Below are 72,089 nucleotides of genomic sequence, written 5' to 3' on the forward strand. Positions count from 1 at the left end.
TCCTCCCGGAGCCTGAAACGCGCCGGGGGTTTCCATCTATTTGCTATCGAAATAATGCGTTGCTGCAATTGTGGGAGTCGTTCCATGTGTGATTGCATAGCTTCTGCGGGAAGGCAGCGAAATAACCGCGCCGGCATTGCCACTAACACTACGTTGACATGAAATGAATAATCTGTTTTTTACGCTTTAGTTCTGTCGGCGTTGTCAGAAATTTATATTTCTTTATGTTCGCACGCGATGCGAGTGTGATACGCAGAGTAATGTGCACGACGATTTATTCTGCCTGCGACGGTCTTTGTGCGTCATCACGGATTTATCATCTAACCTGGCTTGAAAATACTTGCTGCGGAAGTGCACGCCGAGCGCTATTGACGACTAGGCGAATAATATTTCTGTCAAAAGTGCTTGTGAAACCCTTTCTTTGTCGCAGCTGTTTTTATTTCTCAATGCTTCCCTTTGTTAAATGATCGTTCATATAATTCAGAATGAGGCGCTCCTAGAAGCACCAAACCTGCTTAAGTAACAAAATCAACATCATAAGAACCACGTCAAGTTTCAACTGTAAATGCACCATATATATATCCCCTGGAAAGTGTTTAGATTTTACGTCTTTTATGTTTTGCAGGACAGAGAAACCATGATCTTCCCCATTCTGCCGTTTCTAATAGACTGCGCTGCTGCCGGTGCTGCTGGAGTCATTGATGTTCCACGGGAATATTATGAGATTACTTGGCAAGATCTGTTGGATGTAAGTATATCATTTTAAATAAGAAATATGGCGATTTTATATCGTTTAGGGAATTTAGCTGCATGTTAGAGAATAATTACTAAATCTTAAGACCTTGCTCTTTTCAGTAACGTTCCGTAAACCGTTTTGATTAGTATTTCTAACATAAACCGCAGTTACATTCATCATCTACATGGATGTCCAACACTAGTTCGCCATGACCGGTGAAGAAATTTTAAAAGTACGTAACTGGGGAGTATAAAGCGCTTTACACACATCTTAGAGCACGAAATTTCTTGCCTATGCTCACTTTTACGGTATATACAGTAGGCAAGACTTCCAGGTGACCTTGATGTCTCCATGCACCGGCCGTGGCAGCTTAGCCGGTATTGTGTCGTGCTATGGTACGGTATACAGTTTCCTCATTTAGACAGAGGCCAAGGCCAACAACAGCCGTGTACCTAGATTTAGGTGGACGTTAAGGAACTCGAGGTTTTCAGCATTTAGACGTAGTCCGTTGTGCCTCATAACCATATCATGGTTCTGACACGTAACACGCTGCAAAATGTACTAATTGTAGGCCTTCATATATCCTCCCTCCTTCTTTTGCCTTGTTATATACAGTCAACCCCAAACGTTTGCGGACTACGCGAGCACGTGCCAAACTGCCCATCCGTGCCACCTCGCGGTACGCGATCTACCGTCGACTGCAGCGCTAGCCTGGAAGCAGGTCTTGTCATTCACTGGTATATGAATTCTCTACTTCGGTGCAGCGTATCATTAGTTCGTTGTTTTCACGCAAAGCGTTTGTCAGTGGTATGAGGGTCACACTTCTACTTTGATATCAGAATCAAGCTACGACGGCGTACTTCGAAAGGTGTGCTTTTGGGTAGTTATCACTTTATGACGATTGCGACTGATAACATTTGTACTGATGGACTGCTCTCGAGACAGAAGCACGTAGCCGCGGCTGTCGAAGAACAAAACGCGTGAAAAAGTGAAAGGTGGAAAATATTCGTGTCCACTGGGAAAATAACCAGGCCATAGATTAAGAGATGGATGCGGCTTGGCCGTAGTGCTGCTGTCGATCGCCGCTTACGTAGCGGAAATGTCGCGAAGAGGCTCTTGACCACGCGGTCGCGTGGTCGATAAACTTTTGTGGTTTACTGTACCTACGATAATCTGAAGGAATGCGTTGAACGGAATAATACATATAAATGGCGGTAGTCAAAAAAGCCTGCCAGCCTTGAGAGTATTAATGGCCGCTTTTTGTAACACCTAATAGTTGCACAGGCTGACTTACGCTATAATAACTGGGTTTCTGATGAAGCACCCTCTGTATTAACTTGGACTACCTAGGTTTTTGTATCATTCATATGAATTTTAGGTGAAGGGATATCTTTTAATTTCGCACTCATCTAAATAGGGCCTCTGTGGAAGCGTGGCGAACCCATGCCTTCAAGACTACATTGAACGCCCTCGAACAGTGTTAAGATACACGTCGTATGTAACGATACTCGAATGTAGCTAAGCTTAATAGTTCACGTAGTCTCTTAAGTTCCTTCACTTTTATTTGAAACTGCCGTCTGCTACGCTGCTCAGGGCAAGCTAAGCTGTTTAGTGATCGCGTTTCTGAGTTGTTTTTTTCTTTTTAATATCGGTTGCTTAACGTCGCCAAAGGAAGAAAACAATACATGCAACAGCCAGAAATGCCGATAAAGTTTGGCGTAATACGCTTTTTAAGACAAAACGAAAATTACAATCAGTCTGACAACTTTTTTTAAATGCGCTTTTCCCTAAGATACATTTGCGTTTGCCTTCGCCGTTTTGAGCTGTTGTAGCGAAACATTGAAAAGCCGCATCGGGTCGTCCTCTGCAGCGCCTTCTCCTGGGTCGTCCTGTTCGGCTCCTTTCTGAGAGAACGCCACTCGTGCCGGGAGTCCCTGCTCCACTTTACTGTCGCCGTTGTGCATTGTTGCCGAGTGCCCACCAATAAACGCCTTTACAATTGCGGCAAGTGCTGGGTCTCCATCACGGTAACTTTCTTATTCACTACCGCGGTTAGACGACGCGATCGACAGCATGCAAGAAGCGAAATTTTTTTCACCTCTCGATTTGCGCTCAGGGTAGCAGCAAGTACATAAGGCTGATGACGCTCGACCGGAGACAGCCTTTATCACGCCCGACAGCTTGTACGAATTCAACGTCATGCAACTTCCGCTGTGTAATGCGCTCGGGACCTTTGAGCACAGGGTGGGTATCGTTCTGCGTCAATTGAAATGGCGCACATGCCTGTGCTACCTTGACGACGTCGTCGTTTTCGCTCCGGACGTCTCCACGCAGCTTCAACGCCTGCGGCATGTTTTGACGCGTTGGAGCATCGCCGGGCTACAACTGAATCTCAAGAAGTACCGATTTGCAGCACGGCAGCTGACAATATTAGGCTGCGTTGTGTCCAAGAACGGTATTTTCTCCGATCCAGCCTAGATTGGGTGCCGGGACCGAGTTCTACAAATTTACGTCCGTCAAACAGCTGCGTAGTTTCGTAGCACTGTACTCCCACTTTCCGCACTTCATTCGAAACTTCGCGACTGTCATATCGCCGCTGACGAAGCGCAATGGCAGTAACGGGCCCCTCATTTCGTGGTCGTCAGAGTGCGACAACGCTTTCGCAAAGCTCCGTCGTTTGTTGATGTCCCCCTCCCATACTACAGCACTACGACTCTACGGCGCCTACAGAGGTACACACGGACGCCAGCGGTGTTGGCCTCGGCGTTGTCCTTGCGCAGCGCAAAGTAGTAGTGTTCCCTGAATATGTCGTGGCATATGCAAATCGTACGCTTACTAAAAGGGAGACCAATTACACCGTCACGAAGAATGCCTGCCAATCATCTGGGCCATTACGAAGTTAGGACCGTATTTGTATGGTCGCCTATTCGATGTCGTCACCGACCACCATGCACTACACTGATTGTCGTCATTGAAGAATCCCTCAGGCCGTCTCGCCGCTGGGCACTTCGCCTCAAGACTGCCATATCCGTGGGCTGTAGTGCAACGGACGCTAGCACGCTGACACCGACGCCCTCTGGCGCTCCACCTTGCCTGACAACAATACCCGCTGCTCAGCGTCTCACGTTGCCGTTTCTTCCATCGACGTTCACACCATCGCTTCCAAAGTGCGCAATAATAAATTGATCGCCTCCCTGATAGACTTGCTGACTCATCCATCAGAAAAACCATTCACTCCTGCGTTGCGGCGTCAAGCACACCATTTCGCCATTCGTGACGACTTCCTGCACAGACGCAGTTATAACGCCGACAGCGGCCAGTGGCTATACTAGTAATAGCACGCAGTCTGCGTTCTGACATATCCGAGTCGTTCCAGTCCGATCCGCAGTGTGCGCACTCTCGGGTATCGAAAACGTATCACCGCATTCACCAACGGTACTTCAGGCGAGAGACGTACCGCTGCGTCCAGGAGTTCCTTCGCTCCTTTATCGATTGTCAGCGCCGCAAACCTTCCCCACATCTGTCTCGAGCAGGTCCGCAACCTTCACCTCGCCCTTTGCGGCCGTTTGGCCGCATTCTCATTGAATTATTTGGGCCACTTCCTCTGACATCCGTTGGGTCGTCGTCCCTGTAGATCACCTGACGCGATACGCCGAAACTGCCGCCTTCCCGGCGGCCAGAGCACATGATGTTGGCTCCTTCCTGCTTCACCGATTCAGCCTGCGCTGCAGTCCACCCCCGGAGCTACTCAGCGATCGAGGTCGTTCCTTCTTCTCGGAAGTCGTCGAATCCATTCTCAAAAAGTGCAACGTTGTTTATCGCAGAAGTACTGCTTACCAACCGCAGACGAATGACCTCACATCACTAAACACACGCTCGGCGACAGGCTCTCCATGTACGTCGCCGCCGATCCCACTAATTGGAATGCCATTCTGCCCTTCGTCACCTAAGCCTACAATACCGCCCATCAGAGAACTGCTGGTTTTTAATACTTTTTCTCATTGTAGGGCAGGCGCCCGTCGCACACAATCGACACAATCCTTCCATACAAGTCGGATCGATCTGAATGTGCGCCGATTTATTCCACAGCCAGACTTGCTGAAGAGTGTCGCGTGCTTGCCACGACCTTCAATACTTATGACGACGATCGGCAGAAGAGCATTCGCGGTGACACCACCGCTTCTGCACCCACGTTCCTCCCTGGAGCGCTCGTGTGGCCCTCGGTCCCGACCACTGGAACTGGCCTCTCTTCAAAACTATTGCCCATATAGGAAGGCCCCTATTGTGTTGTCGATCACACATCCCCCGTCAATACCTGATCGAACCCATGGAACCATCTTCGGACATGCGCCGTCCAGGGAGCGACATCGTCAACGTGGAGCGCCTGAAGGCATACCTTGACCCGCTGATAGTGAAAAGCTGTTAGGTTCCCGGGTGGCGCCTTTTTCGTACACGGGCTGACTTTAGCGAAGCCTTGGAAAGCCGTATTGGGTCGTCCTCTCCAGCGCCTCTCTCGTGGATTGCCCTCTTCGGTTCCTCTATGAGAGAACGCCGCTCGCGCTGGGAGTCCGTGCTCCGTCAATAGTCGCTGTTGTGCATCGTTGCCGAGTACCCACCAATAAACACCTTCACACTGTGAATACGTTTCTTTCCTTAAACCGTTTAATTCACTTTATTTTGTATTTTGCAATTGGGGCATTGTGCACCATGTCATTTTTGCCTACGGTCGAAGGCTTTAGACGTGCCGTCCTCTCAGTCCGCAAGTGCAGATTTGTGCTCAAAGAAGAAATATACATCGGAACGTCGCGATTGAGCAAGAGATGCTTCTACGGGATCACACTTCAGCGTCAATGTCTCGAAGAACTATGTAGTAGACATATGCTCAAGAAATGTACGACTATTATAACACACAGAAACAAGTATAGCCGCCATCTACAGGTATAATCCCATATATATATATATATATATATATATATATATATATATATATATATATATATATATATATATATATATATATATATATATATATATATATATACATGTATATATATATATATGTATATATATGTATATATATATATACATATCAAAGTCTGCGGTGTAGCCAGTCGAACGAAGGAATTGAGCCTTCCATTCGAGTACACTTTGTTGCGGGAGCTCATAAACATGCATGACGCACGTCATATCTCGCTACTATTTCCTAGTCAAGTGGCGAATAATCAATACGATTTCGGTGCACTGAATCGTCTTACCCAAACTTACAAGTTTCCCACCGCTACAAATTATTCTTTTTCTCAGCTTCTAACAGATCGATTAGAAAATTTCTTGTGGCATAATGCTCTTTATTGTGCTCGCAACAACTACCAATGCCTAACTGAAATTCGTCATGTCACCTAGTGAGGGGCCCTTGAAGTATCTTTTCTTCAGCTTGTGCAGTTTGCAACGCAACATGTAGGCATTGTGTCATAAAAGAAAAGAAACGCTGGCCTGCTAGCCGCAATCTAATGGTAGCGGACATGGAGATCAGTGATGCACCTTGGCCGCCAACGCCCAATACGAAATCAAGCGTCGGATGTGCGCAGCGTAGCAGACGGCCGCGGGTAACCAACAGCGGCGTCTTATTGTTCTCATTAATTCGGGTGGATATATTTGAATGTACGCCACCGGGCAGAGAAGGTCAAACACCTAGCGAGGTCTAAAGCTCTTGGGCTACATGCCCTGTCAGCCCACGATTACCCGAGCTCACGCGACGGACGACACCTCAGGATGCGGTACGGATGATTTCTGTTTGATTGTCGGGAACAGCACCGTTGGACGCGACGCTATCGAGTGCGGACTCTCAGGCACACCGAATTGTCGAACGAAAGAACAAGTTCTTGTATCAGCGGCTGTGAAGGCGACGTTGCCATACTGCGGTCAGGAATAAGAGCTGAAGCATTTATTTTAGGTTCTGTGTAGCTTTCTTTGAAGTTTTTCGTATTTCTTTCGTATATTTTTATTATAAGCTACTCCAAGTTCTTTGGTTTTGAGTGTTGAGAAGTGGCGTGTTTTGCCATCCCCGTGTATTTTTCCATCTCCTGAATATCTGTCCAGAAGTCCTTTGAAAGATAACTCGACCTTCGACGGTTTAACAGATTGTTTATTCACCGTCAGATCTACGCAAGCCCGAAATCCGCGGGATCTACTCCTGGCTGAAGCGGCCGCATTTCGACGGCGGCCAAATGCTAGAGGCTCGTGTAATGCGCAGTACCAGCGCAAGTTAACCCAAAAAACCCAAACCCAAAGCGGTCGACATTTCCTCTGGCCTCCAATACGCGTCCCTCATAAATATATTGTGGTTTTGCGATGTGAAACCCCAATAATTTTTGTTGCTGCGACAACGTTTTAAACTACTACGTTTGGGAGGTCTGTTGCTGCCATTGCTATAGAACTCTTTGCAAGGGTTGCCAGGTTTAGCTACCTTGCGCCTAATTGGCTACTTTTTAAGGCTATTGGCGGGGAAAAGGTTTGCTCGATTATTTTAAAATATAGGGTTAGAAATCTGTGTAGTTTAAAATATACAGTAACCTTAGCAAGTATTTGAACAACCAGCCATAAAACCATGGCACTCCAAACCTTTTAATCCTTGCCTATCGTGATCGTGAATCTAACACAGACGCTTTCATTTCGACCAAATGACCCAACGTTCATATGATCATGGGAGTTGCAGTATCTACAAGTGGAAGCTATAAGTATCTGAAAGCAGTCGTTAATTTCTACAAGCTACAAAAAATCTCCAGCAGAAACCATATGGCACATCTCAAACAGGATTGCCAGGTCAAATCGGGAAAAAAAGTCCCCAAAATTAGAAAAACTTGCCAAAAGTAGCCAACTTTTGCCAAAGGCAGCAGAAGCAGCCAGATGTAGCCACGCTTGTTGCAGACTACTGCGTAATTCTTATATACATGAATAAATACAAAAGCCTGTTGTCGAAAATATAATAAGTAGTAGCACATGAACAATTCAAAATCAGAATTTCGGATATTCAAGGATAAATTGTTGACTTTCGAAACTATTTCCTACAGGATGACGAATTGTTTCCAACTGTTGAAAAATGAGACTCTCTTCACGCCTCTGTCATGAATATTCTGAAAGCGACTAGAAGTAACAGCCTTGTGGTGGTCAATAAAAATGATTATCGCATAAAAGTGCTGAAAATCGCATTTGTTTTACTTGAAGTAGAAGTTGTAGTCAGTTTCGCAGCCATTTCGTGCGCGATGATGATGTCCTAGCAGGTATTATTCCTGAGTCACAGTGCGACCTTAACATGAAGAAATTGCAAAATCAGTTCGTGGGATATCCGACTTCTAATGCTGATAGGTGCAGAGCGCTTTGGATGTGGATCACTGTCGATTGTATTGTCTCTTCCCATTACGGCTTAAAGTCGCGTTTAGCAACAGGTTGTCTACAGAATGGGGTCCCAAGCCGCAGCCCCCGAGTCTCGGTCACGTATTAACAAACCTTTCATTTTGCATAATGCAAGTGCCAAATTCAATTTCAATAGCTGTCAAGACGCCTAGGTCACCGCTTTTCCTTGATACGTATTGGAAAACCAGGGGTAAGACGTCACCAGGTAATGATAAATTTGACAACTGGCCTCAAATCGAGAGAACAAGGCAAACTTGAACACTATCCCACAATTCGAACCACAGGTGCTGTTCAGGTGTAATATTTGTGCGTTATTTTGGCATTCATTTTCTAGGGGATATGAAAGCTGGAACATTTGAAGTTCCTCATTCGTAGTCTCAACTTCATCTGTAGCACCGAGACTAGAAGGCCATCATTCGTTTCTTGAGGCCACTTTTCGTCCAAATTCCTAATAAGAAAACTCGCTGGGCCTCTGCATTTGAGATCAAGGCTATCAGGTGTGGCTACCTTTGCGCCAATTTGGCTACTTTTTCAGTCTGGTGGCGGTATAAAAAGTGGCCTGGCTACTTGGCTGCATTTTGGCTACTTTCTTGTTCCCTCACTTTGAACCAAACTATCAATATCTAGTGACGTGGCAGCCACAGGTATTCGAGTATGCGATGCCCAGATATGGCGGCCAGCGCATGTTTAAAGTTTCCAAAATTCAACTTGGCAGTGTATTACACAAAAGAATAGGCTTTTGAGTAGGCGGCCGGGTCTCAAGGAAAACTGTTGAATGGGACCTTCTTTTGCACAGCATCTACTGCTGAACGCGACTTTAAACCGTAATTGGAAATGAACGCGCTCCGCATCCACGGCGCTCTGCACTAATTGACATTAGCCGTTGGATATCCGACGAATTGCTCTGTCATTTCTGAGGATCAGGAATGAACTGCGACTAAACAATATTAACTCTTCAGTCCTTGTCATTATGTAAGAAATGATTGCAAAAATGGCTAGAATTGATGCGTCAGCCCCAGCAAGCGTGATTTTGAACCCCCTTATGCGGTACTCATTTTTATTGACAGCCACAAAGCAGTTACAGCGCAGCGTTTCAAGAATAGTCATAAAAGACGTGTGACGGGAGTCTCATTGTTGCAAAAGCGAAACTTCATCATCCTGCAGGACATGGTTGCTAATGTGCACAGTTTCATGCTTCCATTTTAGCATTCTGATTTTGAAGTGGTCACGCTGTACTTATTTGCTCTTTTGCTAGAAGGCTCCCGCATTTAGTAATTTAAATAAAAACCTCACTGTGGTTTTCGATCACGTGTAACTATTTTAGCGACCTTAACTGCGCTTGGCTCAAGTTGGCTACTTTTTGCCTAGGTTTCCCAATTTTCTTGTTCATTTTTTGTCTTTTTGACCTGGCAACCCCGCTTTTAGCCGCACAATCAGTGTAGCGCTTCTTATTTAATAAACTTGCTCAATATAGGTACTACAAGCACTACATATGCGTCCATCAGAGGAGTCTACGACAATGGATGTTAAATACTAAATATAATGGCACCGCTTTATACCTTGTCTTGCACAATGCTCAAAGGTGTGAGAACATTTTACGTTAAGTAGCTGACACCACTAGAGGGCGGCACTGGTAACCTAGCGGCTTCGCAAACTTAGAAGCACTAATCTCCGCGTACACTAATCGTAAAATATTGTTTTTGTCTGGTAAAACAACAGCTGAGGAAAAAATTGACTCTTCCGCTTTCGTGTTTTTTTCTAGTTTCTGGGAACTAGCCAAGCAATTTGGCAGAAGCAGATAAGTGTGTCTCTGAAGAGTAAGTCTGACTGTGTTCGGTGGGTGAAAGAAAGACTTACAGAAGATGATTACTATTTCACCAAATGGGACCGTGTAGGATTGCAAACGTAAGTCTTTAAAATGTACCATATTAAACGCAGCTCGAAATCCAAAGCCAAATGGTAGTCGATGTTGTGTGAAACACATTGCATGGAGGAAACTCTAAATAAAATAAATATAGATCAGTGATTGTTTAGTGAAGCACACACATATCTCAGTGCACCATTCAGTGTGCAGTGCAACCAGTTACTTGGTCTGTTTAGTGATCGCACGGCGAAAATTCATTTTTTTTCACGTCACCGACCCAGTGTAACTAAGTGCCGTCGCCGAGATGGCCCTACGGTTTGCGCTTCGCACAACCGAAACAGAAAGTTGTTCCGACAGCCGAGATACACAAATCGCGCCAATTTCGCTCTAGGCGCAGACGTATTCAAAGGGTGGATAATATGCAAGGCAAAATGTCTTGCGCTGATGTGATATCAGAAGGAACACAAACTCATTATCACAACAAGAGCCTCCTAAGTGGAGGACTAAGTCTGCTTAGTAGGATTGAACGTGCCGAAGACTGAACGTACAACCCTCAGCTCCAGTTGCAGGGAAGCTGACGTCTCGTTAATTTATAACTGTTCCTGCACCGTAAATGGAAACGCCCGCTTTAATTTTTTTAGTATAAACTATATTTCTCACTTTTGAGTCAGCGCTCACGTCACTGTTTTGTAGTCCTTCGTATGTACCGCGCTGCACGTTTACATTCATATGTAAATTATAGTCGCGTAAAGTACGGACAGGGTCCCATCCCCATCGAAAAAGAATTGCGGCAAGTTTCCACTAAGTCGTGTAATATTTGGCACAGCGAAGCGCAGGCCCGTCCCCGTTCGCTACGCAACCATTTCTCAATTTTTCAATATTTCTCTGTAGAGCTGAGAGGCTTTTTTTCTTTCCCTTTAGATTTTTATTTGTTTTTTCCCTCTCTTTTTCTGTCTTCTCAGTTTTTTATTTCTTTTTTGTTTCTGTTTATTTTTAGTTATTTCTGTGTCTCGCTCTATTTCTTTATATTTCGATATGTGACTCTTTTTCTTTCCCGTCTTTGTCTCACTCTTCCTCTATATGTCGCTTGCTTCGTTTTTGTTTCTATATTTTCACTCTCTATTTCTTTCTGTTGCTACATTTTGCTCTTTCGCAATCTTTGTATACGACGTTTTACTCACTCCCCTTCTCCTTTCCCTGCTCCTCACCCTCACATCCATTTTCTGCCGCCTTGCTGTGCAACACAATACAATGCTATGCTATGTTATGTCAGCGTGCTTTCATAGCCGAATGGTTAAGACGCTCGCCTTCAGATCGTGGGTACCCGGCTTCGAATGCCACCGCTTGATGAGGATTTTTTTTTCGCCAAGGTTTTGTCGGTGTTTATATCTCTCTTTTCTGCCGCTCTGTATCTTTCACTCTCTCTTTCTTCACCCTCCTACTGTAGTAACTTGGACGCAGCACACAGGTCCAGAACACCAGAGCGTTTTTTGCCGCGTGAATCCGTTCGAGCTTATATGCCCCAGCAACAGTGACGTCACGAAGTGCCGATCACTAGCAGACGCTGGCCAGCGTTTTAATCCTTCTGCTACGCTATAACAATCCTCCCCACTTAATCCAAAAGAAATAAGAAAATACACATCACTCATAGTCAGAATGCTTAAACCAGTTCGGCTGACGGCGCTCCCGAGCACTTCGCCTCAAAGGCACGGGAGATGCATCTGCAGCTGTGGTATCCAGATGAGGACCACTTGGCGGCGAGTGATGTGGCAAAAGGGGCTGGAGAGTCGGGCTGGGAACCCTCGAAGTTGTTGCAGCGGTGCTCGAAGACAGTGATGGTGGTGAACCAACTGGTCGAGGCATCTGTGGCTCAACAAACGGCTTTGTCGCCATCTCTGGCGGTGGTGGTGTTGTAGGCATAAAGGGTGTCTCGATCAAAGGGTCAATTGGCGGTGGATCAGTAGCAGGAGCAGGCAACCGCATACCTGCTTCTGGGCCAGCGAATGATGGGCGCAAATGGTCAACGTGAACGAATCGCACTTGTTCAGCCACACGCACAAGATAGGTCACGGGGCTAACCACTTGCGTCACTATGCCCTCTTCCCAGGAAGACATCTCGCCGCGCACACACTTCACCCACACTCTCTCTCCCACTACAAACACACGTTCACCACCTCTTTTGGTGTCCGATCTTACTTTAACGCGGACTTGTTTGCTCACCATATCACTCACAAAGTCCGATTTCAGGAAGGTTAACTTCACTCTAGGCTGCCGCTTGAGGAAGAGCTCGGCTGGCGTCTTACCTGTAAGCGTATGCGGTGTATTGCGGTATGACATAAGAAAACTATCTATTCCCTCCTGCAGCGATTCTTTTTCCCTGGTTTCAGATTGAGCAAGCACCTGTTTCAGTAACACTTGTTTAGTCGTTTGTACTAGGCGTTCGGCAGCCCCATTAGAACTTGCGTGGTAGGGCGGTGTCCTTGTGTGTTTTATATTATTCTTTGCCATAAAGTCGGCAAACTCTTGTGAAGTAAACTGTGGCCCATTATCACTAACAATTGCTTCCGGGAAGCCGTACGCCGAAAAAACACTGCGCAGCCTGCGTATTGTTTGCGATACCGTCATTGAAGACATCACCCAAACTTCAATCCACTTAGAATAGGCATCGACCAAAACCAGAAAGTTGTGTTGGCCCTTTGATGCAAAGTCTACATGAAGTCTTTGCCAACACTTCGCAGGATATGGCCAGGGCTGTAGGGGAGCCAATTCAACCGCTGTGCGTGCACGCTGGCACACCCTGCACTGTCGGACATACTCTTCAATACACTTGTCTAGTCCCGGCCACCAGACGAAACTGCGTGCCAGCATTTTCATTCTGCTGGTGCCAGGATGATCCTCATGCAATAAGGCTAGTACCGACATTCTCAACTGCTCCGGTACAATTACTCGTGACCCCCAGGTCACACATTCTTGCTCAATCGAGAGCTCAAAACGCCGTATGTAATACGGTTGCAGATGTTCTGGTACGTCCGCAGGCCATCCCGAGAGGGTGTACCCTCGAACAGTGCACAGTATAGCATCTCTGGCTGTCGCTCTAGCCACATCCTGCGCCGTAAGTGGCGTACACTCAAAAACAGATAAACACTCGGCTTCATCTCCTTTTGAGTCGCAGCTCAAAGGAAGTCTTGACAGCGCATCAGCTACTTCGGTTTCGCTGCCCTTTCGATACTTTAAGGTGTACTGATGAGCTGCCAGTATTAACGACCACCTTTGTAGTCTAGCCGCAGCTAGGGAGGGGGTCGGTTTGTCTTGGCCAAGAATACCAAGAAGTGGCTGATGGTCGGTGTAGAGTACAAACTGGCGACCAAAAAGAAACTTGTGAAATTTCTTAAGCCCAAAAATCAGCGCGAGCGCTTCCCTTTCACACTGAGCATAATTTCGCTCCGCTGGGGTCAGAGTTCGTGAGGCAAAAGCAATTGGCCGTTCTTGCCCGTCTGGCATTACATGAAAAATAACGGCTCCAACACCGTACGCGGAAGCATCACACTGTAGCGCCAGTGGTTTCCGAACGTCAAAGTATGTAAGCGCTCGACTATTGATAAGCAGTAGTTTAGTGGCTTCAAAAGCGTTATCACACTCTTTAGACCAGATCCACTTTTGCTCTTTTCTTAGCAACTTGTGCAACGGTTCTGCCACCATTGCTAAATTTTTCATAAACTTCCCGTAAAAGTTCAGCAAGCCTAAATATGCTTTGAGTTCTGTCACGTTTTTTGGCGGGGGAGCATCTTTTATGGCCTTAACCTTCCCCTCAGTAGGATAAATGCCTTCTGAGCTGAGCTGGTGGCCCAGATAGCGCACTGAGCTTTCAAAGAATTTGCATTTCTCCGTCTTGAGAGTAATATTGTGCTCGCTCAGGCGTTTCAAGACTATGTCTAATGTTTTATAGCACTCATTCACGTCTTTGCCTGCAATGATAACATCGTCGATGTAGCAACCCACGTTTTTTATTCCCATAAGCACCTTATCCATGAGCGCCTGAAACAGCGCTGGAGCACTGGCAATACCATACGGAAGCCGATTAAATTGATAAAGCCCCTTGTAAGTGTTAACTGTGAGGATTCGCCTTGAATCCTCGCTTAACACGACTTGTTGGTAAGCTGACGACAAGTCAAGCACGCAAAATACCTTTCCCTCACAAACTGACGTGAACAACTCCTCTGGTTGCGGCAATGGATAATGGTCCATCTTAAGAACAGGGTTAACAGTGACTTTAAAATCACCACAAAGCCGTAGCTTATCACCTTCTTTCTTTGGAACTACCACCAAAGGAGTAGCCCAGTCACTGTGACTCACTCGTGTAACCACGCCGTCTTTCTCCAGTTCATCCAGCTGCTTTTCAACTGCTTCACGCAGTGCAAAAGGCACAGGCCGGGCTCTACAAAACACAGGAGAAGCTCCTTGTTTTAGGACAATCTGCGCTTCATAGTTTTTGATAGCGCCTAATGTTGGTGAAAAGACCCCCGCGTACTTCTCTCGTAGCGAAGCAACTCTATCATCTATACTTAAAGAGAACAACGACTGCCAATCAAGCTGAAATTTCTCGAGCCATGTCCTACCTAGAAGAGCTGGTAACTTTCGCTCAGCTTCACGCACAATAACAGCCGGTAAAACAGCTTGCTGTTCATCATACTGCACCTTTACATGACACTCCCCCAAAACATTAATCTTTTCACCAGTATAAGTTTTCAGCACAACCGTGGTAGGTTCACATTTAACGTGCGGAAAAGTCGACCGATACACCTGTTCAGGGACTACAGACACCGCGGCACCAGTGTCGACTTGCATAGGAACGCTGTTCCCTTCTATGGTCATGGTAACTATGTAGCCCTTCTTCTTGCCAGATGAATCGTGGCACGCGTACATCGTGTGCTCATCTTCACTGGATGATTCCGACACGATATGCGTTCTTTTGTGTAGAGCCTTTCTTGGGCACATTTTCTGCAGATGACCTACTAGAGAGCACCGGTTGCATTTATAGTTCTTGTACCAGCAGTTGTTGAAGTCATGCGCCTTACCACAACAACAACACTTGGTCTTTTTGTTCTCATTCTGCTGCATTGATCTTTTCTTTTGAGTAGCCGGGTTCACTTCATATTTGAGGGCATTTACAGCCGAGTTTGTCCCTCCTGCTTGCAGTATTGCTGTTTGCTTGGCTGCTAGCTCTCGCGCAAGAGCAATTTTGCAAGCACTTTCAAAGCCCAGGTTTTCTTCTGTGAATAGAGCCCTTTGAATGTCTTCGCTGCGGATTCCTGCCACAAGCCTGTCACGCATAGCGTCTTTAAGAAAGGACCCAAAATCACATTTCCGAGCCAAATGCTTTATCTCAATGATAAAGTCTTCTACACTTTCGTGCTCAAGCTGAACCCTGCGGTTAAACCTGCACCTCTCAGCTATAATTGATATCGGGGGGCTGTAATGGTTTTTCAATAGAACCTTGACTTCATCAAAAGTCTTCTCCCCAGGAAGTGATGGTACAACCAAATTCTTGAGTACTTCATACGCTTCCGCCCCGATCACTGTCAAAAATACTGAGAGTTTCTTCTCTTGAGCTATGTCATTCGCACTGACAAAGTGCTCGAAACGCTCCAAGTACGAATCGAACGTCTGAACCTTGGCGTCAAACTCCTCTATCTTGCCCAACCTCGACATGGCTGTAGCTAAATGAGAGTCAAAAGGCACTTATCGTATTGTAGCCTTCTCGACGTTTCAGCGTCCGTTGCTGCGTTGTCAGGCCCGCACCATTTGCCACTTGCGAAAACGCCTTACGCGTCACCTGCAGACGCCTGCTGCGTTGGGTAGACGGCCGGTGCAATGTCCAGACATGATCTCCAACAGCTTTCACGTCGCAGGAACGCATCCCATACGTGCCGGCTCCCGGTGGCTAGTCGACGCTCGGCAGGCCCGAGCAGACGCATCCCATCCTCGTCAGCCAATGTAGTAACTTGGACGCAGCACACAGGTCCAGAACACCAGAGCGTTTTTTGCCGCGTGAATCCGTTCGAGCTTATATGCCCCAGCAACAGTGACGTCACGAAGTGCCGATCACTAGCAGACGCTGGCCAGCGTTTTAATCCTTCTGCTACGCTATAACACCTACTCACCCTGACATCTCTCCTTCACACGTGTTCTGGGAGCTAAGCATAGGATACAGAGGACGAAACGAAAAGAGCACGTGCCGGATCATGATAACGATAATTCTGGGTCACGAAATTTTACTCTGAGCTAGAACATATTTCAATGACAGGCTCTCACCTAATTGAGAGTTGGTGTAAGCAATATGTGGCTACCGGCAAAGCAGGATTGTTGGGGGTGATACTAGCCACAATCATAAGCGCCCACGCTGCGTCGTGCGTCGTACGGAGGACGCAGCTATCCGCGCCCCGAAGTCATTGCCTCCGAATTTAACTACGGCTGCGCGCAACCGCTGGCGTTTATAAGAGCACACGCATGACGCTAACCTTCAAAAGAGCAAATGTATCGTGCCCAGTATCTCCCTTTCAAACGTCGCTATTGTAATTTCCAAATAAACATCAGCGTACTGTGTTACAGCTTCAGTAATAGTGTTAACAAATACAAACAACCCGTAGGCATTCTTTTTAGGGGCGAAGCTCCTTAAGGCGGCACCCGTTCGTCCCTCGTAGTCGTAGTAGTGCTTAACCAGTCGTAACGCTAGTACCAGATCTTGACCTCCAAGGTGGTGCCGGTGGGAGATTTTTCCTGTGCGTTGTTGAACAACAAAAAATTCGCAGCGTGCGCGTTAACTAAAAGCCAAATTCTTCTGTCTCTCATTCCCCATTAGCAGCCATTGGCATGTTCCAGTAGGAAACGTTATTGGAAGTAGAAGTGTAAGTGTTAGCTAAAAGCCGACTTCTTCTGTCTCTCATTCCTATTATCAGCCATTGTTTACCTCCAAGGTAGTGCCTGGTGAGATTTCTCCTGTGCATGATTAAACAATAAAAATTTTGTTAAAAACGCCGTTGATTGATGAAATAAACCAACGAAAGACGCCAGCTGTTTTCTAAAAGCAAAACGAAAGAACGCCAGATGTTTCTAAAGCAAAACGAAAAGACGCCAGCTGCTTAACGAAAGACGCCAGATGTTTTCTAAAGCAATGGTTTTCTAAACAATGAAAATTCACAGGGTACATGTAAAATTAAAGTGAGCTGCAAGTCGTCATAACTCATCGAACCTTTAGTATGAACGCGCCCGATCTCACGTCGGTGATGATGTACTGGGCAGATTTAACGGAAGATTCACGGTTTACCGATGAACCTTCGCAGCGTTGCCCACTCATCATCATTCACTCCGTGGATATGCTGTGATTTTTTTATTTGTTTGGGCGGTTTCTAGCGTATGCAGTGCGGTCCTGTACGGACGGTTGACTGTCATGGACTGCATCCCCTATTATTTAGGCTGATCGCCAGTGTGTTCTCGTTTTGTTCTCGCAACGATGCCATGATGCCTTGCTTTTGACACCGGATAATGGAGCTATATTTTCTCCAAAGCTCACTTGAAGGCAGCCGACAACGATAGCTACGAGTTTTCATGCTTAGGAACAACGTGTTGCAGTGCCTTTCACCACATTGGGAAGCGCTGGGGGTTATTAGTACGTCGCGGTGTTTTACAGTGAACTGGGAAGTACTGGGAACACGGTACAGTGTCTTCCAGAGCACTGGGAGCATTTATGACTCATTGACGCTTGCTAGACAGTGTCTTCCATCGCAGTGGGATCATTTGCGGCTTATTGTCAATGCGGCACTTGCAACCGCGCTGGAAGCTGATAACACGGGAATCGGCACTGATTGAACTGAGGGGACAGTGTAGTGCTTTCAAGCATTCGGCGGCACTGATACAATAAGCACTGCAAGCTACTTTGACAACTTTGATCCAGGTAGTCTCCCATATGAAACGCCGCAACACAGCGAAAGAAAGAGATAACGCAGTAGAGTAGCGCGACGTTAGTGAAAAAAAAAGTAAACTCTGCAAATGTTTACATGGGGATCGATGGCAACTACAATCTCATGAGATGTGATATTGGAGCTTCAGCTATCAAGCGCATTATTTTTGTCTATTTTATAAATGTTATTCTACTCGGCGTGCAAAAATTATGTACGCCTTCTACTAACATAATATATTATAATCAGGTGGCAGACGTTGTGTGATGTTTGTGTGAGCCCAGGCGCTCAACCGACAAGGGATGGGTCACAGACAAAGACAGGACGTTTATACACATTGACATAAATACATGAATGGTCTAACTAAATACATCAGCTCAAACTCTCGGCCGGCACAACCGTCTCTAGCATTCTAGTGCATGCGCTGCACGGTTCTCGCGGCCCTGACACCTCGCGTCTAGTCTGCGCACCACTCGACGTGACACACTCTCACGTCGCTGTCGTCGATATGGTCCGACGTGTCGCCGTGTCTCATGGGGTGTGACGCCGCGGGGTTGGTGAACCACCAGGGCAGTCGTTGGGTCGGCCGCTTCGCTGCGTGGTGGATGGCCAGACCCGTGCTCGGCCCCGTCCGAGAACACCGGTAGTCCGGCCCAGCACTGCTCAGCTTTCCTGGCTCGGCGCTCCGTGTAACCGCTCACTCGCCCGCAGGCCTCGACCGTGACCGCAAGCAGCGTCGTCGCCTGGCGTAGCTTGTCGCCCGAGTCCGTCCGCAGTCCACCCGTGACAGGTTGAGCGCCGCAATGGGCCGGTAGCCGCCACGAACCCTCGTTCTGCCACTGCTGCACTGACCGCTCCGGCCCGACTTGCTGCTCGAGCGTTCCAAAATCTTCTTCGCGCTCCCTCACGAGCGGCGCCGGCGCGCACCACACACGCACTTTCTTCTTCGTCTCTCACCAAATTCAGCTTTCAGTCAAAAATGTCCCCCACTCGTCACAACGTATATGCTATAACGGCCATCTACAGAGGGCGCCCTTCGTCTAAAATGCGTAAGTGCCGTAACATTGTGCGCAGCACTGCATCTAGAGAGCACATCTCTCGCAGTACAAGATAATTCGGATAATACGGCATCAGTGATGCCGCTCATGCTCATACCACCGTAACAGAGAGCGTCACTGGCTGCACTTTTCCGCGGTGTAGGAACGCTTGTTCATAACGCTCGATCTCCGAGTTTTATGACCACCTCGATAGAGACTGGGGTCAAAGCTGTGACAGCCAGCAGTTTCGTATTCGCCGCATGCTTTCAGAACTACTGAGTCGCCATCCATGACTGTGCATTAGCGGGCGAGGTTTATTCGGCAGAAGATGCGGAGCTGAGCACTTCCGTACCGACTCGAACGTAGGCCTTCACAAGTGCGTGGAAGCTCTCTATGATTGTGTCTTTAGAGACCACGGTTTCGCGCACAACGGATACGGCACTCAGTAGCTTCCTTTAGACTTCGGACAATTCGTGCGCAATGTCACAAAACTCAAACGCGGTAGAAGCCGTTGAAGATGAAGACCTTCAGCCATTGTCCGCATGCTGGCATAAAACTCGCTTGCTACAGTCTGATGGAGAAACGATGAATAATATTGATGTAATAGAAACTTTATTGTGTTCTTGATAGAAACAATAGAATAGACGGGCGACGCCTCATAAGCGAAACTTTATTTAATATGTAAAGAGACATCACTACCACATTTTGCAATTCTAAATACTGATTCCGCATTGTAATTTCCCAAATTGACCACGTCTGACTGCGATGAAAACCAGGTCTCCTAGAAACCCATGATATCAAAGCCATAGTCGAGGTGTACTAATTCACTTTCAAGTTCTTCGCCCTTGTTCTCCATACTCTGTGCATTAATATGATTTATTTATTTATTTACGGATACTGCAATCACCATTTGGTGATTTTAGCAGGGTGGTACATGAAGTTAGTTATGAACAATTGGCAAGTACGATGACATATAGTGTATACATGTTATACAATGAATACAGGGAAAAAAATACTTCAACATGCAAAAAAATACAATAAAAAATACAAGAATACATTTAACAATCATGTACAGTAGTATGTACTACGATTCAACTGATTAGTGCACTTTCTAATGTCGATGAAAACAATGCTAATGAGGGTGCTGGAACAATTGCATTAGTTAATTTATTCCACTCGACTATGGTGCGAGGAAAGAATGAATACTTAAAGCAATTATTGATAAAGGGATAAAGGGAGATACCACGTTCAGAAAGAAAGTCTGTGTTTAATCGAATTCTTGAAAGAGACAGAATTGTGATGTATCAACTTGTGAATCGAAACAGAAAAAAGTAAAAAAAGAGCGCAATAGGCGTAGTAAGTGTTTAAACAATCTTGGCTAGATCATCTTCAGATGCGATTAGGATTGCACACGCATCTGAATACTTTGTGACAGAGATCTTTCCCTCAGAAGACCAAGTGAATCTATAGTTCATCTCGGTGGCTCTAGTCTTTGACATAGAAAGAAGCTTCTTGCTTACAGGAGTTAAATTATCAAATAGCTGAATATTACAGTTTTTTTTTCTCTAAGTTCGGCACGTTTTGCAAGCCATGCTGCCTTCAAGCTCAGTCGAGCAAATGTTATCAGTATAACTGGAGGTTTCCCTTTACGTAGTGGTGAGCGATGTATGGTTTCAACGTCATATTCAGTGACAGCGTATCCTCGTGACAGCGTATCCTCTTTTTCAATAAACGGCATGCAACGAATTTCCAGATTCTGGCGGCGGTTGCATTGCTGTAGGTCATTTAGCTCTAGAATTAGCTTGACGATTTCTTTCTTGTCGAAGTTTAGTTCAACAACTTCCACTCTGTTGCGCAGGCTTTCTATCTCTTTATCATGCCTTACGCTGATTTAAAGAAGCTTGTCATGCTTAACTGACATGTGCTGAATGGATTGTTCGATGCTAGTCACTGTTTGCTCTAAATCTGTAAACAATCGACCTTCGTTGTCAGGTGAGCCAAGAGTTTGTGAATTTCCGCAAGTTGCTTGCTTAGGGTTTCCGTTAAAGCTGATTCAGGAGCGTTATTGTTTATCCGATTGTTCCGAGATGGAGGCACAAGACAGGTCTGACATTTTAAGGCTTTCGTTGCCTCTTTGCTTTTCTTTTTATAGCCCCGCCGTGGTGGTCTAGTGGTTATGGCACTCGACTGCTGACTCGAAGGTCGTGGGATCGAATCCCGGCCGCTGCGGCTGCGTTTTCGATGAGGAGAACATGTTTGAGGCTCGTGTACTTAGCTTTAGGTGCACGTTAAAGAACTCCAGGTGGTCGACATTTCCGGAGCCCTCCACTACGGCGTCTCTCATAATCATATCGTGGTTTTGGGACGTTAGACCCCAAATATTAATTAATTTCTTTTTATAGGTACGCATCCTTACGCCGATACATTCTCTGACCTGATAGCATTGCTGGCATTACGCACATGTTATGACATCCTATTATATTGTTTACAGGTCGCACATATGTCGCTCATTCTAGCACTCTTCTAGGCACAAAATACACAAATAGCGGTAAAATACACAAATAGCCGCAACCAACCTGCGCATAGGCGAGACGATAGTTGAGATGGTGCTCAGATGAACCGTCTGCTCCCAATGCTGCCCGAAGTGTGGTTGAGTTCCATGATGCGACCGTGTATATAGAGGGCGGAGGGCGTATCCCCAGCTGGTCCGTCACGTGTTAGTGCTGGGCTGTGATGAATACGCGGATGGCGCCAACTTTCCCGGTCTTCAATTGGGCAGTCACGCGCCAGTGCAGGCTGACATGGACACGCAAATGACGTCCACTTTGCGAGGTTTCAGCGGTTAGGAAAGTATATAGTTAAGACGATGCTCAGATGAACCGTCTGCTGCCACTTCTGCCCGAAGTGTCTTGAAAATAGCTCGCGTAATAATCGCTTTTAAAGGAGGTAACAAAAATGAACATCATAATTTTCGCTCTATATCCATATTGCCGGTTTTCGGCAAGTTCGCGGAAGGCTTGATATATATGAGACAATATTGTTTTATAGCAAATAGAAATGTCAGTTGTTGAAGAACAGTGTGGATTCCAGCCAGCTAGATAAACTCAGACTGTTTATTAAGGATATTATTAACCTTATTAAGGATAGGCTACTTCACAACCTTATAAAAAAAGCTTTACATTGTACAAATTTTTTGTACGGCTTTCGATTCGATAAAGCCCGGCATATTAATTGGGAAACTACAAGCGTATGGAACACGTGGGACTGCGCTCAATCTAATGAAAAGCTATCTTTTCGCCACAAAACAATATGTACAGCTTATTTTTAAGTCTGACTTTGGTGTAATTAAGTATGGTGTCCCCAGGGATCGATACTCGGTCTTTGGCTTTTGATAATTTATATCAACGACATAGTAAGCATTCCATTCCCTCCAAACTTAGTCAGGTACGCCGACGATACCACTATACTTTTTTCTGGTTTATATCTCCACAATATTGAGATAGCCAACAATTTCTGCTTGGACAAACTAAAACCATATGTTACAGTCATCCAGTAAGATTTAACATAAAAAACTAAATTATTCACTTTAAGCAAAAAATTGCCAGGCCTGCGCGGAAAGCGCAGCACAGTCACCGCGAAAGCTGGAACAGCGGCATTTCTCGTGTGAATAATATAAGTGCATTAGCAAAGTACCCACTACGGCACAAATCATAATTTTTAGGCACACGGGAAGCATCCACCACGACATTATTCGTTGTTCTGCGGAGAAGCGACGTGCCGTCTGCAAGGCATTTTGTGCACTTTGTTGATGCGACGATTGATGACGATGAAGAATTAAAGGTGAGCCCTTTGTAATGAGTTGGAAGCTTTACACGATCCACTAGTTACGCAACTCATATTGTGTGACGCCCGGTCGTTAATTGTCACACCACGCTTTCAATATACGTTAACGTGTGAAAGAGAACAAGAGAGGGAATTAACTTTATTGAGACACTGAAGAAGTGAATCATGGAAGACTTATGGACTTCCTTGGCACCAAGAGAAGTGCACTTGCGAGGACCCACTACGCTATAAATCATAATTTTTGTGAGGTACGGGAGCAGCCATTATGCAATTTTTCGTCATTCTGTGAAGAACCGTGGTACCGCTAAACAACTTTAAGGTATTTTGTGCACTTTGTTGATGCTGTGGATGATGACGATGAAAAATTATGGCAGAAGCCTTTGTAACGGGTTGAAAGCATTCAACAACCCACTCGTTGCGCAATTCGCATTATGTGACGCCTGGTTATTATTTTACTCTTCTATCACACTACATCACATATGATAATGTGGTTCTTTCCTGACGTGAAGCCTGTATAGGGTCTTTTTGCAACGCAGTTTCAAGCACCGGCATCGCTCGCAGGTAGAACTCTGGGCTCCCACACAGAGGGCCCAGGTTCGAACATTGTTCTATCTCGGATATGTTCTCGTATTTAGTTTTTTCATTTCGCGCGATAGTGGCTATGGACACCGGCGGCGGCGGCGGCAGCGGCAACAACGACGCGAAAAATGGCCCTTTTTGTGATCTGATAACAGCTTTCGCTGTAAATTAGACCTGTAGATCATGCTCTCCCGTAGATTTTCAAAGGGGAAAATATTGCGCAGGTAAATAAAATTCGTTTCCTTGGCGTATGTTTTCAAAGCGACCTTAGTTGGTCTTACCATGTGGACAACCTTCGAATGAAGTTATCAAGGTCAATCGGTCTTATTCGAGGCTTCCAGCATCTCCTTCCAGGGAGAGTTAAACGACAGCTTTACTTTTGTTTTATCCGCTCGCAAATCGTCTATTGCATTGTAGTCGTGGGTACGTGTAACGAAGGAAATAGGGAAAGGATTATTCTTTTAACACGAAAGTGTTTTATGCCGGGGTCCACCAAGTACATCCGTCACGGATGTGACCTTGATAAAATGGACGCCAATGGGTGAGAAAGAAAAAAAACCAAGAAAAAGACACCGCGCTGGGAATCGAACCCACGACGGCAAGCGCCCGACGGCCTATCGACTAAGCTAACACGCGAGATGGTAGACACGGCTAGAACGCGCCTTATATCTTTCACATATTCTCTTTCGCGGCGGGCGGAGCGGGGAGGTGCCGCCGTCTGTGAGATGTGAAAAGAAGTAATGCTTCACGATCGACGCTTACTAGCGCTTACTCCGAGATTACACGCGATATCGGAGGTCATGGTTAAAGTGTCCCGATACCAGAGAGGTAGACTGGCCGCGCTGGCGTCGCCGAGGCACCCTTGACGCAGTTACGTTCTTTGCCTTTGGCTTCTTGTTAGCGTGCGTCGGCTCATCGGAGTAGTGCAGCTTCCACGTGCACCAACTGGATTTCTCCGCCGCCAACTGCTTCAAATGCGAGAGCACCGACTAACAAAACTGTTGCAATATGAGTCGCAGAAAGGGCGCGATTTCGACAGGCGAATGTCGTGCCTTGGTGGAGCGAGAGCAGCGCCTGCGAGACAGAGGCCAGCGGGACGCACGCGTTTGCGGCTCAGGCTACGAACCTCTACCTCCCGTGTTGCTGAAGCGCAGTGTGAGCTATGTATGCATGAGCACAGGCGTCGGCTACCCATTACTAGAAAGCGCACACCGTGCCGTTTCTCTCCGCAATTGACTACACTTTGAAGAAGTGCATACCGGGTACCACTGTTGATTATGAGCTTGTTGATATCATCCTTATGCGGGATTCACGATTCGCTGTGTCCAAGTATATGTTCACACCGTCAGCTACCACAACGGTTTAATCATGATCATGGGCGTTAGTCGTCGCGATAGAGACATGCTATCAACATGGGTGCATCCACGTCAAACGGTGCTATAGCTGCCAAACACGAATATACATTGTACAAGCTCTCATATACCACTACACAATGAGCACTACTTCTGTGAAGAGACGTTTCACTTTCGTGTTATACTGATTCCTATGACGGAGGGATCAGCCATGTTTTTTTCGAAAACGCGCACTCAGCTTAAAACTACATCGGTCTCCATAGACATGTCCCTCTCTCGTGTGTACCTTGTACTGTTAGTCCCAGAGTGCTAGAGGATGCAACTAGCCGTGTTAATCTTTATTAAAATGAGAGATAACTTTCAAATTTCTTCTTATACTTATTTAAGCAGAGATTTTACATACGATTTCTGTACTGTTGCGTTGGTCGGGCCAATGTGCCGGACTAACTATAGCGTACAGTCAAATGATAACCATATTGTTATATTGTGCAACAACGTTCCTAATCTAATCGAACAGGCTAGGGAGATAACAAACATTACACAATTTAACAAACGAATTATGAATGCAGTAACTGGAACACAATTCTATGGTACATGTGCTGAAAGTAATTATTGTATATAATGTATTTATTGTATTCATTGTTTTCAATATTACATTTCAATTACATGTATTTGAATATATGTTAAACGGGGCTGGTCATAGTGCTGTTTGTATTTCTTGCTGAGCAACAGCTTTATTTGCATCTTTGTCTTATATTTTCTCTATTTATTGTTTGTATGAATATTGTTGTATATTTTTATGTGTTGTCTTGCTGTACCTGCCCGAAGTGCGTCAGGAACCGAGGGCCAAGTCAAAGGAAAGACCCTCTCCTTTCGCCCTGTTCGTGGGAATTTTGTGAAATTGACCAAAAAATGAAATGAAGTGACGCCGGAGAAATTCACGCAGTCAGATGAAAAAAAAAGTTCCATCAACGGCAGATGAACCAACGACCTCTCGATTTACGACCACAGACGCGCTATCCACTGGGCCACCGTCACACACTCTAGAGGCTTTACAAGCGCGCCTTTTATATCGGACACGTTTGTCTCCCCGTGCTCTTGATCGGCGGAGTGGTGTCGCCTTCTGGGAGCGGTAAAGTGATGCATCAGGACAGTGGCCTACGCGATTACCTCGTGCAACACGCGTCCGTCCAATTCGGCGCGTTTCCAATAGGAGAAGTGCAATTTTGTCAGCGCCTTAATACACCGCGAGGTGGCGACCTTAGTCAAAGCCGCAGCCTCACTCACAGAATACATCCATACTAAAATAGTATAGATGTTGGTGTGACCTTATTGATAGAGGAACGACTGCTTGTGTCGCGCGAAATGCTTTCTTTATATACGTGCCTTCAGATGCGTGTCTGTATCACTCACCGTTTCGTGTTGAAGAGAAACATAACTCTACTCACGGTAATTCATAATATTAAATAGTTATTTGTAGTTCGGTGAAGTAGTTGTAACAGAATGGAATTTTAGGCATTTGGACTATTGACCTTTCTTATGCAGCGTGAAAGACGAAGGACGTAGAAACAGAATGCTTCGTATCTTGCACCGCAGAGCAATAGATGTGTCTTCACTCCTCTGTCTATGGATGGGAAGATACGTCTAGATAGAGGTGTAAAATAACTCGAAGAGTATTCGAAGGTTTTCAGGGCCATACAACGGGAGACGCATGCGTTACTCATGCGTCGATATCGTTAACCCAAAATTGGTTGCATATCTGCTTGGTCCGCGTTGCGTTAAGTGACACGCTATAGGACCCATTCGATTTCCTCACTTTTACACATGTCTGCTGTGATTGGTCTCGTGTTCCTATGATATTTTAGGGTAAATGTGCTTATCGGTATTAATGTCTCACATAACAAATACTGGCTCTCCTAGGAGGAAAACTTGGCATCAGCATGCGACGCTGTTCAACAAAAGCGGAATACCTGCGATGAAAATCTTGAGCGATCCAAAGAAAAGTGGTAAGCAAAAGTTGCATATGAACTCCTACAACGACTGATTTCGCTTCAGAATGTACGATACCTTCGCCAATGCTTGTGCAATCAATGCCGCTCAGCGGCGTTACAGCATATCTGATTACCGAATATTAGCCCGAATCCTTAAGGAACGGCTAATTGGAGGTATGGCTCAAGCTTTATTAGAAAACTTTTATGGAGCAGCTGAGGGAGTGAAGAGTTGTTCAGAACTGGCATGCAAGATTACGCGGAAGTGGTAGTGCAGCAGCTTCAAGTCTTTTTCTTTGTCTTTGCGTAGCTGTAGCTCTGCTTGAGCGTGACCGAAGTGCGTTCTATGACTAATTATGATTTTGTTGATGTATGAATGATTCAAACACATTATTTTTTTCGAGTATCGTAACTACTTTACATGGCAGCCATTTGCGTTCATTATGGCGCAACAGTCGAAAAAAAAAACGGAGCCAGAACGAAATGACGCACTGCGTTGATCATTCGGAGCAGCGACTTCCTTCTTTGCACAAACTTCACATGTGGTGCCCTCTTGCGGCCATCGCAATTGGGGGAACTTTTCCCTCCTACATACGTGGTTTCTTTGCCCTGCGAATGCATACGCCGCGTCACACTGCGGATCTTCTATTTTCGAACTTCTGGCAGTTCGCTCTCTAATCCTTTCTTTATCGTTCTGTCTGTTTCTTTTTCTTTCTTCATTGTTTATCTTTCTTTTCTGTCCTTCTCTGTCTCCGTGTATCACTCTTCTTGCTGTCTATACCTTTCTCTATCTGTGTCTCTGTCTCTTTCTTTGTTTCTATGTATTTCTCTCTTTTTTCTCTTCCTCTCTCGCTCTGTCTTTTGTCTATCTTTTTTTGCGTTTGTTTCTTTCTATCTCTTTCACTTTCTGTCTATGTCTTTCGCTGTCTTTAATCCATTTTATGTCTTTGTTACCTCTATTGCTCTGTCTTTCTCTTTCTTTCTTTGGTTTGTTGCTCTCTCTCTTTCACTCTTGCTTTCCTTTTATTGCTTTCTTCATTTCTCGCTCTCTCTTGCATTCTGTCTTTTTTCTCCTTCTATTTCTTTCTAGCTCTTTCTTTTCTTGTTCACGTGTTTTACGTGCTCCCCAACGCCGAGCAGTTTTCGGTTAACTCTCGCGCCTGTTGTACATGGTAGTGGGGCTTGCTGCAATTCTGTGGCGCATACCCCCAGTCAAGAGTGTTGTGCTCGTTGGATAGATTACGACTGGCTAAAACAATAATTCTGTTAAAAACAGGGCGTAGCTTCCGCTAATGGCACTACGAAGATGATTGGTTCTTAGCTGGTCTTGGCCATACGAAATGATGTCAATCCATACTAACCTATACTGAGTAATCCTAAGTGATGCCAAAATATTGTCGAGTCCAGCACAGTAGCCTTTCCTCGTTTCGGACGTATTAAGTCGTGGAGTACTTTCAACGAGTCGATTCCAGCAGCCTCGCTTGGCAGCGCGCCGCGATTCCCGGTAAGTGGGTACCCCATCCGCAGTACGAACCTTCTTCGTTCGCCCCATGTCTGCGTCTGGCGCTGCACGCCACCGCCACGCAACAATATTATACAGAACGAAGGAGCGCATGCGCACTTGTCAGTGACGTCACTTCTGGCGCGACCGAGTGGTTGAGGGCAGTGTCCAGGCAGGCAGGCTGGTGCCGGAGCAGAGAATGGGCTAGCGATACAGGCGCACAACTGTGCAACCGGTTGATAGGCAACGCGTGTTGACGTCATCGCCTTGCGGAGGTTTTTTCGTGTTGGACAGACTATGACCGGCTTAAACAGATCTGCTCTTAAAACTTGTTCGGCTGCGCCGCTGCGATTTGTGGCGATTCGCATAAAATACATAAATTGCAAGTTCTTGAAATAAACTATACTCTGGACGCAGAGACCGTCGGGCCACAAATCATTCCTAGGGCATGTATTGCCGCCTCAGTGCGTTTGTACAAATTCTTGAGATCCCTTCCAGGGCCTCTTTAACAATAAATATTCGGCAGATACCACGCGTTCTGGGAATTGGTTTCATGCAAAGCAGACAGCGAGTACTTCTATGCTGTATTTTATGGCTTTGTGCCAAGCGCTACGAGGTGGATCGACGTGTTTTAGAAGTAAAGTAGCTGTGCACATCGTGGACATACCTCGCACGTCGACAACAATAGCCTTTAAAGGGTAGCTCATGGCCTGACGTAACGTCAGCACTAACTTTAGAGCACTGTCATGAGTATTATTGAAACTAAGTATATTTTATGGGGCAATCATTTCAATATCATACGTAGCATTGGTTAATATATTCCTCCGGGGTTGAAAAATGCTTTAATATAGCTTGCTCGACATTAGAAATGTAATTTTGATTATATTGCTTTAAAAGCGGAGCTAACAACCGGAGACGTTAATCTGACATGACGCATGTATCGTAGGAGTACACATGTAGCGTTTATTGCTTTCTTGTAAAATTAGATAACCAGCTTCACAACAACAAATGACGTTCCACCGATTTTACCCCTGCTTAGGCTGTTTTTCCAAACCAGATTATAGACTTGATATGGCTCTGCGGTAGAATACCTGATTTCCACGCAGAAACCTTGGGTTCAATTCCTGCTGGAATCCTGATTTTTATTATTTCCATTCTTATGTTCAACGCTGTCGATGTCCGTTTTTCTTAACGCTCTCGCATTTAAATTGTCAATGTCTGTTCTTGCCGTTCCTGGGTAGATATAAACTGTCAATCACATGTGGCGAATAACCGCACACCACCGCTCGTGGTAAACGGGTACGTGCCAGACGTTTAAGGACGAAAAGGTTTGAGGACGCACGCGACAGGACTTTCACGTTATTCATGTCATGACCCGACAGTCATATTCGCCAAATCCTGTTACCCTACCTAGTCAATTTTGGTCTACACCAAGTTAAGGAGGTGATTATGAGAGCACCCAGACGTAGGCGGCTAGTTAGATAGATAGATACGTAGATAGAAACGCTCAGAGTACCGAAGGTTCGCTAAAGAAGTGCTTCGCATTTAAAACTGCAGTTGAATTGCGCCGAAGTTCCCAGGAAAGACGTTGCGCTCCCCACACTCATATGTGGTGCAATCGAATAAATCGTATTATACAGGTGGCCCCAGCTAACTGTAGCCAGATTTTAATGTTATGCCAACACACTCTATGACAACACACCTGATGATGTTGCCGACTGTTTGAGTTGCCTACACATTATTTTTGTTCTGCTTAATCGCTTAAACAATATGATTAACCAACATTTGGAGCACGGAAGATGGATGAAATATTCCGATGAGAAAGTAGTAGATCGGTTGGCAAGACATCCAGTTGGACATATTCTAATTTCTGTCTACTTGATATTTGTGTTTTTCTCCTCACTACAGATGCCCAGAAACACTATATCATGTGACATGCGCGCTTGTGCGCCACCATTGCAGTGCTCGCTAACGTACCGCGTAAAAACAATAGGCTTCCCTTCACACGGTTCATGACAGCGATGAGCAAACCCATCGGTTATCGCTTACGATGCCGCAAGCAACTGGTGTGTTACCACATAAGCACAACCATCGTAGCTGCGCTGTGGCCTGTTGAGCGGCAGCAGTTCTGGCCAAGTGCTATGGTCATTTCAACGCGGAACATTAGGGAGCCCTGCAATCACTGCGCGGATTGGCGCGCAAGCGGGCACACCACGTGGTAGTTTTTTTGTCTTTCATGGGCAACTTAGCTACACAGTTGAAAAAGAAGCGCACCTGCCCCAGTCGATTCCCCATTAAATCAAGGATAAAATACATGTATGTACAATACCTAGGAACATGCACCCGGAACATGATAAGGGACGAAGACAAGCACGAGCGCAATTGTTACAGCAGAGGCTAGCGAGCTATAACAACAATGAGAGCGTACGATACACGGATGCTGCAAAATACCGAGGACTAAACCAATATGTAGCCAGCGTGGTGGATGAAACGCGTAGAGAGCTCGCTGCTGCTTCGACACATGCAAATGATGTAACCACCGCAGAGGAACTGGGCATTGCATTAGCTCTCAGTACAAGTTTTTCGTCAGTAACCATCGTGAGAGATTCACAAGAAGCGTGTAGAAGATTCCTAAAAGGAACAATTAGCAGATCAGCCCTTCAAGTTCTCCTCAAGTGCGACTTCGAAGACGCAAGTATACTCTGGACACCGGGGCATGAATCTCTAGCGGGGAACCGAGCGGCGCATGCCGCAGCCCGAGAGCACACACACCGGGCTACCCCGCAGCGATATTCGGACTCCGGAAACGCAGAGGAGCGAATACCGAGGAAATATTCAGAAATACTCGCGCAATACAGGAAGCAACGACGCCACTATCCACCTGCTCACAAAACGCTGACTAGAGAGCAAGCAGTGACTTGGAGAAGGCTCCAGGCAGGCACCTATCCGCACGGTACACTACTCCACGCAATGTACCCCGGCAACTTCAGTAGGAACTGCAGATACTGCCCGGAGAGTGCTAACACCCTTTACCACATGGTATGGGGATGCCGAAACAACCCAAACATCCCGCCCATAGACGAACAGAGCATCCAAGAAAACGGAAGACCAGTGGGAGGCCTTGCTGACGTCACTAAACCCCGAGGACCAGCTCCGACTGGTGGACAGGGCTCTGGCATCAGCTGCAAGCCATGGCTACCTGGAATAATGAAGTCACCCACCCATGGGCGAAGAGAACGCGCCTGCTCAGATAATAAAGTTTAATTATCTCTCTCTCATGGGCATCTGTAGTAGGCAGAAAAAGGCAAATTTTAATATGAAGTTAGAAACCATCTAATCAGACGTATTTCAACCGATCTACAACTTTCTAATTGGAAATTTTTACCCAACATCATTTCTTCAGTAGTTGAATAATTAATTTTGGCTAATTAGGAAATAAGCAGATCACAACAATAGTGTGACTTACTCCATGCCGTAGTCAGCAACATACATTCGATCGCGTCGTCCTAAAGTACATCGGCGTATTTTAAAGTTAGATGAGGCACCCGGGAGAATTTTTGCAAAATGAATATTAGTAAATGAAACGAAAAACAAGACATAATCACTCCGTTAATCTTTACTGCAACCTTATTTTTATTCAAGCGGCTAATTGAATACTTCATGAATATGGAGGTTTCTCGCTGGTTTTCTTGTTTACATGCATGCTTAACGTCTGCGTTTTCCACTTCATCTGGGCGTTTCTACTGTATGCATCTTCCCAGAATCTGATGGTTATTTTGGTTATCGGTATTGAATACGTGACCTCCTTATTCTGTGCAAAGTATATACTGTGGTAACAATATTTCTACAGCTGCCAATAAGTTAGCTAAGTTATACACTGCTGAGTAGACATAAAATGGGTAGGTTACGAAAATATATAGCGAAGATATTATTTGAGTAAAACTCACAAAAAAAGTCTAGCAACTGCCGCCTAGAAAATACATCATGCTTCTTAGAGCTGAGCCCGCTTTCTTTTAGGGCCGAAGAGCCGTTGTGTGCATCAGTATTTTATGGAGGACAAGAGTTTGCTAATCGGAGGATCACTTTCTAACTTTTCTTTTCAGTCTCCAGATTTTGAACGCACGCCAAAATTAGATGAATGCGCAGTATTACACTAGCACAATAATGAAAAAAAGAAGTCGTGCAATGGTCGATACTCGGCGTGCCAATAATTAGAGAAGGAGATGCGTAGGCTAGCATTCGAATAGTTTTCACAAAGAATAAGTCAAGTGCTTTATCAGTTATCTATTGCCTAGAGCCACACGTATGCCTGATTTCCAGGTGGCGCTACCATGTCTCAGAATGTGCAGATATATAATGTGCGAAGCATTTCTTAGCGAACCTTTTGTACTTTGAGCGTTTCTATCTACGTATCTATCTATCTATCTATCTATCTAGCCGCCTACGTCTGGATGCTCGCATGATCGCCTCCTTAACTCTGTGTAGACCAAAATTGGCATGGTAGGTTAAGAGGATTTGACGAATATGTTTATCGGGTCATGACATGAACAACGTGAAAATCCTGTCGCGTACGTCGTCAATCCCTTTCCACTAGACACCTGTGGCACATACCCGTTTACCACGGGCCGCGGTGTGCGGGTATGCGCCACAGGTGATTGACAGTTTATATCTGCCCAGGAACGGCGAGAACAGGCATTGGTAACTTAAATGCGAGAGCGTTAAGAAAAACCAACATCGGCCGCGTTGACCCGACGAATGGAAAGAATGAAAATTAGGATCCCAGCAGGAATCGAACCCAAGCATTCTGCGTGGCAATCAGGTATTCTACCACTGAGCCACGCCAGGTCTATAAACTGGTTTGGAAAAAGAGCCTACGCAGGCGTAATAGCGGTGCAACGTCAATTGTGGTTGTAGTGCTCGCTAATTTTACAAGAAAGCAATAAACACTTCATGATACTTCTACGATGTGTACTCCAACGATACAGGCGTCATATCAGATTAACGTCTGTGGTTCCATTCTTGGCTCCGCTTTCATAGCATTGTAATAATTATTTCATTTGTACTCCTATGATTCAGCAAGCTATATTGAAGCAATAATCGACCCCGGAGGAATGCATTAACGAATTACATATGATATCCACATCAGCGCACGGTAAAGTGCACTTCGTCCACCAGAATGACGCAGTGTCCTCTTCATTTCTTGGGGAGCTGAGCGATGGCCTCATCCTGACCGAGGATTATGACAGATTGATTGACAGCCGATTTGTACACTAGGCAACGTAGGCCACTTCGTCCAGCAGAATGACGCAGTGTCCTCTTCATTTTTTGGGAGGCTGAGCGATGCCCTCATGCTGACCGAGGATTATGGCAGATTGATTCGCAGCCGCTTTGTAGACTAGGCAACGTAGGCCACTTCGTCCACCAGAATGACGCAGTGTCCCCTTCATTTCTTGGGAGGCTGAGCGATAGCCTCATGCTGACCGAGGATTATGGCAGATTGATTCACAGCCGCTTTGTAGACTAGGCAACGTAGGCCACATACGCCCAGGTAGTCTACGCATACGACAAGCGCCATCCACTGATGTTTGTGTACGTAGCACTATCCAGGCCTACCAGCCTCGACGGCCTATACCTCACCAACGCGAAGGGTGGGTTCAGGTTCCGACATGTTGCCGGCACCATCAACAGACAATTTGTCGACGAAATAACCGAGTCATCCACGAATTCCAACAGCTATACTATACCACATACTTCACTACACATGCACCCCTCATCACCGCGATCACGACCGGATCCTATAACAAGTCATGACCAGCTGCTGGTACTCACTGATCACGGTGATGATGATCTTGTTCAAGAAATGTCAAGAACTTCTTCCCCACATGCACACGGGTTCGTGAAACGTGCGTGCTTTCTCCACCATAAGGTGCAAGTATAAGTACTACATATCAGCTTAACGCTTCTGGTGTTGGTAATACCCACGTTGCCGTTGCCAGCGTTACCCAACTGTAAGCAACTGGTTATATAACACATATGCGACTCTTCAACATATATGTGTGCGTATAAAATTTATACAAATCTTTAGCGTCATTTTGTAACGTGTCACTCAGTAAAAAAAATTACGCCAGTCACCTTCCCGCCGTATGCTTCGCATAACATCGACTCCCACGGTACGCGGGATCTGCCGAATCTTTTTCGCCCTTGGGGCATTTGTGATAGTAATCGGCGTTTCTGCGTCCTCCTTTTCTCTCGAATCCGTCTCTGCACGCATTACTTTCGTTCATAATGAATACCTACCTTTTATAAGATTTTTATGTCATTCTAGGCACCTTGAAGGCTGGAGCATTGACTGTTTGCGTGCACGGTACAATCGAAATATAGAAATACAGACCCCCCTAATCCCAAGTTGTCAGAAAACCTCACTTCAGGTTAATCGCTCTTCGAGTGAGAATGGGGAACGCAACACTGCCATCATTCTAAAAGGCTCAGCGCAAAAACCGGGCAGAGGGACCAAAAAGCGACAAAGGTGACATTTTTGCGCTGAACGCCCTAAATATGATATGCTAAGAAGATCGCTCCCATGCTTCGTACATGGCATAAATGTTGACACTGCAACACTGCTACAAATGGCAGTTAGCAGTATAACACTCTCGACGGTCGTTGACGTCTACTGCCACTGGTATAAACGGTAATCAAATGTGCTCGCGAAACCAAGGTGTATTACAGGTAAGGCAAAGCGGACATCGTGCTTACGTTCAAAGCTCAATTGAGGCAATTTCCTACGCTTCCTGTGTTTGTATTTGCCATTTATCTAGTATAAAATACCGAAAATAGAATGTAAATATTACAACATGTTTTTACCTCATCGAGCCCCTCTTTTTTAGCGGGATTGCCTGCAAAAAAATGCGACTCGTCAATTTGCATGTTTGTTGTGCTTACTTCTGTAACAAGCAAAACCAATGCTTTTTTTTAGACGGTGAAGGCCAAGTGTACATTCTCTACTACTGGGATCGCAATGAACACTGCGCCTTGTTTAGGAAGCCAGGTAAGAGACACTGCAGAGATTTTGTTTCAGCTTTGTGTTTTCTGGGCGTCCCCTATTTGTGCTGTGCACAGACATGTTGAAAGACACACCTGAAATCGATATGCTTTGTACCAGCCATGACTTTTTTTCTAAATTGATGATTCGATTACAGATGGAACTAAAAAGCTTGTTTTTTGTCCAAGTTGAAAATTTTTCAATGCGCGCTTTACATAGCTTTACATGCAAGGAGTAGCGGTACATTTTTACATTCTCGCTCACCTACAAAATAAAGGGCACATGGGAAAGCTCGCTGATGTAATGCCTAAGAAAGAGACACGCATTCACATTTTCGTGCACCTCTGTATGAATGGGCACATGTTCGTTATTTATGCAACAGGCAACGCATGTATTGCACATTAGTCTTAGATGCTACCATATCATTTGTGAAGATTCTGTGGCTTAAACTTTCCTATTGTTATTCCTTCTTACGAGCTTCCGCGCGCCCTGTCTGCTCCGCATAATCAGGAATTTAGAAAATCCCTTTTATACGCATGCGCCGAACTTGCTCACACTGCACTAACAGAAGGAGACTGCATAAACATGAAAGTTCATGGGTAACCAAGTTTCAATGCTTCTCTGATTAACTTGAGAGGATGCGTTCTCCAGCAACCTGAGATATTACGGATCATAGAGGCAGCTTCCGTACTACGGTAATACCAGCGTTTCCATTCTAGCCAAAACACCTCTGCACGCTACGCGGACATAAAAGCTAAATGCCCTACACTCTACTTTTGACTACAAAAAATAGTCAAAAGAAGGTCACGGCACCGTGACTTTCTTCAAGTATCCATTTGACTCCTTTTGGAAGGTCATCATCATCATCATCATCATCATCAGCCTGTCTACACCCACTGCAGGGCAAAGGCCTCTCCCATGTTCCGCCAATCAACCCAGTCCTGTGCTTTCTGCTGCCACGTTATACCTACAAACTTCTTAATCTCATATACCCACCTAATTTTCTGTCTCCCCCTCACGCGTTTGCCATCTCTTGGAAGGTAGAAACAGAAAAAGGGAGTTAGCATCCCTGCAGGAGTCACTAGTCTCTCGTGAAGCGCGTTTCGATTGGCTTACGTGTTGAGGGCGCCGCCGTATGCGTCGTATACAAATCACGCGTTCGCCATTCGGCCCCGTTGGGGCGCCATAGCTCGAACACGGCGCCGGGCGGACACAGCGCCTCTGCCTCCTCTCTTAATCTCCCCGGTCTTTTGGACTGTGTTGCGTTGGTTGCGCGGATTGCGTGTCTTGTAGTATTGTGTTCAAGCGAACACGCGCATCTTCGCTGGTGGAGACGGCAGGCTCCGTGCTCTAAGTGACGCTTGGAGTGCGCCATAACCATGGAGCAGCGGACACGGACAACGTCCGCCTGTTAGCGGTGAGTGTACTGCTTTCATAGGTACTAATTATACAGCTTTAGCTGGGCGTCTGCAGCAGCTATGCGGAAGTACGCTGCCAGTCATTTCCAACAGCAGCCTGCGTCCGCGGGACTGTTGCGGTTACCCAAGTAAACTGTCAGATGACGAGTTGATACCGTTGTGCGCGTGGCTGTGCAAGCTCCCATAAAATGAACGATGCGAGCAATTATGAAGGTTCATTCTTTGCTGATAGCATATGGTGTCTCCGCTGCTGAATGTACAAGATGTCGTTTTGAGATGTGCTTTAGTCTACTTCGTAATAACAGCTCCATCGACATTGAGTGTGCAACGTGCTTCCGCGCGTGGGAACGTAAAAAATAGATGATTGATCCCTCCGTCATAGGAATCGCAATAACACGAAAGTAAAGGGTGCTCTTACAGAAGTAACTGAATGTTTGTAGAAGTAACTGAATTGATATAAGAGAGTTTGCAAAATGTATACTGATGTCTGACAGCTATAGCACCGCTTACGGTGCACTTAGCTTTAGGTGCACGTTAAAGAACCCCAGGTGGTCGAAATCTCCGGAACCCTCCACTACGGCGTCCCTCATAATCACATCGTGGATTTGGGACGTTAAAACCCAGATATTATTATATGCCTGCTCTGAACCACCTCTCTCCAAAACTCTTTCACCTTCGAATTCGCCGCCAGCTGACGTAGACACGTCCGAGTGGGGCAGTGTGATGCCTGCGACAGCCTCTTATGCAGCGGTGACTGAGGGGGAAAGAACGAAGAAACCCGCCTCTTTTGGAGCTATGACAACATCGAATATATCTGTAGCTCAACGGCCACAACGGCCACAACGGCCAAAGGCCATTTTTGTTACGAAGCTGAGCCCGGACACCACTGTTGCTGACATCAAAAACATATTGCTTCATTCGATCTGTGTCTCATCTCCTGCCGGCGACTTCAAACCAAATTTCAGTCCTATTCTTCCTTCTACATCGAAGTCGACAAGGAAACACTACAACGCCTGAATGACCCTTCGATGTGGCCCCTCGGATGCCTCTTCAAGCCATTTCGTGGGGAGCTGCGCGATGACATGCTTCATCCCTCTGAGCAAGTGACTGGGATCGAAACTGCCGTGTAACGTAGACATATTCTACCAAAATGCTCGTGGTCTACGTACCAAGACACGACAGTTTTTCTCTAATGTTCTTTCGTCTCCTTTTCCTATTATTGCTATTTCTGAAACCTGGCTAGGCACTGAAATTCCTTCATCTGATTTTTACAGCGAAAGCTGTTATGAGATCATTTCACCGGCCGTTTTTGGCGCCGTAGTTGTCCGCCCCCGCCGCCGCCGCCGGTGTCCGTAACCAGTATCGCTCGAAATAAGAAAAAAAAAACGAAACAAGAAAAAAAATCCAGGATGGAACGATGTTCGAACCTGGGCCCTCTGGCGTGGGAGCCCAGTATTCAACCTCTGATCCATGCCGGTGCTTGAAACTGCTTTGCAAAAAGGTCCTATACAGGCTTCATGTCGGGAAGGAACCACATTAGCATATGCAATATAGCGTGGTAGAAGAGTAAAATAAGCACCAAGCGTCGCAGAACGCGAATTCTGTAACCAGGCGTGACACAATGCGAAATGCGCAACGAGTAGGTTGTTGAATGCTTCCAAACCATTACAAAGGGCTCTGCCATAATTCTTCATCGTCATCAGGCACATCATCAACAAAGTGCGCATAATGCCTTACAGGGAAGGAAGGAATACGAAAGGGAGAAGGCAGGGAGGTTAACCAGACAGCAGTCCGATTGGCTACCCTTACATGCGTTTAGCAGGTACCAACGTTCTCCGTAGAATGACGACAAATGGCACAGTGCCTGCAGCCCTACTTCTCAAAAATTACAATGATTTATAGCGTAGTGGGTTCCTTCGAAGTGCACTTGTATTGGTTGCCAAGGAAGCTCATAAGCGCATGATCCACTTCCTCGTGGTCTCGGTAAAATTACAATGATTTATAGCGTAGTGGGTTCCTCGCAAGTGCACTTGTATTGGTTATCAAGGAAGCCCATAAGCGCATGATCCATTTCCTCGGGGTCTCAGTAAAGTTCTTCGCCCCCCTTCCGTCTCTCTCCCACGTCAACGTATGTTATACATCATGACGGGACAGGGAAATAGCGACCGGGCCTCACCCAATGCAAATTACATAACTGGTGGGCCGTTTAAAGATTCCAACCCATTGCAAAGGGATGAGCCATAATTCTTCATCGTCATGAGTCGTCGCGTCAGCAAAGTGCACATAATGTCTTACAGACGTGTAGCTGGTGCCTGGCTTCTCCGCAGAATGACCAATAATGGCTTAGTAGGCGCTTCCCAACTTCACAAAAATTGTGATTTATGGCGTAGTGGGTACCTTTCTAGTGTACTTGTATTGTAGCCCCAAGAGAGCTTAACGGGCTCTAGAAACGCCGCTCTTCCAGCTTTCGCTGTGACTGTGCTGCGGTTTCAGCGCAGGCCTGGCGTTTTTTTCCCCCGACCTACACCACCTTCCGCAGTGACCGAGATTTCAGTGAAACCAAAGAGAAAGGCGGCGGCATGCTGATTGCCATTGACAATTCACTGAAATCCGTTAGACGGAAAGACCTAGAAACTATCAAAGAATCCATTTGGCTAGAAACCAACCTTGAGCGCAATGAAAAACTGTTGATTGGATGTTTCTATTTACCGCCCAGCATGTCGCCTGCCTCGTTTCATGGTGTCATGTCTTCCATTGAACTTGTGGTATCTTCTCATAGTGGGCACAGAATTATTGTTCTTGGGGATTTCAATGCACCTGCAATTGACTGGAGCACGCTTACCTTTTCTCATTACAATCATTTCATAGAGAAAAAGTGCAGCCTGCTCTTGGACTTTCTGGCGTTTAATTCCTTACTGCAACATAACTCAGTCGTCATTTCCAGTGGCAACGTCTTAGACCTGTGTGCGTCAAACGATCAACCCCTGAAAGTTTCCCGCTCCGAAATCTCTCTTGCACGTCCGGACAAATTCCATCCACCACTTAACGTAAGATTATCCGCATCAGCCAAAACAACGAGCTTCAGCAGTTACGTATACAAATCTCCGAGATATGCCTTCAAGCGAGGTGATTACACGGGCCTCTATCATCACTTTTCTACCGTTGAGTGGTCACAGGTTACTGACAAACCAAATGTTGATGAGCAGGTTGATCGGTTTATGGAGCTTGTACTGAGCAGCATGCGTAATTTTATTCCCCAATATACACCTAAACAACGTAAATATCCCCACTGGTTCTCATCTGAACTTATCAGTGCACTGAAGCATAAAGATCACGCACACAGGAAATCTAAATGTTCTTCATCCAGCGAGTGGAAGGAAGAGTTCAGCTTCTTTCGAACTCTCTCTAAACGCCTATATAAACGGGATCATAGTTCGTATATTGAATTCTTAGAAAAAAGCGCCTCTGACAGGCCGGCTGAGTTTTGGAAGTATGTACGTAAACGGTCTAGCAAAAGCGGAGAGACCTTCAAACTACTGGACCCAAATGGGGTAGAAGTGCATGCCGTCGCCGACTGTTTTGCCACGCATTTCACATCCGTTTATAAAGCCTCAGACTCTAGCACTGATATCAGACAACAGCCCAAGGCGGTTAGCTCATCCAGTGCTTTGTCGCTGGATGAAAATTTTATCTGCGAATGCATTAGGCGCTTAAAACCATCCTTATCATGTGGGCCAGATGGCATCCCCTCCGCCATACTAAAAGCTTATGGTAGTATATTTGTCCCAGTACTGACTACGATATTTAATAACTGCTTGGACACTTCCACATTTCCAAGCATGTGGAAAACTGCTCGTGTTTTTCCAGTATTTAAGTCGGGCGCTAAAACAGATGCTTCTAATTATCGCCCGATTTCTCTACTATGTGCCACATCAAAGATCTTCGAGCTGGCTCTTCACAACATATTGTCTTTTAGTGTGAAAAACTCATTGATTCCTAATCAACATGGTTTTCTCGCTGGCCGCTCAACTACCACAAATCTTGCTATTTTCATGACGCAGATCTCCACTCCTATTTCTCAAAGAGGATAGGTTGACGTAATTTACTGTGACCTGAGCAAGGCTTTTGATGTAGTCAGCCACACACTGATTATGGTTAAACTTGCGCACTTTGATGTTGACTTGTCAGTTGTGAATCTCCTGCAGAGCTATCTGCTCAATAGATATTGTTATGTAGCCGTAAATGGCCAAACCTCTTCTTTATATAAAGTGACTAGTGGGGTCCCTCAAGGGTCGGTATTAGGCCCACTCCTATTTTTAATTTACGTTAATGATGTTTCTTTTTGCCATTCGTAATTCATCTTTCCTCTTGTATGCCGATGACATCAAGATTTTTAAGGTAATTCATTCAGTTAACGACTGTCGCTTGCTGCAGTCAGACTTGCGCTCTTTTTCCGAATTATGCTACGGTAATAACCTTTCTGTGAATACCTCGAAGACAAAATTCATGTCTATCGCTCGCAAAACATCTAGCGTGTCATTTCAATACTCTGTCAATTCTCTGCCTTTATGCAAGGTTTATGAAATCAGTGATCTTGGTGTTGTTGTTGACAGCGCGTTAAACTTTTCTTCTCACGTTTAAGCGTGCTGCTATGCGGGGCCTTCGTTCTCTCGGATGTGTTTGTAGAATATCTCGAGAATTCAGGTCTCCCATGGCCCTACACAAATTGTACACGGCAATATGTCTTTCGCAACTTGAGTATGCGTCCGTGATATGGAATGGCATCGCTAAATCCAGCGGTAACACCATTGAACGAGTCCAGAAAAAAATCCTCAGCATATATAACCATCGCTTTGCTAAAAATGACTCTGGATCTTGTTCAAATACTGCTGAATTATTATCACTGCCATCACTTCACTGCCGACGAAATCGCCCTGATCTCTTCTTTCTTTACAAGCTAGTCCACGGTATCATATCCTGCCCTGTACTTCTCAAATGCGTAAATTTTCGAATTCCGCGTAAGTTGACCAGAGAGAACAGACCGTTTCAGGTATCCGCCTGCTTCTTCCAACATTCTACCGTTCACAGAATACAAAGTCTCTATAATGTTAATTTTCTTGATCTTGACGTTTTTCATAGCCCACAATCATCGTTTTTATCCGAGCTTTGCACAGTTTTGACATAGTGTGGCACAATGTACAAAGTCTTCCCTTCTCAGTCTTTCCGTATAGTTGTATATATGCAATCTAATTTTTTATTCCTCGTCAATATTTCTCGTGTTGTCTTATTTTACTCCTCCTCTTTTGTGTTCATTTCTCTCTGTCTACGTGTTTTTGCTCTTATTTCTGAAAACTCTCTGTATTGTATTGTTTATTTTTATTGTTTTTTTTGCGTGCGCCAGCACAAAGGCCTTGCGGTTGTTCCTGGGCACGTTAAATAAACGATTGATTAATTGATTGATTGATTATTATTATTATTATTATTATTATTATTATTATTATTATTATAATTATTATTATTATTATTATTATTATTATTATTATTATTATTATTATTATTATTATTATTATTATAGCACCGTTTAACGTGGATGCACCCGCTTTGATGATTGGTGGTACATCTTCATCGCGACCACTAACGTCCATGTTAAATGATTAAGCAAACCCTTGTTGTAGCTGTAGTAGTTAACGGTGAAAGCGTAATCAGAGAATGAGGTGTGATAGCCAGAAGACAGTCGCATGTTGGACGCAGAACTTGGTCGCCATCCCGCGGCATGTTTAAATGTGATTAAACACCACGGCCGGACCAGAGGGAAATGCAAAGCGCGTCGTACCACCCCGGTAGCCCGGCCGCGATTTTTCCCGGGGCGAGCGCGTCAGCGGGGAATGCGGTGTTACAGCCAGGTGAGGCAGGCGTGCGTCGCAGAGCTATTTTTGGTTTGGATTAGCGTGATGCTATGAGCGAGGCCGACGCTTTTACGACGCTCGTTCTAAGATGGCCACCTCGCGGTGCGCTAAGGCATTGAAAAATATAAACTTGTATTGAAAACGCGCCGAATGGGGCGGACGTGTAACGCGTTGCAGGTGCTAATCGCGGAGGCCACATTAATGACGAATTACTTTACTTTACCGCTCCCAGATGGCAACACCACCCCGCCGACCGGGAGAGTGGTAGCTATAAAAGGCGCGCTTGTAAAGTCTCTAGAGTCTGCGACCGTGGCGCAGTGGATAGCGTGCCCGGCGTCTGTTGTTGCGGCTTCGATGCCCGTTGACGGAACTGTTTTTTCTTGCTCATCTGATCGCGTAAATTTTTTCGACGTCATTTCCGTGACGGAAATACGTCAGTGAAGTCTTGGTGAACCCCGGCATAACACGCTTTCATGTTCAAGAGGTCTGTGTACACAACACTTAGACACACTATATATTATGTTTTTTGTTGGCTTAAGGGCAGTAGTCTGAGGTGCATATATAGTGCCTGCTACCTCCTCGTACGGGTTAGTCACTTAAGTGGGACACGCCTCGCCGGTAAGGTGAAAAACTCAAGGCTTTCGATGGTGCGCGTTGTTGGGGCCGCCGCCGTGCGCTCTTTTCTCTCGTTTCTCTTTCCTGTTCTTGTGGTTTCCTACAATTGCGATAGCGTTCGGCGTTATAACAGAATCGAGTGAGTGACTGAGTGTACGTGTCTGTGGGAGCTACGTGCGGTAATTTCAGCATATCACATGTCTGATCTCGGCGTAGACGGCGTCCGCACGCGCTGGGTGTTGTTCGGGCGCTCGTACTCGCACGTTTTTATCATATTATTTTAGGAGGAGTGAGTTGCATTTGTAAAACACGTGGTCAGTAATCGCTCACGGCGTGCTTCTGAATGCCGGAGGATGAGCTTGGGTGTGGGAATATGCCGGCGCAACCTGGGCTTAATCTGAAAGCAAATTTTGAAGCGACGTTTCAGAATAGAAGTGCTTTCATTGGTGATAGCCAGTGCCTATTGCGAAACGAGGTTCCCGCTTTCATTTGCGTGAAAGTTTGTTTTTGTTGCAAAATTATTTAAAACGAAATATAAGTGTAAGATGTGTGCACAGTAACGGTTTCTTGAACAAAGGATGGCTTTATATACAAGTAATCAGTGTGTGTCTGTTCGTTATTCCCAGAACCCCGGATTGTGAGTGGCACGCACGCGAAGGAGCCTTAAAAATTTCGTTTGTTGTATAGTAGAGGGTCACATCATCTTTTGGTGCAAGTTGGTTGCCAAGTGACATGTTACAAAAGTGCTACTTTTTGAAGTTGTGTTTTACACGATAACGGCGAAAAACTTGGTTCCTTACCATGGCCGTTTGAATTTGCTGTTTTGACATGAGCATTCGTTATATCTGTGCAAACCACTTATTGTGTAGCATTTCGCAAACTCTTACTACAGTTCTGTTTTCTCATCTTGATATCATGTTCTTCTCTTCAGATACCATTTTCCATGGCTGCTCACGCTGAACAGGTGTGCCAACATAGCAAGTCACAAGTCTGAAGCCTTCAGCCGTCACCACTTCTTGATTTATTGATAATGATAAAGAATAAATAAGGAAACATGATGCGAATCTCTGCAGTTCATTTCTCAGCAGATGACGCTGTGCACATCACTATCGCACGTTTTAGTTGACTTTACTCCTAGAAGCACATCAACAAGTAATTTTTAATGAAAATCTTAATTGGGACCAACATGTTATTAAAGTGAGTAGAAATATAGCTAGGACGTGCGGTATACTCTCAAAACTTCGACAGATGCTTCCAGCAAGCATCAAACTTTTACGCCATAATGCGTTAATTTCGTCTCACACAAATTATTGTAGCCTAGTGTTGGCGGATACACCTAAAAAAACCGGAACAAAATATTTTTACTGCAGAAAAAAGCGATTCGTCACATTGCAAACTTACGATACGACGCGCATACAAGTGATTTATTCAGACACTATAACATTTTACCGGTTGATCACATACACATCTTTAACCTTATTATGAAACACAAGCAAAGCTTGCTATCAAAAAACGCTTCTTTACTTAAACTGTTTAACCTCAGGAAAACTACGCAATCCCATTATGACATTCGAAAAAGGCTTTACTGGTTCGTACCTTATTCGCCAACTATTCATGGTTTGAGAAGATTTGAACACTATTCTCGCTTGTGTTAACATATTTGAAAATAAAAACGTTGCCATCTTTAATATATGTAAAAACAACTTAAAACGTTTCTCGTCCAGAATGGCGCCGTGTAGTTTATGCTTCTTCTAATTGTCCGGCTAAAATACTAAGTGTAAAAGAAAACACCCTGCAAAAGTGCTCATGTGTGTAACATGTCATCCTACGATGTTGCTTCCATTCTAATTTTCTTTACTAGTTAATAAGATAAGATTTCACTCGTCGGCGTTTCCCTTGTTCTTCTACAGAACTTGCGTTTTTTCGCATACCCAATGTTGTAGACCTTTTATAATCATTTTTGTAGTAAGTTGTTAGCCGTTTTAGCAAAGTGTGCATTGTTTCATGATTGACCGTGCGCTGTTTTCTTGTTTTATTTGTTGTTTTTTCTTGCTTTGTTTGGTTATTTCTATGTAAACCTGAAACTCTGATGTAATGTGCTGCTTTTTATTTTTATATACTAATTTCCTAAAGTTTGAAAATCAACGTCAAATTGTTTCCATAGCAGTGCTCTGCGGATTTGTAATGCAAAGTGGAAAGGGGTAGGAGCCTCGTCAAGCTGCTAACATAGCAGCTTTTTTATCTTATCCTTGCGTTTTCTTTCCGCAATTCTGTAAAGAAAATACTGAATAAATTTAACTGAACTGAATACCTGAGCTGCTTAATTAAAAGGCGTAAACCATCTCTTCGCGCATCCTAGATTACTTTGCTAGAAATGCTGTGTTATTTCAGTGAGCTTTATTGAAATAGTGCTAAAATATAACTATTCTTCTTTTGCAGTCCCCGGGACCGACGGTAAGACCTATTGAACGTCCTTGAAATGATTACTTCGCTATTTCCATCAGTAATCGAGCAAAATTAGAGCATGAGTACCCTAACTAACCTGAAGTAGTTCTAAGGTAGCTTGACGGTTCGTTTTGTGTCATTTGACTCACTTAGGTGTGTTACTGGCAAGAGTCTTTTGACTACTTCAGGAGTGGTATTGTGATCCGTCGGATAAGAGTCCTTTCACTTTTTCTAAGAGGGTCAAGGTACTCTCCTAGAGCGCGCCGACTCTGACCCACCAGGACAGTTCACGTATCTCTTCAAAGGCAGTCGTATGCGTGGGAAGTCAGAACTCTCCGAAAATAGTCCCCCATACTTTTTCTTGTAATCTATCTATCTATCTATCTATCTATCTATCTATCTATCTATCTATCTATCTATCTATCTATCTATCTATCTATCTATCTATCTATCTATCTATCTATCTATCTATTTACGTTTGGGCGCTCTCGTGGTCATCTCCTACACTAGACACACACCAAAATCTGCATGGGAGAGCATTAGTGTATGACAAACACGATGAGCAGGTCATTACATGAACAGCCTTAGATACTGGTCGCGCACGTCATAAAATTCTTTCCTTCAGTCACGCGTGGCAAATACTCGTATACCATGGTCTAAGGAATGCGGGTATAAGCCACGGGTGATTCACAGTTTGTATCAACCCAGGCACGACAATAACAGATTTTCAAAACCTTTGCGCCTTTGCGTTATGGAGCGTGTGTCACGGAAAATGCGGAGTAGGCGTCGGCAACGTTGTCAGTCAGGCAGAAATCGGACGGACGGAAATATTGAAGATCATGGGTAGGGCTAGAATCGAACCCAGGCATTCCGCGTGGCACTCAATTATTCTACCAGAGAGCAAGGCCAGTGCTTGAAAGTGCTTACGAAAAAGGCCCTATAATGGCGTCATATCGCGGCAACGTCGACTGTGGTTGCAGTGTTCGCTATCGGCTTTTATAAGAATGCAATGAACATTACATAATAACTTCTATGACTGGGCAAGCTAAGGCCGACTGTTGCTGAAACCGTAGCCATACGGCGAAAACCGCTTCTTTTGATATGTACATCATCGCACCGTAGCGTGCAGGTCCTTTCGATAAAACTGACATCTGTGCTTTAACGTGAGTGCCGAAGTTATTCCGTACCATGGATACCCTTTGGGCGTCAGTGTGGTCAAGGTGCCTGGTAAACCCACGAACAATACCCGTAACCTGGAGGAGGGGGGGGGAGGGGCCAAGCTGATTTCTTCCAGAAATTGTTGCCTCCTCATACAGCTACTTTCCTCAAAATAGGTGCTTTCGTCAAACAGTTACTTCAGTAACTGACGCCCTGCCTCATCCGGAAAAAAATATTTCGCTACGGGCCTGACCGCGATAAACCCATATCTACTCAAAAGGCACGAAGGAGTTGGCCCAACTCGAAACGCTTCACTCAAAGCAATAAAAAATGCGGTATATGTCAATACTCGCCTACTCCTTCGCATGACATTGACTCCCAGAATTAATGGGATGTGCCAAATTTTTGTCTATAAAATATGTGTATACCAGTTCTGAACTACTGTTCACAATATTCGTAACATTAGCTGGCACATAATAATTTATGCGCAGAGCATCAGTTTCCTGAAACAAAGAAGTATTTCGGTTTCTGTGTTCCTGCATCTGTATTCAGGGACATATCTTTCGTCGTTTTGCAAATGTATCGCCGGCATATACCGTCACCTGAGAGACAAATCTATCCCAGTAGCTGTATTATAGGCTTCACACACATATATTTCGATATCCGTATCCCACAATACTTTTCTGAGTATCTCTACCAAGCCCTGGGTGAAAAATGCCTAAGAAATAGGCGAAAGTACAAGCGATACACACTGCAACACTGATACGGGTGATCACAGTCGCCGGCCGTCATTAATTTGCTCGTCCGTGAAATGCGTCGAGCTTTATAGATGCCTTATCGAACCTTCCAGCGTTATCGCTGGTGCTCGCGTTAGTCCTCGAGTAATTTCTGTTACTCCTGTCCTGCGCGTAATCTTAACAGAACATTCTGAAAAAAAACGCGAAGTTTCTAAACATTGTGGTGCGGCCTGCGACAAGTAGTGGTAACCCTTATAGTGGCTTAAACCGAATCATGTCAAGCATAAAGGGATAAGTGCGTGTGACAATGTAAACTTTCATCGATGTCACTCGTTATTTCAGCTTGCCACATTTTATTACCGCCTGGATGTTAACGAATCGACGTCTTTGTTGCCTGTGGGAATTGAAGTGTGGCCCTGCTAAGCACGTAGAAGAACGTCGAATCTCAGTATAAACGTGTTTAAAATGTACTTGTGGGCTAGTTGGTTTTATCCTTACGGCATATGACAGCGCACATCGGGTGAAACGACGAACACAAACGCCGAAATCTTTTGTTTTTATGTTCTTCGTTTCACCCGGTGTGCGCTACCATAGCCGTAAGGCTTAACGAGGCAGGATTTCGCAAGCCATCAAAACATGAGTTCATTTACGGTTGTTCCAGCCACAGACACAGCCGCTGAAAGGCGGACACGCAGACTGGGACTCGTTGCTCTCAATTGGAGTACTGACACGCATTATAAATGTTTTCGGATTATTGCTCTAAAGAAAAACAGTGGTGTCGAAAACCATAAAATAGTATCCTCGGGGCGGGGAATGCATTGAGAATATTGTTAATATCGATACCTTAAAGATGGACTTTCGGTTTCGATATACAGGCGGTGGTTTGGCAGTGACGTGCAAGCACAGTCTGACGTCACAGGGATACACCTCGTGACGTACTAGCAGCAGCTCTGTCAATCGCACGTGCTGCACATAAACAACGACGGATGAATTGTCTTCCAGCGGCTACGACACTTAATTCTGCGATTTAGGGTGCGTGCAGAACGCAGAGTTAGCAAACGCATTGAACTGTGTTGACTTGTGATAGCGTCCATTGTTATGGGGCGGGCTTGCACATAGTGTGTGACGAAAACTTTAAAATCCAAGTAAAATATTTTATACGGGTTGTCTGGCTCCAGTGTGTGCATAGCGTTAACACTGAATGCGGAGTAAACTAAAAGCGCCCTTATTCCCTACTGAAAATTCCTATATATACAGGACCCATACATATGATGTTATTGGATACAGGTCGTATAGGGGATACGGCTTTATAGGTGATACAGGTTTATAGGTGATACATGTTTATAGGTGATATAGGTCGTATAGGTGATACAGGTAGGTTGATTATATGGGTGTTACAGGTGATATGGGTAATATGGGCCGAATCAGCGATTTGGGTCACAAATGATGTGCAGCAAAGGAACATATTGATAAAGACATGCCAGTTTATGAAGTCTGTAATAAAAGCAAATATATACAGCAACTCAAGCTGTAATGATATCTCGCAGCACTCTAATTATAAGAATGTAAGAATTCACTTTTGCACTTACATATATACTTGAAGAAAAACGATCAGGCAAGAATATTTGGTAACTGATTATTTATTTAAATCTTTAAGCATATCAGCAATAAAACGATTCATCTTTTTCAAACGTTCAGCTCCCGGCACTTCGTTGGGTTTCTCGGCCACATACTTGTTGAAGGCATCTGTGGAATAATGAGCAGGAATGTGAAGGAATTTAAGCAATCATAAGTTGACATGTATGGTAAAAATGAATGTCATTACATTAAGCGCAATTAATGAAGCATGAAATACTCAATTGCATGAAATACTCCTTCTTAGCCCCTAGTTCACACAATTAGTAAAAACAGGTGCTGTACACAATTATGTACATAGCATGTCAAAGGGTTAAGAACGTTTCAGAACTGCAAAACTTTGGTAATGTATACCACAATAGTTACGTAGTTGCATACTGATACAACATCTAACGCACAATACTTTTTTCCAGTTTTCATGACTTTCGAGTAGAACGTACGAAGGCAGTGAAAATGATAAACTTACCTTCAAATATAATCAACAGAGGCGCGTGGTTTGGAGATCCAGCAAATACAGAAAATGTTTATTGCACATCACGGTGACGGTATCGGTCTCGGCAGCTTTGCAGAAGGGAAGCTGCGATGGAGTCTTGCATGTAGGCTGAGGTGTCCATTTTTCCACAGGAAAGTTGCGATGCTGGGTCTGGTGAACAACGGTTCCGCCGAAACAAACTTCCATGTACGGCCACAATTGCAGCACATGAGCGAAGTATGTTCTTCACTCTTTCGATAGCCTGTGCACATCGCGGTACTCGATGTCCACGAAATCAGAGCAAGAGAGATCGCAAGTGACGAACACGATCCGCACTCGTGACGCTGGTGAGCAATTCTGAAGAAGAAAGTGCGGCGCGGAGGAATACACAACAAGAACTAAAGTGACCGTCAGACATTTACACTGGTGTAACTGCCAATAAATTCTGCGAAGCTTATTTGTGAACTACCAAGTTTTCATGGCGCAATATTAGCAACCTATAAAATAGAAATTGATCTTTTCTCGCGTTATTTTCTTGATCGCAACAGTAGACGGGCCTGCTTGCACCTGTGCAGCGAAAGCTTGCGACATGCGTTCTCAGAATTCTTCCCCCCTCATGCTCTCGCCACGTGCAAAGACTACCGGCCGCGACTTACCAGACAGGCGAGTTTCGGAACAATAGGGCGCGCCTTTTAGGGGCGAAGCTCCTTAAGGCGGCACCCGTTCGTCCCTCGTAGTCGTAGTAGTGCGTAACCAGTCGTAACGCTAGTACCAGATCTTGACCTCCAAGGTGGTGCCGGTCGGAGATTTTTCCTGTGCGTTGTTGAACAATAAAAAAATCGCAGCGTGCGCGTTAACTAAAAGCCGAATTCTTATGTCTCTCATTCCCTATTAGCAGCCATTGGCATGTTCCAGTAGGAAACGTTAGCAGAAGTAGAAGTGTAAGTGTTAGCTAAAAGCCGACTTCTTCTGTCTCTCATTCCCATTAGCAGCCATTGTTTACCTCCAAGGTAGTGCCTGGTGAGATTTCTCCTGTGCGTGATTAAACAATAAAAATTTTGTTCAAAACGCCGTTGATTGATGAAATAAACCAACGAAAGACGCCAGATTTTGTCTAAAAGCAAAACGAAAGAACGCCAGATGTTTCTGAAGCAAAACGAAAAGATGCCACCTGCTTAACGAAAGACGCCAGATGTTTTCTAAAGCAATGGTTTTCTAAAGAATGAAAATTCACAGCGTACATGTAAAATGAAGTGAGCTGCAAGTCGTCATAACTCATCGAACCTTTAGTATAAACGCGCCCGATCTCACGTCGGTGATGATGTACTGGGCAGAATTCACGGAAGGTTCACGGTTTACCGATGAATCTCCGCAGCTTCGCCCACTCATCATCATTCACTCCGTGGATATGCTGTGATTTTTCCCCCACGGGGAAGAGCAGCTTAAAAATGCACGACCGTTGAAAGACGCGTTCGTCGAATCCGCATTCTTTTCGCGTAAGCCGGCTACCACGACGTGTTTCATCGCCATTTTTATCGTACTTCTCATGAATAAATGGTAATAAAATAATAATAATAAAGACACTGCCTGTCAAAGCATTGAATACACATTCCGATAAACATTGAATCAAGGGTATTTTTGCTAATTTTGGAAGGCAGCATTTTAGCGCATCACTGAAGCAAATGCACGTGTCGCACTTGCTGCTACAATGCTGCTCAACTGAGTGCTGTAACTGTATCCTCAAGTTTGGTTTATGCCTAATTCAGGACCCTTATTAACGAACGTGTCTTACAGAAAATGGAAAAATATGCGTAAGAGAAAACTGCAGCCACTAGTGGTGCTGGCCATATGACACAAACGCACACACACACACACACAAACACACACACACACAATAAGTTTTGTGAATTCTACTCCAGAAGCTAATGTAGGTGTCAATATCCCTCATTGAGAGCGCTCAATACTAGGTCAATTAAATGGGTAGTGACCGTGGGTCAATTAAAACTTTCTTAATGTATGTCAATTAAAAATAAAATGAGTGAGAGTCAACTGAAAATTTCAAACCTAATGTCAATTCAATGTTTATTGAGGGCACTCATTAGAAGCTGCCGTTTAAATTGACCAGCTATTGAGTCAAAAAGGCCTCGGTGTGGGGTCAATTGACACGCAAAGTGCATTTTTGTAAGGGGTGCGCGTGCAAAAAGATGTTGTAAGAGGTGTAGATGAAAGTGGATGATTATGTGCTGCACTGCAACTTGTCAAGACAAAAACAAAAGCCACCTGGTTCGAGAGTTAGATTGAGATGAAAGGGAATTTGAAAGATAACATTGATAATTAAGTGCTGTCCTGCCACTTATAAAGATAAAACGGCGAACTATTGATCAGGAAGAGATTGTGAGAGGTTTGAATGAGAGCGGGTGAAAGAAAACAACTCCTGTGTTGATTCTATATGCCGCCATATAGGTCCTGGGAGGCCCTATTTGTATCCTATAACCGCCATATGGGTCCTCTCGAGGTCCTATTTGAGTCCTATATACCGCCATATGGTTCCTGTGTAGGTCCTACTTGCGTCCTATATACCGCCATATGGGTCCTGTTTAGGTCCCATTTGGATCCTGTTTGGATCCTATATACCCCCACACGGTCCTATACAATTCCTATATTTAGTCCTGCAAGTCCTGTATAAAACCATACGGATCCTGTATGAAACCATATAGGTTTTTTTTTTTTTCAGTAGGGTTGCGATGCCTCAAAATGGTGTCAGTACTCTTTAATACACTCGGTGGAAGTAAACGAATTGTCAGGAGAAATCTTGCCAGATTCGCGCACGTGGCTTGTGCAGTTTCACATAAGTCACTCGCGGCCATTTTAAATGCAAGACAGTTGCAAATTTCATCGTAGCAGGTACCCGATTTAACATTGTTCACGTTAATTTTGCCGATCTAACCTCGTCATTCCTATTTCCACTAGTACATTTTGTATCGTAAAGCACGCCATATTGATAAAGCAACTGGTGAACATCTCCGGAGCTGTAAATGTGAGGTTGTGATACTGAGCTTACAGTCGCTAAAAGAGAAGAATTAAAGGAAATCAGACATGCCTCTTTTTTATTGCAGATCAACAGTGGACACAGCATGTATGGAATGAAAACGTTAAAAGTACGCCTGTATGTGACAATGCCTTCGAAAAAGTTGAATTTGGACGTTACTCTGTTTACAAAAGTAACTGCTGATCAAAGCGGTAGGTGTTTGTGTCAGTCCATGCGTGTGTTCATTTCAACGCACGAAAGAAATAAACAAGATTCGGTGGATAATGCTACGGAATCTGCTGAGAGCAATACTGAGTGGAATAAATGTAGAAGAAGGTCATGGGGAAATGGAGAGTTCCACGGACTCCCGTCTGGTCGGGATCAAGCATGATGAAGGAAAGGAAGTACAACGACAAAATAAAAAGTTTAAAACACACGATGTTTCGGCTTCCGTACGGAAGCCTTGGTCAGAATACAATGTTGTTCATTCCTCTCGTTCACAAACATTTCTCGCAACAATTGCGAAGAAGGCTTCGGCATGGAAGTCGTAACGTCGTTTCTTTGGAACCTTTATTTGGACGGTGTACTTCCTTTCCTTCATCAAGAAGATGTTGTACCCGATTAAATGTGCATCAGTTGCACTATTTGTTATATGTATGGCCAGTCACTGCACTACCACACTTGGCAGCATAGTAGTCATGTACTTGACCTGCAGAAGAGACTGGTCTGCCTAAGAGATCTACGCATGCGCGAGTTTCCAGAAGTGCTGGTGCCGCCAGCTTGTTAGAAATACTCCGAGCGTATATCTGCTGCGGCTGCTCTCCACGCACTCCGGTATACCGTACACCGCCATACCGGCATTTCGCACAACTTCTTAACATAAAAGATGATTATTTTATTAATGAAAATGATTATATACAATTAAGATATTGTTATATAGGATGATTATGTAGGGTAATTATTATATTGCAGTTTTCCCCGTATTGCTGCGCTGTTCTAGAAAAAAAAAATGAACAGTCGACCGTTCTAACATGTTCATAGTGCGCCTCTTTGTTAGTTTGTGCGCTGGTGTCTTTCCAATGCTGTTGCTTATATGCAATAAATGAATAATAATAATAATAATAATAATAATATAATAATAATAATAATAATAATAATAATAATAATAATAATAATAATAATAATAATAATACGCAATAAATTATGTTTCCGTTGTCATGAGAGCAAAATATGTCATGGTGAATGTCGTGTCAAGCGATGCAAGCTGCATTAATCGGAAAGCAACCTGGCCAGACTATGCACAACTCTTCGCGACTATAAAGCTGGCTTATATAAACTGAGAAAAAATAAAGTTAAATGGCGAAAAGAAAGCTTCGCAGTGCTTCGAGCATAGTGATACGAAACGGCAGACATGAAGCAGGTTAGAGGCACGAACATTTAACGGAACTGCTACTTGCCAAAGGTCATTTGCAAAGCTCTAAGGACTGCAGCGAACTTCAGGAAAATCTCATCAACGACAAGATTCTGTGTTCTGTTCCACAAAGGACGGATGAGTCGTTTTGTAGCCGGCGAATCAGCGGAACCTCCCTGTGGCCGCCGGCAGGTGCATCACAGCATTCACCGCTAGGTGTTCACCGCTTGCAAACTGCGGCGAGCGGTGCTTCAATAAGAGCCGCAAACACACACAAGATGGTAAATTTCTCTGCCCTTGTTGCTGGTTTACCTTGCAGTCGCAATAATATCAAAGAATAAAATGAACAGAGAAATACCGGCGGCGCGTTGGCTGCGACGTCGACTATTCTGAGCTCTAGTCGTGCATTGGCGCGAGTTACGCACTGCAGTGTATCTCGGCTTGTGTTAGAGGCCGGGTTCATGGCAGTGAAATGAAGAAAGGAAGACGTTAAAATCACAGGCTCTACTATCATCATCGCTAGAGGAAAGCACGAGATCGGCTTGGAAACACCACCATCTTGTTCTACCTGTGCACTTTTTCGAGCTACCACCCGTTTTTTCGGCTCACATAATTAACCTGCTTACATTTTGTGGATCGTGCTGGGTACCCACATCGCCTGCACCCTGGGACCACGATCGCGCACACTGCAGCCGTCTGCGTAAGCCGACGCTTCCCAATAGCCGCCTGCACTGCCCGACTCATCGCGCAGGACCACTACAATGTTGAGTTTATCTTCCTTTCCTCCTGCTCCCACGACATCATACTTGTCTGGGATATTCTATCACGTAATCAGGCCATTATCGATTGTGCCAGATCCGAACTTGAGCTCTTCCCGTTGTACGACCAGCCTTACGACCACACCCATCATGCCGCACGCAAACAAGCTAGTCGCCAAAGAAGACACCGAAATTACCCCGACAGCAGCTGTTTTCTGCCTGTCTTTTGCAATGACATGTGTGATGGAGCTGCATTCTTTGAATCATCGAGCCTCTTGCTTAGTCGGAAACCAATTCTGCCTTATTCGACCCTTTCAATTTAGAATGGAACCAGTGCTCTCTGCGTCATGAATCCCTTTCCGTATGCCATCGAACTGTTTAAGGGTGAATCTCTTAGACGTGTGCAGCCCATTCTTAAAGGACAAAAATTTACTATGCAGCATGATTCATCTCGAAGCGCCCTCCACGCCATCAGTGCCCTTAACACCCCTGATGTACCAGCTTCCGAACTATTGAATCCGTCAATCGCAGACGGACTGCAGCATCTGGACGATCAACTCTTCTCAAGCTACTGTACCAGTTCCGAGAATCCTTCGAGGTTGCTCAACCTGCCCTTGGCCGAACGTCTACCATTATTTATAACATCGGTACTGGCTCCCACACGCCTGTGCGACAAAGACCATGCCGTGTCTCAGCGGCGGAACGTGAAGTTATTACCGAACAGGTTAACAATATGCGACCATCACAAAGTCCATGGGCATCACCTGTAGTTATAGTTAAAAAAAAGATAGTTCGATTCTCTTCTGCATGGATTACCGGCGCCTAAAGAAGATCACTCTAAAAGATGTGTACAATTTGCCCAGGATTGCCGATGCCCTTGATAGTTTACAAGGCGCCGAGTTTTTTAATCGTTATATTTACGTTCGGAGTATTGGCAGGCGCCCCTAGCAGATGCTGATCGTCCAAAGACAGCCTTTGTAACACCCGACGGTGTATATTGTTACGGGGAAGAAACTATATACACAGGGTATATTTAACAGCCAAAAGCGTACAACGCTGTCGCAGTCGAAGCGCGTTCCGCCCAGCACTTCGTCGTCGTCATTCGCTGCCCTTTTCCGCCCGTGGCATTACCCGCCGGTGGCAGAAGCACCGTCCCGGTGCGATCAGTTCTCGGGGCGAGAGTGTTACGGTTTAAGTCGCGAGACATGAACTATATGGCTCATGGCTGAAGCTGTCGCTGACATAGCATTGAGTGGAGCGATATCATAGGTCACGCTAGTGACCTTTCGTATCACGCGGCAAGTGCCAACATAACGGGACATCAGTTTTTCGCATAGACCAACACGTCGCGATGGTAACCACAGCAAGACCAGTGACCCCGGAGAGTACTGCACGTCGCGGTGTCAGCGATTGTAAACACACTTTTGGTTAACCTGCGAGGCGCATAAACGAGCCCGGGCGACCTGGCGGGCGATGTCAGCACGGGCCAGTGCATCACGAGCATATGCAGTCGATGAGTATGCGTCAGAATGCAACATGGTGTCCATGGGTAAACGGGTCGTAGCCAAACAGCAGGTAAAGCGGTGAAAATGCAACTGTGTCGTGACGCGAAGAGTTGTATGCGAAGGTTACAAAAGGTAGGTTGATGTTCCAATCGTGGTGGTCCTCAGAGACGTACATTGCAAGCACGTCTGTCAGGGTACGGTTCAGGCGTTCGGTGAGGCCGTTCGTTTGTGGGTGATATGCTGTAGTGAACTTGTGGTTGGTCGAGCAGGATCGCAGGAGGTCGTCGACTACTTTAGATTAGAAACAGCGGCCGCGGTCAGTGATCAACTGACGAGGAGCACCATGACGCAGAATGATGTCATGAGGAATGAAATCGGCTACATCAGTAGCGCAGCTGGTGGGAAACACCGCGTTGCGTAGTCGGCATACCGCGTTGCGTAGTCGGTAGCGACGGCAATCCACCTGTTACCGGTGGCAGACACGGGAAAACGTCCTAGAATATGAATTTAATGTCAAGTCATTTGGCCTCTGCAATGCGCCTGCCACCTTAGAGCGCATGATGGACTCGGTTCTACGGGGTTTAAAGTGGCACATCTGTCTCTGCTACCTCGATGATATTGTTGTCTTTGCGCCAGATTTCGCAACACATCTGGAACGCTTGAAACACGTCCTTACGTGTCTAAAAAATGCTCAGCTCCAAATGAATCTCAAGAAGCGCCGCTTTGTTGCATGGGAACTTACGATATTCGGTTATGTCGTATCAAAGGACGGTATAGTTCCAGAACCGGCCAAACTACTTGCTGTCGCCGAGTTCCCCAAACCGACGACTGTGAAGCAGTTATGGAGCTTCGTAGGGCTATGCTCCGACTTTCGCCGGTTTGTGCGCAACTTAGCCTCCATTATTGCGCCTCTGACCCAACCTTTAAGCAGCGCCACCGATATTTCGTCATGGTCATCCGAGCGTGACCATGCATTCTCCACCCTCCGTCGTCTCCACATCACTACCTATATTGCACCACTACGATCCTACGGCGTCAACTGAGGTTCACACTGACGCCGGCGGTGTCAGCGTCGGTGCGGTTCTCGCACAACGCAAGCATGGGTTCGCCGAGTATGTCGTCGCATACGCCAGCAGAGCTCCGACCAAGGCTGAGTCGAACTATAAGTCACCGAGAAAGAATGCTTGGCGATAGTTTGGGCGCTTGTGAAGTACCGTCCATACCTTTATGGCCTTACGTTTGATTTACTAAAGGAGTACCACGCATTATGCCGGTTGTCTTCGCTAAACGATCCATCAGGTCATCTTGCCCGTTGGGCTCTTCGGCTTCAAGAATATGACATCCGCGTTATCTACCGTTCCGGCCACATGCATGCCGACGCTGATGCACTGTCGCGGTCCCCATTATCCACAGTCTTTATCAATGTCCTCTATTGACCCACTCGTTGTCAGCTATCGACGTTGACACCGTCTTTTCTGCACAACGCAAAGATGCATGGACAGCTTCGCTTCTTGACCTTTTATCTGAGGCACCCACTCTTCGGAGCACTGGAACACTGCGACGCCAGGCTCCACACTTCAGCATTCGGGATGGCCTCATGTACCGGCGTAACTACTCACCCTATGATAAGAAGTGGCTACTAATTATTCCCCGACCGCTGCACTCTACAATCTGCGTGTCCTTTCATTATGACCCGCAATGTGCTCACGCATGTCTCTTCAAGACCTACGAACATTTACGGAAAAGGTATTACTGACGCGGAAAGTTCAGCTTCGTCCGCCAGTTCATTCGCGGCGGCCCCTAGTGTCAGCGGCGGAAAAAAAAACCACCACATCCTGCAGCAGGTTCATTCCAGCCACTTCCGCGCCCAGACCGTTCATTCGACCATGTTGCAATTGACCTTTATGGACCTTTGCCATTGACAGTGGCAGGCAACCGATGACCTAGCCTATCGTTGCTGTGTACCACCTTACACGGAACGCCGAAACTGCTTCTCTTCCCATAGAGACAGCACAGGACGTCACATGTTCCATCCTCCATAGATTTGTGCTTCGTCACGGTCTTCCTCGCAAACTCCTGAGTGACCGTGGGAGTGTATTTCTCTCCAAACACAGCACACTCTACCAGTGCCATTTTGTACGCTGGACGAGTACAGCCTACCACACTCAGACAAACGGTTTGACTGAGCGGTTGAATCGGACTCTGGGAGACATGCTTGCGATGCATGTCCCATCTGATCATAAAAACTGGAACCTCGTTCTTCCATTTGCGACATACGCGTAAAACACCGCTACGCAAGTACCGAATTTTCCCCATTCTTCCTTTTTAAAGTCACCAGCCTTCACACACTATCGACACTTAGCTGGCATATGCACCAGACACTTCCGAGTGCACGGTCGTGTAGGACGCGGCGCGTTACGCTGAAGCGTGCCGCATACTAGCCAAACAGTTTACTACGGCCGACCAACAGTGCCAGACAGAGGCCCGCGATGACGACCATCCTCCTGCCGCAACGTTCGCTCCTGGAGCACTTGTATAGCTGCATGTACCACCGTGCGTCCTGGTTTGTCTCCAAATCTACTTTCAAATTATGATGGTCCCTACCGCGCGGTTCGAGCGTACTCCAGCCGTCAACTACGCCATTGAACTTTTACGCTGCCCAGCGAACGTCGTCGGTGTGGACGTGATATCGTTCACGTAGAAAGCCTCAAGCCGTACTTCGACCCGCTTGTTACCACCTGTTGGATCGCCAAGATGACTTCATCCTTCTCGTAGGGTGAAAGTATAATGAGGAAAGGAAGACATTGAAAACCACTGAGCTCAACTATAATCATCGCTAGAGGAAGACACGAGATCGGCGTTGAAACACCAGCACCTTGTTCCACTTATGTACTTTTTCGAGCTACCACCCGTTTTCTCGGCTCGCCCAATAAACCTCTTTACAGCAGTAAGCTTTCTTGAAGGGCTACTTGATATATCTTACTCCGAAGAAAAAACCCAGTTCCGCGCGGTGAAAATCGTTGGGCAGCGAACCTGTAAGCGCGCGAGTGTATGTGATTGACTCGCGAGATCACGTGGTATCGTAAAGTCACCGCTAGATTTAAAATACGCGCACTTCCACACATATTGACATCACGTGATCTGCAGGCTCAGGTCAATGGCGTTCCAGCGAACGCCTCGTAGGCAGACTCAAGGCGCTTAGTCCAAACCGATTAGTATTCGTCATTGCTGCCAAGTGTGCGCTTCCTGTGCTGTACACGGCACTCTTACACGCCCATGCGCCTTGCTGTGCTTTATTACGATTAACGCAAGTTACTAATTATTGTATTGAATAAAATTGCGAATTCCTGTCGCAGTATCTTGTAAAAGTAATCATCATTTCGTTTTATATATTTTTTCGTTTACTCCCTGATCTGGTCACGAGACCTGCGTGACGCCTACTACTACTACTACTGCTACAACAACAACAACAACAACAACTACTACTATTACTACTACTACTACTACTACTACTACCACTACTACTACTACTACTACTACTACTACTACTACTACTAACTACTACTACGACGACGACGATGACGACGACCGCAAAGGGCCTGAATGGCTGTCAGACTCTGGCTGTAAAAACGCGAAAACTGTACTTGCAACGAGAAGCAGGCTGCACAAGCGATGGCGAACTCCATGGCTATACTTATTGCAGCAATAAAGTATACATTATGTAAACTCGAATAATCATCGCGTCTTTCATTGCGGTATTAACTACTCTTCACCTTTACATCCTATACACTTCCTTGCCTCAATAAACTGCGCTCAGTTTCTCGTCAACGCTTCTTTCATATGCTACTCTTCCCGAGTCCTGTTTTTAGACTGTTGTTTCCCTCCAAAGCTCGTTCATACTAGACGGGCTTGATAGTCATCGCCTTGCCTCACACGTAAGGCTGCATATCACTACATTTTAGAGATGACTGTTTTGCCCGGAAAACCAGTTGCAGCCTATCTGCCACCGCTGGCAGTGATCGCTTCGACAAAGGCGATCAAGTGGACGCTATGTATAATTTTTTTCCAGCGGATCCCTTTAATGCGGCGGAAACCCGTCCGGTTTAACGCTGAAACCGCCGCGCTCAGCCATAAAATCACTGTGTTGCCTACCAACCACTTCGAACAGCAACGCCTTGAAGGAAGGAAAGTAGGAGGAGAGGAAAAGAGAAGTAAAGAAGAGGAGCAGAAGAAATAAATGCAACGAAACGCTTCCTTGCCGAGGCGAGATTCGATCCCACGTACCCACCGTCCGAACGTGAGCGTTGCAACCACTCGGCTATCCAGGTACTTTATTTTTCTTTCTCTCATGGTATTTATGCAACAGACACGGCACTTGGAGCCAGTTCAACACTGACAGAGTGCTAATACTATGCTATTTCTGCTCGTATGTGATACAATCACGAACACCTGGGAGTAATGAAATCGGAATCATCTCTGGAGCGAATACATCAGGTAATGTCCTTTTCCAATTATACACTAGAAGGACGGCAAGGGTACACACCTCACGTATAAAAACACTGTTCTGGCTCAATTTCTGTTCGGTCGTATACACCTCTGAGCTGAGTGGCAATTCTAATGAAGTTCTCAGTTGAGGAAATTGCTGGCTCTGTGTTTCTCTGATCTCGAGGCACGCTAGTAGAACAAGCATTAATGAGCACCATACGACTGCGTTGCAATGGACGGCACAACGACAAAATGGATAGAGAGAAAGGGAGAAGGAAAGATAAACAAACAGAAGGATACTCAACGAAAGAAAGACAAACATAGAGATGTAGGGAGACAAAGAAAGAGAAAGAAAAAGCAAAATAAAAGAAGACATAGCAGATCCTGCGTAGTATATGGGGGTAGGAAAGCCAATTGATGGTCAGAAGGAGCTATGTGAGGCTAAGGAGGAGTGAAAGGAGAAGATGACAGAGTAAATCATGGTATAGCCTTGCAGAGCCTAGCAAGGGGTGAGAAACGCACGTGAGGGTGAGCAGAGGGGAAAGCAGAAGAGAGTGTGAAATATAGGGGTCTCGTACGTACACTATATAAAGGGTTGGAAAGAGAAGTGAGAGTGACGAGGAGGGAAATGAGTAGGGGAATGCCACCGGCTCCACTGTTTCCTAAGTGTTATAAACGCGTAGCTGCCCCCAATTTTTTTAAAATCGCTGATTAGCCCATCGGTCCTCTGTGAAGCCTACTATAGCGTTGTAGCGCACTGCTAAAGTACAATGGACAAGGCACACTGAATGCACAAACACATTGAGCAAGAAACTGCGCGGTAGTTTCCGTTTTGTTCGAGTTTGTTGATTTGCGGCAGCCATTCCTGTTGGAATTTGACATCCCATTCGCAAACATGAAATCCGAATCCTTTTTGGTTCAGGCCAGTGGCGTACCAACTTGTTCGCGAATAGGGAGGGAGGAGGCGAGCCTCCCTCACTCCGCCGGCCGTGTATATATATACATACATATATATATATATATATATATATATATATATATATATATATATATATATATATATATATATATATATTTATTTATATATATATATATCCTCCTGAGACCTGAGCAAATTTGTGGCCACACAGGTGAAATCAAAACACATTTTTAGAATGCACACACATGCTGTATTAAACCAGAAAAACAATTGCGTCTGTACGGCAAACAGTTTTTGCGCAGCAGTGTGTGCATTATAATGCACACTGGGCCTCAATGCACGGACAACGAACGACACTTGCCTATAACGAAATTTTTACATTTGCTCGCGAAAAGCACGCTTATTTATTGTGAAACTACCTGCAGAAGTTTCGCGCGGATGTGATGCAAAGTGCGATGTTGCACGTGATGCACCGGAACTTTGTGCGCTGAGCATAGGCGTGCGCAGGGTTCCCCATCAGGGGGGTGAAGGTTCATCGCAGCGCCCTCCCTACTAAGTCAATGCACGAGGCAGATTTTGCGACCCCCCTCGTAGGAGACAAGAGGGGTCAACGTATGTGGCAGATTTTGCGCCCCCCCTCCTAGGTGTCTAGGGGGGTGCGGCCGAGCCCCTGCCCCCCCCCCCTCGTGCGCACGCCTATTGCGCTGAGAATATCCTCTGTTTCGGCACCTCGAGGAGGATCCCTAGTTCCCAAGCTCTGAAATGTGGCTTGCTTGCGCAGTTCTTTGCTCAGAAGGCATGGGCCCGACCTTGGCTTTCAGCAGCTTACGTCGTGACTCATTAGGGAGCTTTCGAGTACGGTACGGAAAGCATTGCGTTGGCTTTTCGCGCAACTGCGCATGCGTCGTACTCTTCCGCTTGCGGGCTCCCGTTAAGTGACGCAAACAGCGGGCCACAAACGCTAACGCTAACTTAGCGTACGCTATTCGAAAACTGCCTATTGGGAAATTCTGCACCATACCTGTCTTCCGGCAACAGGTAATGGGGAAGGGACAGGCTCATCGTATGAGAACATTAGGTCCGAGGTGTCGTTGCTGGTCGTTGACTCAAGAACACGTTTCTTTATCAATGATTCCTAGGTGAAACAAATGCCAAAGCTTAATGCCAAAGAGTAACGAACCGCATCAGATTGGCAAACATACGCAGGAAAAAGCACGTAATGAGACCGGGTGTGCTTTATAATGCACCCTTCAAGAAAACAGCTTGTGATAGCAAAAATACTCGGCGTTAGGGATAGATGACGAGCGGAAATTATCCCTAAACACTTCCTAAGTAGATTTAAACAACAATTAAGAACTATGACACAATGATTATTGAGCAATTTGTGAATTACTTGGACGCCGTGAACAGAACGTCGAAGACGAGAACGACGCCATGTTTCAAAGCGGGAAAACGGACCTTCCACTGTAGTATGCTTCCTGTATTGCTGCCCAGAAGGCACCACATGATAGAGCATGCGATTGCACCAAGGATGTTGGCTCTAATAGTGGCGCGAATTTCGAAAGCCGGGAAAAAACAAATGTGCAGTTTAATGCGCGCGGGGTCTGAAGAGGATATATATATATATATATATATATATATATATATATATATATATATATATATATATGTATGTATGTATGTATATTATTGCCACGCGCGTATCGTTTAGCGGTTTATCGCATCATGAAGGCTCTCGCTTTTCCTTGCGTTTTTCATACTCGCTAAGGGTAGCTGCCCTAAATGATGACGTGCACGTCTTATCGAATTCCGCGATAGACGGTAGGTGGGCGGTGAATGGTCTCAGGCCACTGTCTTCAAAACGAGCTTCGGGGAGTGAACAGGATTCATTCTTTCTTTTTTTCCTGTAGACGGTCGCTCGCCTCAACAGGCACGCTTGCGGCGAAGCCGTTGAGCCATCTTTGTTTTTCGCTGAGGGGGGCACAAGTTCGCTCCGAATAAAGTACGTTTTCTTGCTCCTGTGTCGTCCGTCGACTTCACGTACTTGCCGTACGTGACATATCTGGTGGAGGTGCGGGGTATGTTCCAGTCTGCGTCCTCAAGCCTTGATCAGAATTCAAGCAGCGACGAAGAAACGCCGAGAAGAAGTCGCCGAAACAAGGGACTGCCTCCAGAGTACGGACTGCTGCCGGAGAAGACCCACGAAAAGCCGGGCACCGTTACAGCTGCAATGAATTAGCCGTCAGCACCAGCTACCTTTCTGCTTCAGCAGCCACGAGAACCTCAGACTTTCCATGGTGCGCCGTGCGACGACCCGGAGGACTGGCTTGAGAAGTTCGAGCGTATGGCAACACACAACCAGTGGAATGAAGAATCCAAACTGCGTCACGTATATTTCGCTCTAGAGGGGTCTGCGCGCACTTGGTATGAAAACCAAGAGTCCTCATTCACGTCGTGGTACGTATTCAAGAGGAGCCTCCTGCGCACGTTCACTAGCATCGCACGGAAGGAGAGAGCTGAAGTGCTACTTCAGTCGAGGGTCCTGCACCCAAACGAAAGTGGGATAATATTTGTCGAAGATATGAAGCGTCCCTTTAACAGGGCGGATCCCGCAATGTCAGAGGAGAAAAAGTTCAGATGTCTGCTCCGAGACGTAAAAGAGGAATTTTTTTCTGGGCTGATGCGAAACCCGCCGAACAACGTTGAGGACTTTGTTACAGAGGCTGCAAACATCGAAAAGACGCTCGATGTGCGTAGAAGAGAGTACGGACGCCCCGCACAAATTTCTTCAATGTCTGCCTCAGAATGCGATGCATTAAATGCGGATAGTCTTCGAGACACCATCCGAGCGGTTCTGCAAGAGGAGCTTAGGAAGTTGTCCCCGGCATCGCAGCCACAGGTCGCGCGCTAAGCGACGTGATTTGGCAACAAGTCCAGGAAGTCATTCTTGAAGCTGCTCCAGCCTTGCCTAAACCTGAGCTTACTTGCCACATGACTGCGCCGCAACTATCCTACGCGTCGGTACTGCGTAACCAGGAGCAATCATCTCGGCCGCAGTTCTCAGTGCCACTGCTTCTCCAGTGTTAGTTACCAACGGCCTCCCCCGGGAAAAATGAAGTCTGGAGGACATCTGGCAACCGCCCACTCTGTTTCCACTGTGGCGAAGCCGGCCACGTGTACCGCCGCTGTTTCTACCGTGACCTAGGCCTTCGAGAGTTTCCCATCGACGCCGCACGGCCCCGGCAAGGTCAGAGGCCTCCGGAAGTTGAAGGATACCTCTCTCGAGGTGAAGACAGGCCGAACTCACGTTACAGGTCGCCATCACCTTCGTTTCAGCGCTCTTCTCGATCTGGCTATGTAGGAGCGGCACGGGGTAGGTCTCTGAGCCCAAGTATGGGAAACTGAAGTCAGCAACTGATGGAAGTGCGGTTGCTGCCCATCGGACTGCTTAAGAGCCTCCCCTGGTACAAGAAGATCCGTTAAACGCATCTGCAACAGCCACACAAGATACATCCGCCGGTTTGGTTGGCAATGTGCCGACGAGGCGCGTAAAGACCGATTTACGACGAAGCCGTGACCCCAGACAACGTCGCAACTGCACCGTGATGCCACATTCTTCGGATGTACAAGTGCTCGTGGACAACCTGAACGTAACTGCACTCGTTGACACTGGCGCCGATTTTTCCGTACTAAGCGCAGGATTTGCAGCGAAGCTTAAGAAGGTCCTCACAAAGGGGGATGGTCCACAAATTAGAACTGCTGGCGGCCATCTTGTGGCACCAAAAGGAAGATGCGCAGCTAGAGTGACAGTTGAAGACCACGTATACCCGGTTGCCTTGGTCGTATTAGATCGGTGCTCTCGTGACGTCATTCTCGGGCTGGACTTCCTCCAAGCAAACAACGCCGTCATTGACCTAGAAGGACAAAGTGTTAGCCTCGCATTGACGAAGTTCCGACTGCTCCCACGTGCATCTAGCTTGCAATCCTCGATGACCAGGTCACACTACCCCCGTTTTCGGGTGTCCTAGCTCTTGTCGGTGGCACCAATTCTACAGACCTTGAAGGATTAGTCGAGGCTCACTATGGCTTGCTGCTCAGTAACGACATTTCTGTGGCTAGAGGTGTCACCCATCTCTCGGGCGGAAAAGCCAACGTCCTGATTACAAACTTTGGGCCCGAATATCGACATCTCAACCAAGGTACAATTGTGGCAACATTTCAGACCGTTCCAGACATCGCTGACGTCGCCACGCTCGAAGAGCAGCAGCCTCGAGCAGCAAATAATTGGTTCGATGTGAATCCTTCGCTACCACAAGCAAAACAAGATCGGCTTCGATCCCTCCTCGTCACCTACCAGGATTGTTTTGCTTCATCGTCCAAGGTCTGTCAAACAGCGCTGGCGAAACATCGCATCATTACGGACGAACCAGCACGACCCATACGGCCGTCTCCATACCGTGTGTCTATGAAAGAACGCGATGCTATCAGCAGACAGGTAAAAGAAATGCTCACAGATGACATCATCGAACCGTCCAAAAGTCCATGGTCTTCTCCCGTCGTGCTGGTACAGAAAAAAGATGCTACCCTACGATTGTGCGTAGACTATCGCCGGCTCAACAAAATAACAAAGAAGGACGTCTACCCGCTTCCCCGAATAGACGACGCACTGGATCGCCTGTGCCATGCAAAGTAATTTTCATCTATGGATCTAAAAACTGGCTACTGGCAGATCGAGGTAGATGAAAGAGATCGCGAGAAGACTGCATTCATTACGCCAGACGGCCTTTACCAATTCAAGGATATGCCATTTGGCCTCTGCTCCGCACCCGCCACTTTCCAACGTGTCATGGATACAGTGCTGGCTGGGCTAAAATGGCAAACTTGTTTGGTGTGCCTGGACGACGTTGTAGTTTTCGCGCCCAACTTCGACGAACATCTTCGGCGACTAGAGGCCGTACTCGGCGGTATAAGGGCTTCTGGACTGACACTAAAGAAAGAAAAATGCCGATTCGCCTACCAAGAGCTCGCGTTCCTCGGCCATATTATCAGTGGCGCAGGCGTTCTCCCAGACCCGGACAAGACTGCTGCTATTCGCCCTTTCCTGCGACAAGAAAGGCGTCGGAAGTTTCTTGGGGCTTTGTGCGTACTACAGGCGCTTTGTGAAAGGCTTCTCTGAACTCGCCGAGCCGCTCACAGGCCATACAAAGGATGATGTCCCGTTCGAATGGCAAGAATCGCAGCAAAAAGCATTTCATGAGCTTCAACGTCGCCTACAAGAACCACCTGTTCTTGCGCACTTCGATGATAACGCCGAAACCGCGATTCACACTGATGCCAGCAGTACTGGCCTGGGCGCTGTCCTTGTGCAAAAAAAGAACGGCCAAGAACGGGTGGACGCTTATGCCAGCCGTTCCTTATCGAAAGCAGAAGTAAACTATTCTACAACTGAGAGGGAATGCTTGGCAATAGTGTGGGCCACATCCAAATTTCGACCGTACATCTACGGCAGACCTTTCAGCATCGTCACGGATCACCACTCGCTTTGTTGGTTAACGAACATCAAAGACCCGGCAGGCCGTCTCGCTAGATGGAGTTTACGCCTGCATGAGTTTGATATGACCGTCGTACACAAGAATGGTAGAAAACATTCCGATGCGGACTCTCTGTCACGTGCCCCCATAGATCAGCCTTCGTCTAGCGATACCGACTGGAATTTTCTCGGAGCAGTAACAAGTTCAAGCTTCGCAACAGAACAGCGTAATGATCAAGAATTACACGGCATCATCGAGTATTTAAAGGACAAAGAGGAGACGTCCCGCGAATTTTCAAACGCATTGCCTCAACGTTCTGCTTGCACAGCGGTCTTCTGGCGAAGAAGAACTTCGAATCTACCAGCACAGCATACCTACTCGTCGTGCCATCCTCCTTGCGGTCGGAAATTTTAGGGGCCTGTCATGACGAGCCTGTATCCGGGCACCTTGGCGTAACACGGACCCTGTCACGGATTCGTGAAAAATACTACTGGCCTCGCCTGGCAGCAGACGTTTCTCGCTACGTACGAACGTGTCGGCAATGTCAACGTCGAAAAACACCCACCACAAAACCAGCTGGGTTCCTATATCCAATAGCACCTGCTACAAGGCCATTTCAACAGATCGGAATGGACTTCCTTGGACCATTCCCGACGTCATCGACAGGAAATAAGTGGATCTTAGTAGCAACAGATTATATGACGCGCTACGCAGAAACACAAGCACTTGCAAGAGCCACCGCCCAAGAAGCTGCCAGATTTTTCATTATTAACATCGTTCTGCTTCATGGTGCTCCAGAGGTGATCATTACTGACAGAGGAACCGCCTTCTGCGGTGACCTTATGCAAGCGATATTCCAGTATAGCCAGACCAGTCACCGCAGAACGACTGCATACCATCCACAGACTAAGGGCCTCACAGGGCGGCTCAATAAAACAATGGCAGCCATGCTGTCAATGTACGTAGACGTTGAGCACAAGACATGGGACCAAGTGCTGCCCTATGTAACGTTTGCCTACAACACGGCGTTGCAAGAGACCACACAAGTGAGCCCGTTTAGTCTTGTATATGGGCGAATACCTACAACAACACTTGGTGATATGTTGCCGCACGTGAACGACAGTGACGTGAATCCTGACATAGCTCAGTATTTGTATCGTGCCGAAGAGGCGCGCCAACCCGCCCACGTACGGCTAAAGAGGCAGCAAGAACTACATGCATAACACTACAACATTCGACGACGGCAACAAGAGTACACTCCATTGACCTTGTGTGGCTGTGGACGCCTATTCGCCTGCGTGGACTAAGCGAAAAGCTCTTATTACGCTACTTTGGCCCATACAATGTCCTACGTCGTCTCAGTGAAGTGAACTATGAGATCGTTCCCGAAGGAGCGTTGCAGCGGCGTCGTGCGCGACCTGAGGTAGTTCACGTCGTGAAACTGAAACCTTTCTACGAGTGGTGGACAGCCGATTTAATTTTGTGCCGAATTTATGTGCTGAACTTGAAGTGCGCGTACGCAAACACTAAGGTGTATTCATGTTTGGACTGCATTTTTTGCACTGTCTTTATTTCTCTCTGTGTGCTTTCTTATTTGTTCGCATCGAAGGGATGCTGTCTTTTCAGGGGGGGGGGCAGTGCCACGTGCGTATCGTTCAGCGGTTTATCGCGCGATGAAGGCTGTCGCTTTTCCTTGCTTTTTACATACTCGCTAAGGGTAGCTGCCCTAAATGATGACGTACACGTCTTATCGAATTCCGCGATAGACGGTAGGTGGGCGGTGAATGGTCTCATACCACTGTCTTCAAAACGAGCTGTGGGGAGTGAACAGGATTCATTCTTTCTTTTTTTCCTGTAGACGGTCGCTCGCCACAACAGGCACGCTTGCGGCGAAGCCGTTGAGCCATCTTTGTTTTTCGTTGAGGGGGGCACAAGTTCGCTCCGACTAAAGTACGTTTTCTTGTTCCTGTGTCGTCCGTCGACTTCACGTACTTGCCGTACATGACTATATATATACCGTAATGCTAGATGTGGTAGATGAGCCGTGGCTCATACGCCATAGTTTTATTCTTTTGCACGCGCCACCTCGTCTTCGTCGGCATCTACCTGACTGCCTTCAAACGTCACATAATTCCCCTTCCCCCCCCGAAAAAGTGCGCGAGCTAGAAAGAACAAAAAACGCCAGGCCTGCGCTGAAACCGCAGCACAGTCACAGCGAAAGCTGGAAGAGCGGCGTTTCTAGAGCCCGTTGTAAACTCTCTTGGGGCTACAATACAAGTACACTAGAAAGGTACCCACTACGCCATAAATCACAATTTTTGTGAAGTTGGGAAGCACCTACTAAGCCATTATTCGTCATTCGTCAGGCACCAGCTACACGTCTGTAAGGCATTATGTGCACTTTGTTGACGCGGCTACTGATGACGATGAAGAATCATGGCTCAGCCCTTTGTAATGGGTTGGAAGCTTTAACTGTAATTTGCATTGGGTGACGCCCGGTCGCCATTTCCCTCTCCCGTCATGCTGTATAACATACGTTGACGTGGGAGAGAGGCAGGGGGGGGGGCGAAGCACTTTACTGAGACCCCGATGAAATGGATCATGGGCTTATCGGCTTCCTTGGCAACCAATACAAGTGCACTTGCGAGGAACCCACTACGCTATAAATCATTGGAATTTTACCTAGACGCCGAGGAAATGAATCATGGGCTTATGGGCTTCCTTGGCAACCAATACAAGTGCACTTGCGAGGAAACCACTATGCTCTAAATCATTGTAATTTGGAGAAGTAGGACAGCAGGCACTGTGCCATTTTTCTTCATTCTACGGAGAGCCTTGGTACCTGCTAAAAGCATGTAAGGCATTATGCGCACTTTGTTGACGCTGTGCCTGATGACGACGAAGAATTATGGCAGAGCATTTTCTAATGGGTTGGAAGCATTCAACAACCTACTCGTTGCGCAATTCGCATTGTGTGACGCCTGATTACAGAATTCGCGTTGAGCGACGCTTGGTGCTTATTTTACTCTTCTACTACGCTATATTACATATGCTAATGTGGGTCCTTCCCGACATGAAGCCTGTGTAGGACCATTTTGCAAAGCACTTTCAAGCACCGGCATGGCTCAGAGGTTGAATACTGGGCTCCCACGCGGAGGGCCAGGTTCGAACCTCGTTCCTTTTCTTATTTCGTTTTTTTTTATTTCGAGCGATACTGCTTACGGACACCGGCGGCGGCGGCGGCGGCGGACAACTACGGCGCCAAAAACGGCCGGTGAAATGATCCCATAACAGCTGTCGCTGTAAAATGAAAGAGGGGCGTCTTTTATTAGAAAACAGGCCAATAGTGTCATGTCCCAAGGGAGTTCTGTAACCTTGCCTGAACTTTCAATCAGGCTTCAGCAGTCCGGTGATGTCCAGCACACCTCTGGTGGGCGACGCTGCCTGCTCCACATCGGACGACATAAGTGTGTCCTGCTCCTGGATACTGGTCGTAACACAGAATGCGCCTTTGTGAAAAACAAACACGGCTGAGATACCTAGTAACACTGGCAGGTCAGATGTCGCAGGCGTTGGGATCTTTGCCGTGGCTTATACACACTGTGTGCTTCCCGTTTGGGTGTGCCTTGACCGAAGATGATGGAGCGATGTCTGTGTTCTTGACGAGAACATGGGATGGTACGGAAAACTTCCTTTACGATGTTCCATCATGCTAAGGTGCCTCAAATGTTGAACTTCTAGTCGGTCTAGTCAGTGTGTTTTTCAGCGCCCTTCTTTATGCCACAAGTGTGCTTTAGATGTACTTTCAGTTCGTCGTTGTCCATGTCGGAATAGCCGTTGTAGCTGCTGGGGTTCGTCGAGTTGCTTTCGTTGGCATTTCTTACATTGTTGGGGAAGTTTATGAGGTGGACTTCTCTTAGAAAATTGAGTATGAGTTTCTTTGCAAGTTGACGTCGTGTCCAGTAGGGAGCTGGTGCATGATGTGCTGTTGTCTTGCTTGCCGGGCAGTGGACGCTTGGCCAATTGAGAATTTGTGCCGCTTTGCGGAACCGCTTAGTTAAATGCTCCTGAATTATGACTTCCCAAGGGATGACAGTGGCTTGACATGGTATTTTCCTGATACTCCAGTTGGTCTGTCGCATACGTAGCGATCTCATGATGTGTGCGATGAGAGTTAGGAGCACCAGTAGAGCTCCTGGACGCAGAACGAGGTGGTGGGCCACGCATGAAACACGATCAATAAACAAATTGGGTGGTTGAATATTGACGTTATTTTTGTAGTGCATTGAGGAGGTAGGCGATGGGGATCTTTACGCACATAAGAAGTCTGGGGGAAGGTTAGGTCTTGTAGGTGAACGGCCATGATGTGTTTCCGTGAGCTGAGGCTTTTCTTTGTCTCCTGGAAAATTTGCATTCATGCAGGTCGTTTGAATGCGCTCTGTGTATTCGGAAGATTCATGACACGGGGCAATCGTCGAGGGCTTTCCATTGTGACGCCACATTTAGCAAAATGCCTGCGACACGAAGACTGCCTGTTACCGTAATGGCCGAGTTAAAATGTCTCCTAATAGGGCATTGTAGTGGAGTCTTCATGGTATTCCTTAAAACGAAGGGTAATTGCTCCTTTCATTTTTTTTCTCAGATTCGTCGTTTTGAAAGATGTGAGTGAGGTGAAAGTTGAAAGCCTCACCGGTGACGCATTTGTTGAAGTTGGAGACCATGTCCTGTTCTGTCTATGATGCAGCGGTGGCGAGGCGTGCGG

The 72,089-nt window shown here is 46.0% G+C and overlaps 1 protein-coding gene across 1 annotated transcript; it reads left to right on the forward strand.

Annotated features, from left to right (window-relative positions):
* The first annotated feature begins 634 nt into the window (after positions 1-634).
* On the forward strand, positions 635-52,957 carry LOC125759856 (uncharacterized). The gene is made up of 6 exons (XM_049419278.1): positions 635-748; positions 9,909-10,051; positions 26,697-26,782; positions 35,239-35,310; positions 45,683-45,697; positions 52,807-52,957. Exons 1-6 carry the CDS (start codon positions 638-640, stop codon positions 52,920-52,922), a joined length of 543 nt encoding a protein of 180 aa, XP_049275235.1. The 5' UTR covers positions 635-637; the 3' UTR covers positions 52,923-52,957.
* The last annotated feature ends 19,132 nt before the right edge of the window (positions 52,958-72,089 follow it).

This window comes from Rhipicephalus sanguineus, chromosome 9 (genome assembly GCF_013339695.2).
Source record: "Rhipicephalus sanguineus isolate Rsan-2018 chromosome 9, BIME_Rsan_1.4, whole genome shotgun sequence".
Classification (NCBI taxonomy): Eukaryota; Metazoa; Arthropoda; class Arachnida; order Ixodida; family Ixodidae; genus Rhipicephalus; species Rhipicephalus sanguineus.

Excerpts from the sequence above, each read along its gene's own strand:
- LOC125759856 (XM_049419278.1), top strand. The coding sequence starts at position 638 with ATGATCTTCCCCATTCTGCCGTTTCTAATAGACTGCGCTGCTGCCGGT. Across the intron at positions 10,052-26,696 it reads GACCGTGTAGGATTGCAAAC|GAGGAAAACTTGGCATCAGC; the intron begins GTAAGTCTTTAA and ends TGGCTCTCCTAG. Across the intron at positions 26,783-35,238 it reads GAGCGATCCAAAGAAAAGTG|ACGGTGAAGGCCAAGTGTAC; the intron begins GTAAGCAAAAGT and ends GCTTTTTTTTAG.